Source organism: Hyperoodon ampullatus (assembly GCF_949752795.1).
Source record: "Hyperoodon ampullatus genome assembly, chromosome: 8".
NCBI classification, from domain to species: Eukaryota; Metazoa; Chordata; class Mammalia; order Artiodactyla; family Ziphiidae; genus Hyperoodon; species Hyperoodon ampullatus.
Window position 1 is genome coordinate 88,726,774 of NC_136921.1, and position 63,027 is coordinate 88,789,800.

The 63,027-nt window shown below is 42.4% G+C and overlaps 1 long non-coding RNA gene across 1 annotated transcript; it reads right to left on the minus strand.

Moving 5' to 3' along the window:
• Positions 1 to 16,540: 16,540 nt before the first annotated feature.
• On the minus strand, positions 16,541 to 59,501 carry LOC307057004. Its single transcript, XR_013811040.1, has 4 exons — positions 59,399 to 59,501; positions 52,846 to 52,970; positions 45,023 to 46,687; positions 16,541 to 17,006 (listed from the first exon to the last, which is right to left on the minus strand). It is a non-coding gene; the product is annotated as an uncharacterized lncRNA (long non-coding RNA).
• Positions 59,502 to 63,027: the final 3,526 nt, after the last annotated feature.

A 63,027-nucleotide genomic window follows, 5' to 3' on the forward strand; every position in this document is an offset into this window, starting at 1 on the left:
GCCCTCAAGGTGCTAGAACCATCGTCAGTACCTTCCTCTGGTGATCCTCAAGGCTTCACTAGAAAACAGTATTTCAGATTGAGGGAGGGGATTACAATCCCAAATCCTAGGAGTTTAGAGCCAACAGTCTGATGTGACCAAAAAACAAAGTGATGTGCTCAAGGGAAAAAAAAAAAATTAGAAATACAGGAAGTTCGCCAGATCTGAAGTAAAAAGATTGACTTAAGCCCTGGCATTGCCTCAGGCTAGTTTTAGGCCTTGAATGAGTCACTGAAGCTCTTTGAGACCATTTCTTCATCTATAAAATGGAATAATAATCCCTACCCTCAGGGTTGTTGTGAGGAGAAACAGGTAATGCATGATGATGTAAACTATAAAATTCCATACAGATGTAAGCTATTACATCTTCTGAGATTTATGGCCCAATCTAAGGAGAAAAGAAAACAGGATAGCTTAACCCCAACTTCCAGCAAGACCACAGTGAAAACTATATTTCCCAACACTGTTTTAGCAATACCCTGAAGGAGACTCCAGGGACCTGTGGGACTGTCACAAAATTCTTGCAAAATTGTCTTTAACTGGGATACTTGTATTTCACCATCACCTTTTAAAAGCTTACCATCTGAGAAGAGGGATTTGTTATGAATCAAAGATTGGGTGTCAAGATAGTGAAAATATAGTTGAGGATTAGGAAACATTCAGTTAAGCCAAATAAACCCCGTTGTTTCTTTGTTGTTTTACTACAGAATTCCTCAGAGCCTTTGGTATGTTATGCTCCAGAAAAAAAAAAACAAAAAACACTATTACTAATAGTTGTGCTAATGTTGATGGGATCCAAGTGTTTGCAGCTTGGCATCTTTGTCAGCCTTAAGCCTTTACCCAGAAAGACCCCCATCTTCCTGACAGTGGGCAATAACCAAAGCAGAGAGTCGTGCAGTGCAGAATCACGGGAACAGACTCTAGGGGCCACCACCTCATATAGTGAGCCCCTACCACAGTGCCCCTGAGATGGCTTTATAGGCCCGACGTGCCTGCCTCCACCCTGCAGACCCCTGATGCATTCAACAACCTTCACCCTCACTCTTCTCAGTCACCTCGCCTTTCACCCTCTTGGACCTCAGGAACCCTAATGTTTGTCAATGGTGAACAGACATGTGCCCCTTCGTATTAGAAGGGCTTGCTGCCAGTGTCTCCTTATTTAGAGAAAACTGCCTCCATGAAGAGAGCCCAGTTTCTCCTCTAAGCCCTTGTCCATTCCCGCTCCTGTTCCCAGCCAGGCCACGGTGGATTTTTCCTCATTGAGAGGGGAGACCCCACCTAGCCATTGGCTGAGGTCACTGACCTCATTGTCATGAGAGACTTGTGGCTCCGTAGATATTGTTGGTCAGGATGAGGCTAACTTGGGCATTATGTTTTTCTAAAAGAAAAATATTAAATAAATCATAATCCATATGGTTTGTGGATAAAGCAAAGTCATAAGGGTTGTTCACAAATGGCTGTAGTTGAGGGAACATTCATCCAGTGAATAACTCACCTGGCATCAAGGAGTGCCCCGAGGGTATGAGGGAGGCTGGGCATGGGAGTGGGGGACTGAGACGGGTGAGAGAAAGGGGAGGGAATCCTGTGTGTCCAGCCTGAGCCAGTGGGCCTTCCCTCACAGCATCACACCTCCACACTCTTCCTTGAGCAGAGCTTCAGCTGCACTGTAACACTAATAGTGAGAAAATCCTAACAGTTCTTGACAAGAAAACTCACTGGGGTTTCCAGCAGGAGGGCAGGAGTTTTCATGACACTGTATCCCACAGACAAGCAGGAATTAACTTTGGATATTTGACTTCATGTGCTCAGAGGAGAGGGCCACAACTGTCACTCTGCAGTAATAAATTGCCATATTAATTATCTACTAATGTCCCCTAAAAACTATCACTCTATTTCACTGTAACCTATTTATCAATAAAGACCTCCCCCCCCCAAAAAAAAGTCACTCGATATTTTCTCCAAGAAAATATCTCCAAATTGTCAGCAGTCTCCCGTGTGCCCTAATTACTGTGTCACTAACGGTGTTGGTTCCATTTCTTTGTTCCACAAAATGGGTCCCTCAGCATTGGCTGATCATAGTTATCATTTCTTAATGTTCAACTCTGATGGATTCACAAAGAGTTTCCCCAAAGCCGCTGGCCATTTGGGCCAAATGCATCATCGCGAGATGAGTGTGAATTGAGTAATTCCGTCTCAGCCATTTGTGAACACCTCAGAGGAGAAAATGTCAGCAGCACATGACTGTGATTGAAATAGTTATGAATTCGAATTCAGCTATACTCCTTCTAAGGATTATAACTGCATGATGTTAACCACCTATTACCTTTACATTTCATAGTTTGTACATAGTTTAATTTTTCTACCATAATTCTTGGCCTACCACCTATGGGTAAGATAACACCAAAGGAACCAGAGATTTACTCTATAATAATAATAATTACAAAAACAATAATAGCTAACAGTTAACAAGTACTTACTATAGGCTAGGCCCAGTTCTGAGTGCTTTGTGTGTATTATTATTATTAGTTTTTTTTGTTTTTTTTTTGCGGTACGCGGGCCTCTCACTGTTGTGGCCTCTCCTGTTGCAGAGCACAGGCTCCAGACACGCAGGCTCAGAGGCCATGGCTCACGGGCCCAGCCGCTCCGCGGCATATGGGGTCTTCCCGGACCGGGGCACGAACCCATGTCCCCTGCATCGGCAGGCGGATTCTCAACCACTGCGCCACCAAGGAAGCTCCTCTCTGTGTATTATTTAATCCAACAAAGACTCTATGAGATGGTTATTGTTATCCCCATTTTACAGATGAGAAACTGAGGTGCAGAGAGTTTTATTAAGGTTACATAGCTGGGCATCTGCCATGAGTCCATGCCCTTAAAACCAATTGCCCCTACCAGAAGCAGCAGCATCTTCATTATCATAAAAAAATATTTATTGAATACTTATGACGGGCAAGTGAACAGCTTCACATGCATTCTCTCGTTTAATTCTCACCCAAACACCATAAGGAAGTGCGATTATTCCCCATTTTATGGAAGAGAACACTGAGGATTACATAGTTGTGTGCCCAACTACTACGTGCCAGGGTAGGGACAATGACTCTGTCAGACTCTTTACCATTGTGAGAGTTGCCTGTAAGGAAAGGATTCTGATCCCGGCAAAGCAGCAGGCCCTAAATAAAGCCACTAGCATATCAGCAGGGAAATTTAAAATGCCCTGGAACACCCTCTGGAAAAATGGCAGATTCTATGGCTGGAGTAGCTGGGGCTGAAAATACAAAGAGACTGTGGGGCACAGAAAGTAAAGTACCGCTTAAAACAAAGCAAAACGCAAAAAAGGATGAGGGCATGCCAAAAGGACACAAGAGCAAATCTGAAAGAGCTCCTAATGTCCAAAAGTGGAACAATTTGAGCAACAAAATTAATAATAATATTATTAGATTATAACTCAAAGAAAAAATAAAGATCCATGAGTCCATAGTGGTATAAATAAATGATTGAATTCATTAACAAATGAGTAGAAGAGACGAACTGTCCTTACAGAAGGATTCCAAATTATAAATGTGGAAGGAATGAGGGAAATCAGAAATTACCTTTAAAGCCCCATAGTAGTAACTGCTGTAAGCAGGATCCACTGAGGAATGTGAAAAGTAGTGGGTGAAACTTTAAGGAGAGACAGAATCTTTGTATAGCCTCAACGCATGCACCCAAAGATATTAATTAATTACTGTGGTGTGTTTAACATATACCCATAAAGGTACTCCTTCCTCCAGAGAAGGAGCTTAATTTCTTTCCCCTTGAGTGTGGGCTGGATATAGTGACATACTGGTAACAAGGTTATGGAAAAGAAAATTAGTAACTTTATAGTGGCAAAATCTGGCAGATACCACCTTAACCAAGTGACCAAGGTTCATATCGTCTGTAATATGTCATGCTCATATCATGAGCCCCCTGATACAATGTCATGAGAAAGGCACTTCCCCTTTGGGGTCTTCTTCCCAAATATTCATAACCCCAGTCTAGTCATGAGAAAACATCAAACCCAAGCCCAAATTGAAAGACATTCTACAAAACTCCTGACCAATGCTCTTCCAAAGTGTCAAGGTCGTGAAAGACAAGGGAAGCCTGAGAAGCTGTCACAGATTGGAGAAAATTAAGGAGACAGGACAAGTAAATCCTACGTGGTATCCTGGATTGGTTTCTAGAACAGAAAAAGTCGGATATTAGCAGGAAAACTGGTGAAATCTGAACAAAGTCTAGTTAATAGTCCCCTGTCAATGCTAGTTTCTCAGTTTTGATAAGTGTATCATGATAGGTAAGGTATTAACAGTAGGGGAAGTTGGATGAAGGGCTGAAGGGACCCCTATGTGATGGCTTCAGGGAGGGGAGTGCCCAGAGGTTGAGGACTGGGTCGAGGCTGTCTATAATCCCTTGCACCTGTAGGTTGCTTTGTGACTGTTAGTGCTTCCAGATGTTCTCTCCTCAGACTGGAACAACTCACCCAGTTTCAGGATTTTCTCTATTAGCTTTTGAAAGCTTGGAGGAAGATGTGTGGAAACAGGTAGCCAGATTAGGGAGTACAGAGTGGCATGGAGACATCTTGGGTTGATGGCAAAAACTAAGAAAATCAGAATACAGTATGGACTTTAATTAATAATATATCATGGGCTTCCCTGGTGGCGCAGTGGTTGAGAGTCCGCCTGCCGATGCAGGGGACGTGGGTTTGTGCCCCGGTCCGGGAAGATCCCATATGCCGCGGAGCGGCTGGGCCCGTGAGCCATGGCCGCTGAGCCTGCGCGTCCGGAGCCTGTGCTCCACAACGGGAGAGGCCACAACAGTGAGAGGCCCGCGTACTGCAAAAAAAAAAAAATCATTATTGGTTCATTAATTGTAACAAATTGCCATGCTAACAGAAGAGAGTAATAATAGGGGTAGTTGTTGGGGGGGCGGTGAGGATAATATGGGAACTCTCTGTGCTACTTTCTCAGTTTTTCTGGAAAATGAAAACTATTCTCAAAAAATAGAGCCTATTTAAAATGAAAACTTAAAAATTGCCCTGCCTGTGCTCCTAAGATAAACAGAGCATGAAGATTCACCGAAGGTTCAGCAGAGCTGCCCTGGTTTGGCTCCAAGGACTTGTGACGGTGCCACAGAGAGGATGGGACAAGTGGCAGAAGAATCACAGAGACGATAGATGGACGTGGAGGAGGGGACACAATTAGTCATAAGAAAACAGGAAAAGGAGGGCTGGTGGGAGAGCAAATGAAGGACACCCTGTGCTTCAGGCGATCTGTTTTACGTGGCTGCCCTGACCCATAATTCATCCCTCTTACCTGCTCCTCTTCCTCTTGCACCTGTTGCCTTTACTAGATACTCTGTTTGCCCCTTCAGATTCCCTCTCCACCCTTTTCTGCCCTGCTCTGTGCCCCAGGGGACTCCCCGCTTGTGGCTTCTCTGGGCCAGGTCACAGCCCCTCCCCACAGCTCTCACTGGGTTCTGGTGATCGCCTCTCCTCTCGGCCCGTCCAGCCTAGGTGTGGGTGTGCTTCCCCACAGTGGGTAATTCTGGGGTCCTGCACCATTCCTTGCTGGTTTCCTTGAAGTCAGCCCACATCTTGGTAAATCCTCCCTTTATTAAACTCTTCTCAGTTACTCAATTGAATGCATCATCTGTTTCCTGCTGAGACCACAACTGATATGTTTATTGTCTATTGTTTATCCTGCCCTTTAGAAAAGAAACTCCACGAGGGCAGAGATTTTGTATGCTTCCTTCACTGCTGTGAAGAAAATATTTGTTGAGTAAATGAGTGAGTGTTCATTTTATCCTTACTGTAATTACTAAGCTGCATGTGGCTATGGAGCCCTTGAAATGCGGCTGGTGCGAGTGAAAAACAATTTTAAATTTTATTTAATTCTAACAGCCACACATGGCTAGTGGCTACAGTGCTGGTCTAAGGAGACTTCCTGAGCTCAAGGCAATTCTCTAACTACTGAGGTCCACTCTGCTCCAACAGGGGTTGAACAAGAGTAACTCAAGGGCCTTGGCTGTTTCCTTTGCCCTGGGTAACTGCAGCGCTGGGCTTTCTGGCGTTCTCTCTAGGCTGGCAAACTTGGGAACGTAGGTCTTGCTTTTATACGTTTACATTTTTACATTTTTGTTTCCTTGCAAACTTTCTGTTCCTTGGATAATAGAGTTATAGTGTGCTCAACAAGCCCTTGCAAACTTGCAGCTTACAAAAGAGCTCTGGCCCCTAGCCAAGGGAGTCTCCAGCTGCTGACTGACCCTGCCTGGAAAGTCAACTTGGAAGAGATGCAAATGTCCTAATCCTCTTCCAAACCACTCTAAGTAGGTTTTATCCAGTGACCTGTAAAACCAAATTAGTAAAGGGACACTTTAATTCCAGCTCATTAGAGAGCTTCTAAAATCTTTGAGAAAGCCAACACAGCAAATTTCTGTGCTGGGAGGCTGAGAAACCCATCCCGTTTTCAAAAGCAAAATGTCCTTGCTTTCCCATAGTTTCTCTTACATTACTCAGCATACAGAAAATATTTTCCGAGGCTTTCACAAGATCCCCGGTGAATGTGGGAAGCAGTTCTCCAAAAGGAGACAAATATGGTGGCCCAGCGAGGTCAAGTGATTTTCCCCAAGTTCTGCCAAGTTTGATCCCAATTCTGGTCTCCTTACTCTCGTACAGGGAACATTTGCACTGTTCTGATTACTACCCAGGAGCTGGCTTATTGCACAATATCAGGAAATAGTCCATATGAAATCCTGGCCCACAGAGCGTACATGTTCTGCTTTTTATTCTGCAGCTTTTTTATAAAGTGTGTTTTCCTTTCCCATAATGTCATCTGGAAGCAATTCCTCCCAACAGCTGGATTTGCTTTCACAATTGGTAAACATGTGAAATGGAAGGCAGGGGAAGATGCTGAGTGTCACTAGAGAGCCTTTTCCCCACCCGCTTGGCTCACGTTCTGAGGCTTATCTTGGGTCTCTGCACAAGCCTCATCAAAACCGAGAATGTCTTCAAACAAGCGACCCACCCTGCACTCCCTCCTTCAGAGAGTCAGCATGTTCTTTGGGGGAGAAATTTTCTGAATACTTCGCAGATAAAATGGATCAGATGCAGACCAGATTCCAGCTGCCAGGATCTCTGTGCTACATGTGGGGGCCGGCAGAGCAGCATCCCCCCAAAGTTCCCACCGTCCTGGTTACAGTCAGAATGTCTGGGGTCCCCCGGGGAGCCCGTCTGAGAGCAGAGTGCTCCCAGCGCCGTGGTCACCAAAGCCAATAAAGGGAAGACAAGAGCCCAAAGAGTGCTAAGTGGGTCATCAAAGAAGATATGAATGTCCCCCAAATGCACTCGGCAGGAACATTTCCACGCAGACACAAGCAGAAAGGCAGCCCAGTGCTCTGGAATGGCCTAGGCCCGGGACACAGCTGTCATCTGGGTGTTGGCTCACACCTCTCCACTCTGTTCACCAGCATGTCTAGCTCTGGCCCAAGAGGTCCAGAGGCACACTTAACGCTGCAATACCGCACTAGAGGACAAAGCTCAGGCTCCAGGCACTTTCTGCTCTCATGTAAGAAATGCTATTCTTTGGATCAAAGTTTCACATCTAGGGGAAATCAGCCTAGCATAAGGCTGAACTCTCAGAGGGAGCACGAGAGTATGCCAGTGACAAGGCAGCCGTACGAAGATGTAGGAGAGGGCCTGTGTGACCCGGCCCAGCTGCATGGATGACCTCAACTCGGTGCTGGCCAGTTTTGGGGTGGGTGAGGGGCTTCCTTCCAAGCACCACTAACCCTCTAGGTGGCCAGGGCCCCGAACCCCATGAAGGAGCTTCCCTGTGTTGTGGGCCTTTGACTGCAAAGTTCTCCGGGCAGCGATGGGCATCCCTTCCACTGAACACACCAGAGGAGAGTCAGGGGCAGTGCTCACCAGAGGACCCCGAGGAGGGCGGCTGCCTAGCCACTCAGCACAAGCCGCAGACGGAGCCCCTGTGCCTGGACCCTCAGTGTGTGGAGCTCTCCCCCCTCAGTTCTGCTTCTATCCTGGGGTCCCTCTTCTCTCTCTCTCCTCCAGCTTCCTCCTCTTCCTCCTCTAGGTGGAAGCTGTATCTTGTCTGGAGCCAGGGACAGAAACTGCATCATACATTTCGCCAAATCTCATGGTCTCATACCTGGAATTTTGAAAATGTGTGATTCTGGTTCCATGACAGGGCTGATACCTTCACATCGTGGTCAGTCTGGTCTGGTCAACTGAACTGCTCCAGAGGGGCCTCAGAGTACACTTGGAAAGAGTCACAGAAGCCTAGGACAGAGGGATGGGTGGTAAGAACAACCCACTGGTTAGTGCCACAGAATGATCCTCTAGATTAAAGCAACAGAAGAGATGTAACAACCAAATGCAAGTGTGCACCTGGTTTGGATCCCGATTCAAACAAACCAATTATAGAAGACATTTGGGGATAATCAGGAAGATTTGCATTTGGACTGGGTATGTCTACAGCCATACCACCTTGAATGTGCCTGATCTTGAATTTGGACTGGGTATTAGAAAATATTTAAGAATTTATTGTTAATTTTGATATGTGTGATAATGGTGCTATGGTTATTCTATAAGAAAATGTCCTCATCTCTTCAAAAGCATATACTGCAAATACAATATCTGGGATTTATTTTTAAATACTTAAGGAAAGAAAAAACTGATGAAGCAAATTGGCATTTTAGTCCATCTGGACTGCTGTAGCAAATACCATAGACTGGGTGGATTATAAACATTTATATCTCATATAAATGTTTTTGTTTTTTTTTTGGCGGTATGTGGGCCTCTCACTGTTGTGGCTCTCCCATTGCGGAGCACAGGCTCCGGACGGCAGGCTCTGCGGCCATGGCTCACAGGCCCAGCTACTCCGTGGCATATGGGATCTTCCCGGACCAGGGCACGAACCCGTGTCCCCTGCATCGGCAGGCGGACTCTCAACCACTGTGCCACCAGGGAAGCCCTCATATAAATGTTTTTATCTCATAGTTCTGGAGGCTGAAATTGGATTATAAGCATTTATAAGATGTAAATGGATTATAAGCATTTATATCTCATAGTTCTGGAGGCTGAAAGTCTAAGATCAAGGTGCTGGCAGATTTGGTGTCTGATGAGAGCCCTCTTCCTGCTTTATAAATGACTGTCCTCTCACTTAACTTCACATTGTGGAAGAGGTGAGGGAGTTCCCTGGGTTCTCTTTTATAAGGGCACTAATCCCATTCATGAGGGCTCTACCCTCATGACCTAATCACCTCCCAAAGGCCCCACCTCCTAATATCACCACAGTGGGGATTAGGTTTCAACACATGACTTGGGATGGGACACGAACATTCACTCTGTAGCATATAGCAAGGTGTTAATGTTTAAATTTAGATGATGGGTATATGGGAGTCTTTTTTTTTTTTTTTTTTAGTAAAATGATTTTTAAGTTTTTAATGGCTGCATAGTAGTCTATCATATGGTGGAAGAGGAGTTTCTTTAAACTGTATTTTTTAAATTAATTTTTAGAATTGAGATGTAATTGAAATATTACATTGTGTAAGTTTAAGGTGTACAACTTGAGATTCTTTGTACTTTTATGTATGTTGAAAATTTTCTTATAATAAAAAGTTTAAAATAGAGACTATTTTATCGCAACAACTCACAGAACCAAACACCTGTTTACCAACCTTGATGGTGGCTGAATTCTGCACTAAGTTTCTTAATCCGATGGTCAAACCAGGAGTCAGGTCTCAGGTATAATGGGGAGATGACAGAGAGGAGCCAGTGGAAGGATGACCCTTATAAGCTTTGACCAGGGGTTGTAGCATACCTCCCAGCTTGTCTGCCTGGTCAGAAGTGGAGGGAGCTTGTCTCCCAGGACAAAGGCAGCCTCCTTCGCTCCAGCTCCTGCTGGCTTTTAGGGCTGAGGTTTGCTTCCGTGTGTGCTGCATTGCTACATGAGCAGTCTGGGGCCTGCAGGAGGGAAAGTAGGACACAGATCATAAGCCACTGGAACCACAAAGTGAAGTTCTGGTTGTTCCAGCTTCAGATGGCTCTTGCTGCCCTCACTCCCAACATTCCACACTGTCCCATCAGTGTGCTGACGTCATCCTGCGCCGACTCCCTCACAGACTTGTATTCAGGGATAATCTTCTGCCCGTCTCCTCTCCTCCAGGGGCAGGGGAGGTGAGGCCTCTACTTAGAAGAGTCAAAGCAGGCGTGACACTTATTCTCTTCCTAGCTCTGGCCCTTGCCACCTTCCCAGCTTCTACCTTCCCATTCCAGGTCAGTCTACAATCCTTAGCCTTAATCTGATCTTGGGAAGGAGATGATTCTTTGCTAGTTTCTGATCTCCTCTTTCTTGCTGAAATGCAGTCCTTTCTAGAAAACCATCTTTTTCCTCCTGCTCTGAAATATACTGGATATTCTATTTTCCTTTAAGTCCTGAGTAAAAAGTAATTGCATTTTCCTGGTGCCGGGCCACGCCTGGTCCTTTCTCTGGTCCCCGCCCCAGACCCAGCCCTCCTGAGTGGAAAAAGGCCTGTCCGTGTAGAGGTGGTGCCTAGAGAGTGCTGTTGCCGAGAACCTGCCCAAGCTGTTGCTAACACATGTTATAAGGAAGACTACTCTCACAGAAACAAAAAATACATTTGAAAAATCCTAATTCTACTTTGTGAGACTCAATATGTGATACTCCTACAACATTTTAAATAGGTTCTCTCATTTTCCTTTTTTCCTTTCTAGTGGTTTCCATCTTTGTCTCAATTATAATAAGTTCACGAGAACTTACACACTTTCGTTTTTCAAATTTCTGCTCATTTTTAGTGAATAATAAGGGTACTGACAGTACACAAACGGGGCTGGTGTGACATCATGCAATAGCTCAGACATTTCACTTGTCGGTGGGTACATGGAAGTCCAAATTCAGTCTACAAAAGGTGATTGGGGAAGGTCAATGGATAAAGTTGTAAGCCATTCAAAGCCAAATATACAAAAGTTGAAAATGTTGCCCCATTTTCAGCCCAGCCCCAACTAGAATGTAAGCACCTTGCAGGCAGGAATGTTGTCCATTTTGTACAGAGCAGTATCCCAGTGTCTAGAACAGGGTCTGCCACATGGTAGATGCTTAATACTTACTGGATGCATGAACGATCTGTGCTTTGGAATTCTTGTAGCCACCTGTCACATGCTACCATTACTATTACTATTATGTCATCATAATTCAAGATGGAAAGTTTCTCGGAAGCAGAAGTAAATCTTTCTGTTTCATAACACCTACATCATCCATAATTAGGATTCAATAACTGTCTATTGAACAATGGAAATATGTTCTATTGGGAACTAGCTAGTGATTAAATAATTTAAAAACAAAATCCCACATAGGTCATGAGAAAAGCCATGGGCCATGCTATAGAAATGAACGGTTGCTGGAGCCCCAGAAGTTTCTAACGTACTGAGTGGCAGGGAAGTAAATTTCCTGCCCCAGAAATCTGGCGAAGGAATTCACTTGAGGATTTAAGTCTCAGAAAAGAAGACCGAGGGAAGGAAGCAGAGAAGGGGAGGTCTTTTCCAGGGCCGATAGATTAAGGGTATTTAGATATCACTTAAGAAAGGAACCAGATGCCAGCCAGGTTTGCGCTTCAGTTTAACCACATTCCCTGCAAAACTTGCTTATGGGAGGATCAGAAGCTCTGGCAATCATTACTGAAGAGGATTCAGAGAAATTATCACCTACTCCCAGTTGAAGAGAGAACAAGCCGTGGTCTTTTTTTGGTGTCAACCTCTACTGAAATGTGCTGTTGCCAAATCAAAAAGGGGACAGATCTGGAATTTTACAACTCTGATGAAAGTGAAATAAAAGGAAATCTGTATCATCTTGATCCAAGCGTGTGCTACCTGAGTCGGCTCCCTGTCTCGTCCCTTGGCCTTGGTGACTCTCCTGTGCTGGATGTTAAGGATTTGTTAAAGAAGATGGGTTTTGATTAAGTGTCACATTTAGTGTGATGTGACATGCTCTTTATCATTGCAAGGGAAGACTGGGGGCCAGGAGAAGCTTTATAGCTAGCTCCCAATATAAATTAGGAGTCTTGGGGAATGGGTGCTTTGCATCCATTCTGGCATCAAGTACCTTCCCTGCTCAGAACCTGTTCCATAGTCCTTCACTTCCCTCCCATTGTCTATGAAAGAAAATCCACACTTCTTATCCTGGTATTTGATGTCACACACCCTGGGTACCACCAAATCGGGCTATTCACTGCTTCCCAAATGATTTCCTTGCTCCTATCTTCCAGCATTTTTGCTCATGTTGCTCCCCTCCCTGGTTGTCTTCCCTGTTTCTCCTATGGAAAGCCTGCCCATCTTCCAAGGCTTGGCAAAAGCCCTTCCTGTTTTATGAAGGAGTCACAGCCACCTGGGAGAACTCCCTTGTTTTTATTCCAAAAATATGAATGGAGGGCCTGCTAGATGCCCACAAGTGCTCTAGGCACCTGGAATAAGTCAGAGGACAAAACAAAGATGCCTGCCTTCAAGGAGCTTGCCATATAGTAGTCAGGGGGGAAATGTGCAGCAAACACTAAAGATAATGCATAAGTAGTATTACTTGCTTAGTGGCTATGACAGTTGCTATGGACAGTTGCTATGGAAAAAAAAGAACAAAATAGAGCAGGGAAAGGGAGATAGGAACCCCTGCAGTTTTGGGGGCAGGGGGCCAGCTGCAGTATTACAGGATGGTCACAGTAGGTCTTACTGCGATGGTGGAAGACTCGAGGGAGGAGAGAAGTTAGCTAGGGAGACACCACAAGGGAGGGTTCTAGGCAATGGGCACATCTAGCGCGAAGGCCCCCAGGCAGGGCCACCCAGTCTCCAGGAGGGATGGAGGGCCCCTGCTTCCTCTTCACTTTCTAGGTGGCTCTGCAGGCCATATGGCTCTGGAAGAGTGTCTGTAGACAAAGGAAATGTAGGAAAATCCATAATGTCGGATATTGAACAGAAAGGCCCACAGTGTTCGTTGTGGCCAATTCTGCATTAAGGAAGGAGACAGCAAAGCGATGGAGAGGTGCTTCAGTTTTCATTGATATGTTCAGAGGTAATTTCTTTTTTAATTCAAAAAAAATTATTTATTTCTGCTCCTTTCTTACAGTTGAGGAAACAGTCTTAGATACACGTCTGAAGTCATGTACTACCACACACTGTTTAAAGGCAAAGCATCATAGGTAAAGTTGATCAGCCATCCAGGGTTCTCAGCATATGGGATCTTGCTTCCTGATTTTACCTTAATTGCTGAAAATCAGAAATGGCATCTCCAAAAAATGTTAAGGGCGTTGTAAGAAAGATCATTGTATTTAGTAGCATAGTTGTAGAAATGGAGCATATTTTCTTTAAGAAACAAAAAACTAAGAAGGACATGTCAGTTAACATCGTCAGTACGTCACCATAGGTCAGCAGGACAAAAATACTGTGATGAGCTTATCTCTTCCATATGCAGAAAGCATACTAGTCCAAGCTTTAATGCTTCCTGACTTTTCACAGATGCTTCTTTTTCTGCTGCTTTTCATTCTTTCCCACATTTCATGTTAGAGGATTGATACAGCCTTTAAAACTTCATTAACAGGAGCAAATCCATTATCCACTGATTTCTTCTCAAAAGGCAGGCTAACATTCAGATAGCCCGGCAGTTTCATTCTCATGAATACTGTAGCCATGGAAAACTCAATAGGACACAAATCCAACGAATAGAACAAGAAATCTATTGAGTTTTGGAATGTCTGCTGCATTGGATCAGCCCAGGATTATGAAACCTAAACCTCCCATTGTAAACAGGAAGCTGTCTGCGGTCCTTCACAGTATATTGTCCATTTGCTCTGTAGGCCAAGAAAGCTGCAGGCCTCCGAGGCCCACGTTCATCAGTCACGGAGCCAACACTGGGAGGTTCCACAGTGATGTCATCAATTAATCCTCTGGTGATGAGACGTCAAATACCAGCGCGCAGGCCGCCGTGGCCAGGAACCCAGGGCGGCTTCTTTAGCTCAAGTTGGGACATCGGAGTACTTAGCATGGGACTCAGGACAAAGTCTCCATGTTTTTGGCAGCAGAAGCAGCTCTCAAACCCTACACACCACCCAAAACCAGCTAAGATAATTTTTAAAAGACATTAAAATTATAAACGTTATTAACTGGCGATTGCTTCTTCTTTTTTAATTTTTTTTTGTGGTACGTGGGCCTCTCACTGTTGTGGCCTCTCCCGTCGCGGAGCACAGGCTCCAGACACGCAGGCTCAGCGGCCATGGCTCACGGGCCCAGCTGCTCCGTGGCATGTGGGATCTTCCCGGACCGGGGCATGAACCCGTGTCCCCTGCATCAGCAGGCGGACTCTCAACCACTGTGCCACCAGGGAAGCCTGGCAATTGCTTCTTGATAACAAATACATTCGTGAAATTGCAGGCAACCCTTCATTATACAGTCACTTGCTGTCTCCTTGATCCATCGCTGACTCACCAGTTCCCCTGCAGTTTGGCCGGGGCCCTCATCACAGACACTGCTCTGAGCCTTTCTCATACCATCTCCTAGGGACACTCTTCCAGCCCCACTTGCACTTGGAGGTAATTCGGCGTTGTGATGGAGTCTGGAGTGGAGTCCCTGAGTCTTCACTTCCTTCCTCTACGTCTTTGGGCAACTCAGCCTATCTGTGCCTCAGTTCACACATCTATAAAAAGGGGTTTATCCTAACATTGTCCTGTAGCTCACTTGAGATAATCCACACAAAGCACAGGGCTGGGGCCTGGCGCACAATCAACCCACACGAGTGCTCAGCGCTGTAACTGGCCTCCCGCCTGGGCTTCATGCCTCCTGTTACAGCTTTCTTCCTCTTTCTGCTGGAACCACTCAGACTTCACAGCCCCCGCTCTCTTTATCACGTTCCTGCCCACCCCATGAGTGCTGAGGTTTCCCAGGCTCTCTCTGCCCAAACTTCCTACGTGGCCTCTTCGCAACCACAGCAGTGGCTTCAGTTCCCTCCCTCCCCGTATATGTTGGTGGCCACCACCTGATTTCTCTATCCCAGCCCCTCGCCCGCCCTCCAGACTGGAGTATTCCTGTGGACCAAGCACCTGTCTCGCAGTCCACTCAATCCAAACCTGTTTCAGACTGCCCTCGCCTCCAACTCCACACCACCAACCCCCCACCTTCTCCAATCCCTGTCTGTCTTTTCCACTCCCTCTCTCCCATCCTGTCATTCATTCATTTAATCCTCAACGCTCTGGAGCATTCACAAGGTTAAGAAAGATCTTTACAAAGTGGTCCCTACTCTCAGGGATCTCCCAGGTCAGGGGCAGATAATTACAATTCAAAGAAGAAAGAGGGGGCTTCCCTGGTGGCGCAGTGGTTGAGAGTCCGCCTGCCGATGCAGGGGACACAGGTTTGTGCCCCGGTCCGGGAAGATCCCACATGCCGTGGAGCAGCTGGGCCCGTGAGCTATGGCCGCTGAGCCTGCGCGTCCGGAGCCTGTGCTCCGCAACGGGAGAGGCCACAGCAGTGAGAGGCCCGCGTACCGCAAAAAAAAAAAAAAAGAAGAAGAAAAAGGTTTGACAGAAGGAAGCACAGGACTTAGGAGAGAGGGCAGGAGGGGGCCTATCTAGTCTCTGGGGTCAGGGCTGACGTCTCTTAAGAGGGTCATGCTCAGCAGGAACAGACTTGAATAAATTTTCATCTAGGAGCACGGCAAGGGTGTGATGGAAGGCCTCTTAATCGATTGCTTATTACCTGAGGGAAGAAATAAGGAGACCTCCAGGCCCTAGTCACTCTCGCCTGAGGAGACTCTGTCCTGCTTTGGAATACGCATTTATTATTCTTATTATTTTTGGTCGTGCCCCATGGCATGCGGGATCTTAGTTCCCCAACCAGGGATCAAACCCACGCCCCCTGCAGTGGAAGTGCAGAGTGCTAGCCACTGGACCGCCAGGGAAGTCCCAGAACAGGCATTTAAATGCATGTCTATCCCACAGGAAACAAGTATATTGCTGTTTCTGAGAGATCTCTTACCATTTTGCTTTTAAAAATTATATAGCTACCAAAAAAAGAATTTAACATTTATTACCTATGAATTTCTCTCAAAGGTCATGAATAGTCAGAAACTCTTGGATATGAGAGAAATTCAGCCTACAAACTGATCTCAAATTTAATGACATTTTTATGAAATCAAAGGTAATGATTAAAGGAGCTGACATAATTTACATTTAATCCTCAATGCTCTGGAGCATTCACAAGGTTAAGAAAGATCTTTACAAAGTGGTCCCTACTCTCAGGGAGAGTAGCCACTGCAATAAAAATCTGTAAATTTTAATTTTGCACTTTTCTTCTTATCTTTTTGAGTCCATGCTTTCCCCACCCCCGCTCCTCCAGATTTCAAGGGTTTTAGTAAGACCTTGGCACATTGGTAGCCCTGGTGATAAACTTAGGGAATACATGGGTCATCAGAGACAAGCCCTCAACAGCCAGGACAGAAAGGACAGTTGGCTTTATGCTCGCCCCAGAGGTGACAGTTTTCAGTGCTGGTTCCATTCCACCCAGAATGGTGACATTAGGCACCTAAACACAGACTGGCAGGGGTGTAGGGGACCCGGGGGAAACAGAGGGCAGCACCTTCTGAAACTGAGTGGAAGGCACAAGGCTGACTTTTAAACCATTCCCTCCTTTACCAAAGTAATACAGCCTCATTAAATAAAATTTGGATAACATGGGAAAGTACATTAAAGAAATTTTATCCCACCTGGACCTGTTAGCCAAACATAAGCATTGCTCACTTTTTTATCTTCTGGTGATTTTCTCTGCGAAGAGTTGTTCTTTTTTTTTTTTTTTTAATGTAGTTGTAATTGTGCCTACTATTTCATATCCTGCTTTTCCTACTTACTGTATTGTGTTTCCTTCTGTCATTACTCACTTCAGTTTACTGTAAGGGTACATAAAATGTCATCATGGGATTTATCAAAGTTTTCTTAACCATTGCCCTATAGTCAAACATTTAAATTGCTTTCAATGTTTTGCTATTATACATGGTTTTTTGTTATTTTCAATGGCATTGCAATTTAAACCTTTTTTGACACTTAGGATTGTTTCTTAAGATAGATCTCAGAAGTGGAATCATTGAGTTAACAAATATGAATATTTCTAAGAGTTCAAATCCATATTGCTGAATTGTTCCCCAGAGAGGACTGTATTAATGTACACTGCCTCTAGCAATACATGAAAATTCCAGCTACCTGATGGCTTCAACTGCATGGCTATTATCACTAATTTTTTTTCTTCTGCTAACTTAATAGGTAGAAAGTGAGCTTATTTCTTATGTAAACTTTATAACGTGGTTTATCATACATTCAGAGAAGTATACAAATCAGGAGTGAATGTTCACAAAGTGAACACCCCCTAAGTAACCAGCATCCCGATCACGAAACTGAACATTACCAGAAGCCCAGAAGCCCCTGCTGTGCCCCGTTCACCCTCCTCTACCCCACCTAAGGGTAACTGCTATCCTGACTTCTCACACCGTAAGTTAGTGTTGGAAAGTGGCATTATTAAGAATTTTCATTTCCTTTTTGACTAGAGGAGTTAACCATTTTTCCATGTGTTAGTTGATGAACTGTAGTTCCTCTTTTGTAAATTGTCTTTTCAAGTTCTTTGTCCAGTAAATGGTTGACTCTTAAGCAATCTCCTAATGTGAGTTTGGCTAAGGTTGGACTGTACTCATCATTACATTGTTCAAAAATGGAGAAGTGTGTGTATGTGTGTGTGTTTACGCTCCCATGATCTCACTCTGACAATACTCCTCTTATTTATTTATGCTTCTTTACTGCAAAGCAAGATGGTGCCTCTGTAGGCAACACCTGGCAGGGGTAACTTTTTGGTGACAGAGCTGAGCCTAAATAGACTCTGCTGTTCTTTCGGTGTCTGTGAGAATAACAGAAATAGGTCACTGAACCTTTTTAAAAATAGAACTGACACATTTGGGGAAAGCATTTTTTCTGCTGAGATAGCACACAGTACAAGATGAAATGATCTCTAGAGGGTACATGAATTTAGACACTTGATATTAAAAATAAATATTCTTCATGGCAGTAACTCACAGGAAATAGAGTGTCTTTCATAAGAAAGGTCTCTAAACATTGCTACCTTACATAAAGTTTTCCCACCTCAGTTCCGGTGTGGGCTCTTCTGAGGGGCAAGCAATAGCTGTAGATGGAGAGAAGGGCCACATCATCAACTGTGGTCAGTGTTTGTTCCGTCACCAAAGCCCAGATCTCCTGTCTCACTGGGTTTGCTTTCTCCCCTCTTAAGTATTACACAACCGCCTGCCCACCCTTGGATGGCTCTCTATAGCTGCAAAACAGGCAGGGACAAGGCCATCTCGTCACCTGGGTGCAGCTCCATTCCAGGCCTTCCAAAGGCTTGACTGATTTGTGGAAGGCCAGCTCCAGCATCTCTGCCCACAGGCTCCCCAAGAGCTGTCTAGGGGTCCCAGGTCTGCCCTGTGGGGGGCCCTTTTCTGTCCGCTTCTGAGACATCCTCAGAAACCTCTCTCTGGCTATTGCCCCAGCTCCTGGCCCTTCTCACACACCCACCCATCCTGCTACCTTCAGAAGCCCTGTGCACCTCAGAGGCAGACACTTATGTCTTCTCCAGGGATTACCAAGGTGCTGCCTACACCACCACGCTGGGGCTCCACTAATGAGAAAGGCAAGATCTGTTGGCTAGAAAAGCAGGGCCTGGAGTTACTGTGGGAAAAACACTTTAGTACAGCCCCCAAAATGTCAAGGAGGATACCTGAGGAGGTTGGCTATCGCAGGAGTTGGGGGGTGAATAGTAGCAAGGAAGGAGGATGCAGAGCTGGGATAGGGACACCTGTGTTTCAGGAAAGTCTGGCCACAGGGAGAGAGAGACAGGGTAAGCAAGCAGTGGCTACGGGGGGTTGGGGAGTAGGAGAGGACAGACAGACAGCTGTGAGGCATTTCTCAGAAGGAGAACACACAGGCAGGACCTGACGACTTTGGCACTGGCACCAAGGAAAGAGGAAGAGCCAAAGATGCTGATGCAGCCCTTTCTAATGAGAACACGGTTCTTTTATACAGCACGTGTCCACTTATCCACTCACGTATCAAGTGTGTGTTGAGTGCTTCCCTATGTCAGATACTGTTGCAGACTCTGGGAATAACATGTTTCTGCCCAAATCACATTTTCACTCTGTTGGCTGGGGGGCCGGCAGTGCAGACAACAAACAAGTAAGCAAATAAAAAAGATGACTCCACATGGTGATGGTTGCTCTTGGAAGATAATTTGGGCTGGGGGAATTGTGTGATTGGGTAGGAATCACCTACCCAATTGGGGGGAATTGTGATTCCTTTTCTGAGGAAGTGATATTCCAGCTGAGACCTGGATGATATGAAGCAGCCAGTGAGGAGAAGACCCAGGGCAAGAACATTCTAGGTAATCAAAAATGCCTCTGCAAAAGGCCCCAAGATGGGCTTCCCTGGTGGCGCAGTGGTTGCGAGTCCGCCTGCCGATGCAGGGGACGCGGGTTCGTGCCCCGGTCTGGGAAGATCCCACATGCCGCGGAGCGGCTGGGCCCGTGAGCCATGGCCGCTGAGCCTGCGCGTCCGGAGCCTGTGCTCCGCAACGGGAGAGGCCACAGCAGTGAGAAGCCCGCGTACCGCAAAAACCAAAAAAAAAAAAAAAAAAAAAAAAAAAGGCCCCAAGATGGGCATGACCTTGACTCATTTCAGGAACAAAGGGGAGACCGTTGTGGCATGACAAGTTTTGCAAGACAAAATTGTTTTCTGACCTATTTGCTGAGCTGTCCCTGGACCCACACTGCCTTAGGGTTTCATCCTTGCTTTCTAGACACTTCAGACCTCTTTTAGACCCTTCCTACATCTCTTTTCTCCTTCTCTCCAGACCAGCTCCACTAGGAAGTGAGACCAGTAGCTACAAGATCCAATCTAGGGCTGAGGAAGGAGCTAGAACCAGTTCAGCCCTTCCAGAGCCAAATGAGGAGAGGGCCCTGGGGCCAGCGTGGCTCTTTTTTTTCAGGTGGTTCTTAACCATTTTTCAACTAAGAACTCCTTTATCAATCTGATACAAGCTGTGAAAAAATACACAGGTATGCAATTCTGTACACAATTTCAGGGTGTTTAGGGACCCTTAGGAAAGCTCATCGTGGACCTCTTCTAGGGTTTCTACTTCGGCAGTTCTTTTTAAGCTAACCTTGTCCATTTTCTCATTAAGGCTGTGTCACTTCCATGAGAGGATACGTGGAAAAGTCACCGTATATAGCAAAGTAGCTTATCACTCAAATTCTTTTGACCATAATTTCTTCCAGAGGGATAAATCCATATATGATAAGATATAACCATAATGATAGTAAAAATGCAGTGGTACAGTGTTTTTTACTTTGCACACCCATTTCCACTTATATCATTTTATCCCACTGACATCCTTGGCACACAGGTAGGGAAGGCATTGTTACCCCATTTTACAGATGAGGACACTGAGGAATAGGAGGCTAAGCGGCATGCTTGTGATAATAGTGCCAGTTGGCAGTGGCTTTGGGCAGGAACCAAGGTCTTGTCACTCCCAGGCCCAGGCTCCCAGAGAAGTACAGGGCAGGGCAGGGGCCATCGTGACCTCTCTGCCCACTGCCTCACCCCAGGGCCTGAAGATACCGAGAAGGCAATCTTTATGCACACACACTCTTGGCCCACATAGTCTTCCTGCTGGGAAACAGAGACTTGGAGGAAATGATACTTTTTAACATGAGGAAAGAAGCACGGAGCTGCCTATAGAAGTCAAGGTTGTGTGGATGGAGGGGAACTTCCCACTAGAGGCTTCCTCTTGGCCAATGAAACCTAACCAGTCATTTCTTGTTTCTTCTGAAGACTTACATCCTTTCCTCCTACAGTCCCGCAGAAATGGGTCTAGCGGAGCGCCACCTAGTGGCCAAGACCATAAGGATGGCCGCTTATTCCCCACACCGCCACCGCCACCCTCTCCCGCAGCTCTCCAGGGGCACCTTGTCTATCAGAAAATTGGACCCATACCTCTTACCATCCACCAGGATAAACGCCAAATGGACCAGAAATATAAATGTAAAAGATGAAACCACACAAGTATTAGAAGAAAATACGGTGGACTTATTTATACCCTGGGTGTGGGAAAAGTCTTCCTCTGACTCAGACCCCACGCAATCCAAGGGCAGCTATGGGTACCTGATCCTCCAGTTGAGAGAGAAAATGTGAGGCAGCTTTCTCTCCCACGTAGCATCCACCCCTCCCAATGAGAGCTAAGCGACTATCCCCAACCCAGGTTCCTCGGGTAAAGGAGGGATGTGGAACTCCTGAGAGAGAAACAGATGAAAAACTAATCAGACTGTCTAGGCTCACAGACCCCATCTTCTCGACAAAAGGGGAAAGAGGTCTCACCATGGTGACTCACAAAAGGGAGACACAATACTGACATGTACGGAAACCTAGTCCAAGCCCAGCCGAACTCCCAAATAAACGCTTTCTAATGAAAAGTAAAATATCCAGATACAAAAAAGAAAATATTAATAAATTCAACATTTTAAAAAACCCTGCTGCATGGCAAAAACAAAAAAAAAGCAAACTGAGAGAAAAGCTCTGTAACATTTATCATAGATACAGGCTAGTCTGCAATATTAGGAATATAAGGAACATTTAAATGTTGGGGAAAAAAGGCTAAGACTTGATAGAAAATTGGGCAAAAATGTGGATAGACAGTTTACACACATAAAAAATATGTAAATGGATCTTAAAAATATGAAAAGATGTTCAGTTTCACTCGTAATGATACAGATGCATATCTGAACTACAGTAAGATACTAGCCTTTATCAAATTGTCAAAAATTCAAAAGTTTGGTAATACACTCTGTTGTCGAGGCTGTAAGAAAAAGGGGATTCTCATAACGGTTGGTGGGACTGCAAAATGGTACAGCCCCTAAGGAGGTAATCTGGAATATCTAGAAGACTACATATGCATTCACCCTTCGACCCAGCAATCCTAATTCCAGAAATTCACCCTGAAAGTACACTTCCCCAAACATAAAACAATATATTTATAAATTCACTGAGACATTATTTATAATAACAAAATATTAGAAACAACTTAAATGCTTATCTGTTAGGTAAATACTAACTGAATAAACTATGATGAATTCACACAGTGGAGTAATATAAAGTTGAAAAAGAGAAATATTTCGATGAATTAACATGTGGTGACTTCTAAGATATATTAAGTAAAAATATCAAGGTGCTAGAGAGTGGAATTAGTAGGTTACTTTTTGTATAAGAAAAAGAAACACAGGAAGAATAAATCAGAAACTAATAAAAATGGTTGCTTACAGTGGATGGATAGGAATGGAGTGGAAGGAATAAAAATGGAAGGAAGACTTCTGAGTATACTTATAGTGAGTTTTGACTTTTGAACCATGTAAAAGTTTTATAAACTTTTATAAAAAATATAAAATTTTAAAAGATTCGAAGGGCTTCCCTGGTGGCGCAGCAGTTAAGAATCCGCCTGCCAGTGCAGAAGACACGGGTCCGAGCCCTGCTGCAGGAAGATCCCACATGCTGCAGAGCAACTAAGCCCGTGCACCACAACTACTGAGCCTGCGTTCCAGAGCCCGTGAGCCACAACTCCTCAAGCCCGGGCACCTAGAGCCCATGCTCTGCAACAAGAGAAGCCACTGCAACGGAAACCCGCGCACCGCAACGAAGAGTAGCCCCTGCTCACCCCAACTAGAGAAAGCCCGTGTGCAGCAACAAAGACCCAACGCAGCCAAAAATAAATAAATTAAAAAAAAAAAGATTTGAAGAAGCAAATCCTGAAACTAAATGCAAATAGAAACAAAGAAACCTAACTGCCTATCAGATCAGTATGGAGCCCCACCCATACACAGAGTCAATTTCAATGATTTGTGAATACCGTCCTCTGTATACCTTTAGTGGGAGACATTCTAAGAACAAATAGAACTGCAAAGTCTTGAATTTTTCTTAAAAGTCTTCTTGTTGGAAATGGTATTGGGATAGTAATTCTGAAACTATTTTGAGTATGTTGTAGGACCGAGCAAATGATTAAATATACTGCTGTTGAATCAGGGTTCTCACTGTGGAGGAAGAGAGACACAGATTTGGAATGGGAAGGTGAGGAAGAACCCTACAGAGTTGGATTTGAATTGGAGGACATTTATTTTAGAAGAAATGCATTTCCTACCTCTGTCCACTAAAAGGTCTATAAGCAATGATATCCTAGTAACAATGAGCAGACCTAAGGACCAGAGCCCGGTTTCTGAATGCCATTCTCCACTAAAAGAAACCTTGGAGAGATGGTTGATTCCAGGTCTGGGGCAGGGAAAATAAAAAGTGAGCCAGAAAGTAAGAAAGTGCTCAAAGACTGATGGAAACCTGTCAGAAGGATACATACAGACCTCAGCTTGAAGGAACTTCTACCAATTTGGGACAGTGTGGCTATCAGAAAGAAATTATGATAGTTGATTATATCACTCAGGTGGCAGGCCTCTGAAGATTCACTTCCAAGATCACTCCTGTGGGCCTCTTCATATGGCCACCTCAAAACACACACACACACACACACACACACACACACACACACACACGGCAGCTAACTTCCCCCAGGGCAAGTGATGCAAACAGAGAGAGCTCCCCAAATGAAAACCACAGTCTTTCCATAACCTAATTTCAGAAGAGACATTCCATATCTCCTGCCATAGTCTCGTCTTTAGAAGTGAGCCACTAAATCCAGATCACAGTCAAGGTGAGGGGGACACACAGGATGTGAATACCAAGAGGTAGGAATCATTGGGAACCATCTCAGAGGCTGCCCAACACACCAAGTAATCAAACATAATAATATCACCAATAATGGGACAAACTGACATTCTATGCCTCCTGATACAATACAGCAGGAGATACACAATGACACCTATGTACTACTCTTGGTGAAAAAATACAAGGGAAAAACAGAGAGATCCAGAATGTGGGACACTCTACAAGAAAATTTTCTGAACTCCAAAATGTCAGTATCATGAAGAAGAAAAAAAAAGTCAAACTGTTTTAGGTTACAGAAGAGCAAAGAGAAAAGATAACTCAGTTAGATCCTGGATCAAAAAACAAAAATAGCTATAAAAGGGCATTCCTGAACCAATCAGAGAATTTGAGTATAGACTATATATTAACCGTTAAGTATACGTTAATTGATTGGGTGTGATAATGGTGTTGTGACTAAGGAAGAGAATCTTTCTCCTTAACAGAAGCATGCCAAAATATTTAGGAGTCTGCAAATTATTTTCAAATAGGTTAGCAAAACAAGCAAAACACAGAAAAACCCTAAACCCCTAATGTGTGAATACATATATGAGTGTATATATATATATTTGCTAGTAGGAAGGGTATACTCATGTTCATTGTCCTACTCTTTCAACTTTTCTCCAGGTTTAAAGTTTTCCAAATAAAAGGTTATGGGGGTGGGAGACAGGGTGGGGGAGAGGAGTGGTTACAAGGAACTCAGTGCAAATCTCCATGAAGAAGACCCTTGGTATTTGCTAGGCTGTTATGAAGATTCCAAGGAACCGATAAGCACTACAAAGGTCTCTTGGTGGTGCCCAGTGTATGTGTTGGGGGCTCTTTGAGAGAATCCTCACTCCACCATGTGGGTGAAAAGGTGGATTGAGGAGTCAGACAGGCTTGCTCTAATCCTTGCTCCGTCCCTTCCTGGCTGTGTTACCTTGGGGCAAGTTACTAAGCATTTCTGACCCTCAGTTTTCTTATTTGTAAAAAGAGAGATCATGCCTACCCTGCAGGAGTACTCAATACATAATACTTCCTAGTCACACACCCCAACCTGTCAAATCATTCATTCATTCATTCATGCATTCAATAACCATTTATCGCCATGCCCTGTAATGAGCAAGGGATACCAATAGGACTCCAGTTATTTTAGGGAACTCATGGTCAAAGGCGGATGGGGGCACATAAATACTAAAAGGTCAGTGCTGGCTGTGACAGGAGCACGTGGGTACGTAGTGGGGGGTGAGGGGCTGCCCCAGAAGACTTCACAGAGGCAGTGCACTCTGGAACGGTGAGCTTGGTGGCCTGCATGGATGACGGGGAAGGAGAGTGACCTGCACGGAGGGCTCTCAGGGACAAAGGGTCAAGAGAGTTGGGCAGAGTTGGGAAGGGCCAGGTCAGGAAATGGGTGGTGGGGGCTTGTGAGCTGTGTGGGCCCTGGTCTAGGATGATGGGGTGCCCCTAAAGGATGCGTTTCCAAAGATCTTTTATTGTCACTGACCACAGGGGGCCTAGATGTTTGGTTCAGAAAATAGAACCAGCAGAGCTCAGCTGTATTATACGAGTTTAAAAAACACTTGCAGGAGGACAGTTCCCCAATACAGAAAAGAAATAAGATAAAATAAAAATGAAAAATACTTGAATTGGAAGTCCCTGGCGGTTCAGTGGTTAGGACTTGGCACTTTAATGCCAGAGCCCAGGTTCAATCCCTGGCTGGGGACCTAAGATCCCGCAACCCATGGTGGCGGGGAACACAGCACTTGAATTGGCAAACAGAAGGAAGTTATGGACGCTAACCTTTTCCCTGTCGCCCTTCTCCCAGCCCTCTTCTCCAAAGGGGAAGAGGGAAAGTGACTGCCGAAGAGTAAAGCTCATCTGTCACCTCGTCTGCCACCAACCCCTTATCCAGCCTCTGTCCCCAAGCACCTAAGACTATTAGGTCCACGCACCACCCACCACCCAAGACAGCAGGGATTTCTACATTCTAAATCCCACGTTTCTGTAATGCATTAATATTCCCCCTCGCTGGGGGAAGCACAGAGAACCCCACCTGTGCCAGCGCTCTGGGGGCTAAGAACTCCTGGTCTCCTGTCCCAGCGGGTGGGCGCCTGGGCCCTGCTGCGGGGCCAGGCAGGGGTGGGGGCCAGGGAGCACTCGGCCGACCGAGGGCACACATGGGGAAGGAAGCTTCTTGCCTAATTCCAAATCATTTTTCTAAGAACAAAAACTATGTACAAATGAATATTTCCATCTTTATTTCAAATTCTAGGTTTCAACTGCAATATTAATGCTATTCCACAGTGTAATTTACTTGTAATACTATATCATTATTTCCATTTTACAGTTCTCTTCTTAAAGTAGTAAAGCAAATGTTTAAAACAGCACCAATCCACAGCCCCACAATTCTCCATTCAGGCTCAGAATTTGTGCTCTCCTTTCAGAATTGCACATAATTGAAAACAATGAAAACCCCCGATGTGCTAAATGCTCTAGTCATTAAAGCATTTTTAAACTCTGGAATAAAAGACCGTTCTTGTGGTTGTGGTTATTATTTATTTATTTATTTTGAGAAGCCCCAAACAAGCTGCTTCCTGTTCCCAGACTGACATCTGCTGGGGATGTCAGGCTGACCGGCTTCCCAGGCAGGCCCGCAGCCGGCTGCCAGTCAGCCCACCCTGGGAGGGCAGGGGGCTGACCCCAGGGGGCCAGGGCTGTAGGGGCAGTCCAGGGTCAGGGGGCCTCTGCTCAGGACTGCTCTCCCCTTAGCTGAGATCCAAGCTCAGCAACTGGCCCCGGGGCCCCCAGTTTCTCTCCAGCTTCCAGCAGCGGGGTTAAGCCCCAGAATGGCACTGGCTTGGCACAGGGTCCCTGGAGTCGGTAGCTCAGACAAGGGGCTGATCGGCAGGAGAGAGTTTGGGGGCAAAAATAGGCAGGCGGGCAGCATGGGTGTCCTCTGCGTGCAAACAGGCCCCCAGACTCTGTAGAGGCAAGCCCTGTTTCCTTGCTTTCTCCAGGATGTCTTCATGTGCATCTTTCATTTTTTTTGGTATTGGTTCTTTTGCCTTTGGTAAAACAGCTCCCTGCTTTGGCAGCCCTGGGCATCGTGTCCTCTAGGGGAAGGCCTCCATCTTTCTCCAATTAGATCCCGATTCCACTGGCATCACGATTAACAACCAAGGACCAAGCTTCCTTTTCTACCTACAGTGAGGGCCCCTCTGCCTATTTCCTAATTTGTAAGAAGCCTGGGTCTCCTCCCCAATTTAAATTGCAGTTGGGGGGTGGAGGTGGGGGATGTAAGGGGTTGGGGGAGTGGAGTGTTCTTTTCTCTTTCCTGGAGATGTCCTCCAGCTCCAGGGCCCCATGATGCAGAAGGACGGCATCCATACTAGCATCTCTGGCTCTACGCTCTGACTTCCAGTCCCATGAGGGACATTTTCTGTAAGGTGTCCTTCGTCCCCTCAAAGTCAGCATCCTGCCTCAACCAGCCCTCTGACACACTCTTCTACATACCCTGGCCCTGGCCCAGTACCTCTAGTGGGCCTGGATCCCTACCCCTTTGAGCCCTCCTGTCCTCCCATAGCTGTCCCACATCTGTCCTTTCATGACCACCAACCTTTCCCTCCCCCTGCCCAGCTTCTCCCGCTTCAGCCAAACTGTCCACCCCATTCCCAGGTGCAACTCTCAAAGGCACCCCCAAACCTACTTAAACACCATTAATGAAACCTCATCATCCACAGAAAAAGCCCAAGCCCTTGGCCTGATCTTCAGAGAGCATGGCCCAGCCCAGAGTCAGCCAGGGTTTCCCAAGGCTGGGAGCCTGCCCTGGGGATTGGCAAATCCATGGGTTGATTTTAGGTGGAATGAGGAGGGAGCATTAAAAAATGAAATGATGGGGACTTCCCTGGTGGTCCAGTGGTTAAGACTTCACCTTCCAATGCAGGGGGTGCCTGTTCGATCCCTGGTCAGGGAGATAAGATCCCACATGCCTCCCGGCCAAAAAACCAAAACATAAAACAGAAGCAATATTGTAACAAATTCAATAAAGACCTTAAAAATGGTCCACATCAAAAGAAAAATAAATTTAAAAAAAACCTGAAATGACTGAATGAGAAGGTGATTCTGCTTTTTATTCTCTTTCAGTTATCAATGTCAAGAGAAAGTTGACTTTTAAAAAATTAATTTTAGACTAGTTTCAACTTTCTAGAAAAGTTGAAAGAATATCACTTAGAGTTTCTGTCTACCCTACACCCAGTTCCCAGCACTGTTAACGTTGCTGGGGGAGGCTATGAACACCTACAGCAGGGAGGGTGAGCTGAACTTGAATCACACAGTTGCCTTTGCAATGAATATATTTTCTGTTACCTTCCATTTCCAGCAAGTGATACTACTCAGCCACATTCTAAAATGCAAAAAACTCTGAAAAATGAAAGGTTTTTTTTTTTGTAAGTCTGGAGCCAAAGTTGATTCGAGGCAAGCTATATATAGTCTTCATCTTAGTGTAAATATTCATACATTTCCCTGCAGAAATATTCATTGATTCTTTTGCCCCCTGGGGTGTGTTAACTAACGTTGAGTATATGCATTATATCACCTTTCTGAATCAGAAAAAAAATCTGAATTTCAAAACACATCTGGCATTTTGAGCTTTCCACTTATGGCTGTGATATAAAGTTTCTTTGAAAAATAAATTGAAGTTAAAAGAGCAAGTCATTTAAAGAAAAACAGTAAGTAAATTGTAAGTACAGATGACCTATATTTTAAAGTTTCTCTTTCACTCTTTCCCACTCTTCATATAAGCACATAACTAACACCAAAAATGAGACAAAGAATCTGCAAGGCCTCAAGATCCAGACCAAACTCCTCAGCTGGTATTCATGTGTGCTTTGCCCACTCCCTGCCCCCCATACCTCAGATACCTCAGTTCCCCCAACATACCAGTCATGCTTTCACACAATCAGGGGGACTTCACACAATCAGCTCCATCTCCCTGAAATGCCTTCCACCACTGGCAAACTCTTGGCCCTTCTTTCAAACTCAGGTTGGATTCCACTTCTACAGAAAGCCTTCCTTGGTTGCACCCAGGCTTGACCTATGCGGTCCCATGGTACACTATGCCGTGTTGTGGGTAAGGAAGTGGTTTGACCCCTAGCTCCACCCCTTTTTAGCTGGCTGATTTTTGTCACTTAATTATACTCACTAAACTGAATCAGTGAGATTAGTAATGATAGCTATTATTTATTGAACTTATGCACTGTTCTCAGTGCTTTACATGTATAAATTCATTTCAGCCTCACAAGCCTGAGAGGTAGAAACTGTTTTGATCCCCATTTAACACATGAAGAAACGGAGGCCCAGTGAGGTTAAGTTCCTTTTTCCAAGGTCACGGTAAGCAGGGGCAGCTGGAATTTCTTCCTCAATCCCTCTTGCTCCCCACTATGGAGCAGCTGGGGCAGTACCCAAATCACAGGGTTACTGGGAGAATAAAATGGGAGAACCTTGGTAAACTCTGTGTTTCATCCTTGCAGGGTCCTCCTGGCCCAGCCTGCACTCGTACCCCAGACACAGTGGGCTCTTATATGTTACTGAGGGGAGCTCAGCGAGGGGCTTACAAGTCCCTGCTCCTGCTCTCTGCTGCTCCTCTTTGCTTTATCATCTCCTCATTGGAATCTTCTGGCCTAAGCCCGAACTGGGTGGGGCCTGCCCACAGCTTTATACTGTAGTCAGAATTTACAATTTCGGCCTCTCCCTCTGAGCTCAGCAGAAAGACATGTGCCGGACCCACATTTGTCTTTCATCTAGCGCCCCGCACAGGGTCTGAAACAAAAGAGTTTGGTAAACATGCAAAGAATAAATGATGAAGTAAATGTGTGGACAAATGGATGGATGAAATAACAAGAAGTGGACACATTTTTGTCTTTAGAATATCCAACACATTTGACATACCATGACTAACGCAGAGTGAAAAGTAACATTATCCAGGTAACACTGTTCCAACCAGATGTTCAGAGGCTGAAGAAGAAAGGAAAAAAACAAAAACAACCTTTCAGGGCTTCTCTTGTGGTGCAGTGGTTAAGAATCCGCCTGCCAATGCAGGGGACACGAGTTTGATCCCTGGTCCAGGAAGATTCCACATGTCGCGGAGCAACTAAGCCGATGCACCACAACTACCGAAGCCCGTGCACCTAGAGCCCGTGCTCTGCAACAAGAGAAGCCACCGCAATGAGAAGCCTGCGCACCACAAGGAAGAGTAGCCCCCGCTCGCAGTAACTAGAGAAAGCCTGCGTGCAGCAGCCAAAAATAAATAAATAAATATATTAAAAAAAAAAAAAAACTGTCACACTGTGTCTGCACTCTGTGTCTGCATTTCTAGTAAAATGGTGTGGTAGTGATATTCAACCCATATGATTCTCACTTGAGATGGGAAGCTGGGAAGGGAACAACTGCGTTCGTGATAAAGTTAAGACACATTGTGGGATAGGGAGGGTGGGAGGGAGGGAGACGCAAGAGGGAGGAGATATGGGAACATATGTATATGTATAACTGATTCACTTTGTTATAAAGCAGAAACGAACACACCATTGTAAAGCAATTATACTCCAATAAAGATGTAAAAAATAAATAAATAAATAAATAAAGTTAACTTCATGGAGCCAATAAAGCCCCTTGGAAAAACTGACCTGGTACCTTGCTTACAAGGTGTCAGCAAAGCAGTCTTAAAAAAAAAAAAAAAAAGTTAAGACACATTAACTGGCATTGAATAAGTGTGATGGTATAATAACACATGTAAGTGAATGTGAGGCAGAACCATAAATGGCAGCAAACAGCTGCAGTGGGCCAGCAGGCGCTGAAATGTGCCCAGCCACGGAGGACCAGAAGTAATGATCACACTTCAGCACTGGAAAAGTAGCTCCTTATGGAAAAACTACATAGATGACCAGATATGATCCAAGATAGTCTGTATTTCAATGATGACAAAAGGATGAAATGTCATTGACATTTATTAGACTACTTTCCCCCCTTATCTTTTTTCTTCTTCTAAATTTGGCAGAGGAAGGATAACATATTCACTAATGAGTGCAGTTTTTAAAGGTAAAAGTGTCTAATTATGGGATAAGAGGACATTATTTTGCCAGGGTGCAGAAGAGCCTGGAGTCCGGGAATGGTACCCTCGGGCACTGCTGTTTAATCCATAAACTATTTATCTCCTCACTTACACCTGGCAGAAACAATTAGCACTTGGTAATTTGTTGATCTTATCGAGGCCCTAAGACCTGCTATCATAGTTGCCACCAATATAAATGCTATGTGAAATAAACAGTGTAGAAGTGGCCTGCTATTAAATCATGCCCGTTTAACCAGGTTTGAGTTTATTTTAGTCTGGTGGAGTCTTTGCATTTTGGCGTCACTTCTAAATCAATATGTTAATTTTCCAAGGGATATTAAGTTGCTTTCAGAGCTCTGTGGGGATCAGCATCCTTTTCAAAAGTGCCATCGGCGCCTCAGAAAGCGGTACCGGTGTAAACACAAGTGCAACCGCGGCGAAGATGCAATCTTGTAAGAAAGTTTTCAAAAAGCCACCAAGAACAGCAACCTCCCCTAACTTGCCCTCTGCAGTCCTGGGACTCAGTACCTCCAGATCAACTGGGACTCCCTCGGCTCCACCCTCCCTCCTCTTTTGCACCTACGCTCCAGAACGGCCGACAGAGTCCGGAGATGAAAGCTTTCCCTACTGTCTGTGTCCGTCTGCAGACTGTGAGCCCTGAAGCCATCCCGTGGCACTTGCTGGGCACCCGGCAGGGTACTCAATAGGCCATGTGGGAAGCTGCTGGCAGACTTTGCCTGAAATGTTCCGAAGTTCAAACAGGTGTGATGGAGAGAAAAGTATTTTCAGACATGAACTTCTTCATCCCACCTCCCCCAATTTTATACTTTCTTACCCATTTAAACAGATAGGGGGTACAGTGCTCAGTGCCTTAAAAGAAGCTTCTGTTAGGACAGAAAACAAAACAGCCAGCCTTTATGGCTTTTGTTATTTAAAACCTAAATCCTTAGGAGAATTCAGCCGATTTTTAAGCAGACTGGTTGACTAGAGAGGGATTTCCCCAGCCGGGAAAGTATTTGAGTTGGGGGGGAGAGAAGGACGGGAGGAGGGAAGGAACGAGGAGAGGGGAGAGCGGTGGGGGGCCGGGGGGGTGGTGGTGGAGGCGTGGGGCACTGGAAGGGGGAGTCGGGAAGAGAAGGAGGTAGGGAGGGATCCCGTGTCTGCGGTGTGGTGCAACAGAGCCCAGGGAGGTGGCAAAGGAAAAGGTCAGCACAGCCCGGAGACCAGGGTTTGCAGCACAGAGGCTTTCAGGAGCCTGGAGAATGGGGGAGACCAGCCCGAGGCGACGGGAGTGGTGCTGACAGGTGAGCTGGAGCAAGCGTCTCTCGCCTACAGGACAGGATATTCCTTTACTTTGTCACAGAAGGACTAGCTCAGACCTCAGACCTGGCCGGGGCCGTGTGGGCAGGGATGTGGGGCATCTGAGCAGTGCCTGGGTGGACCAGTGAGTGAGAACCAGAACCACTCAAGGGCACCCCTCCTGCCACTTGGAACCAGTGTACAACCCCAGGGGGTAGGGGTGGTGAGGGAATTTCAGGAAGGAGGGAGGTTATGTTTTGTTTTCTCATCAATCTGAAAGAAAGGGATTCAGAATCAGAAATTAAATAGCTTCTTGTATACTTGAGCCTGTGCCTAAGATCTGTATCCCTGTCATATGTTTGGGAAATGCTCATTTCATAAAGTTGAACACTTTTCCTTTTTGTAGGACTTCCCAGAATTTTAATTTTCTAAAATAATACATTCTGGACCTCAGAGAAAGGGATCCAGTAGATCACTTGTGTGCTGGTAAATGGTCAATAACCGACTCAAGGATCAGATCGGGGATTAAAAACTCTGATTTGTAGCTTTTGCCCATTTCCATGGTGTAAATACTCTGAAGGGCCATCCTAGCTCCAGAGTTCCCCTGGGCATTTGCTGAGGCCTTTGTTGTAGTTCAACAACTCCCTGATCCCAATCCTTCAGCTGGCACTCCCCACAGTGTGGGGATCCAGAGGGCTTTCCACAATAAAATTCTTGCATACAAATCTCTGCCTTGCAGACCTGACCTGGGATTTGTCCTTTTATACATGTGTCATCAGTTTTGATTAAAGGAAACAGCTTCCTGATTCATTACAGTATTTGTGCATAAATGGGTTAAGTGATTATACCAATGCCAAGATCTATGACCTATGAGGCACAACATAAAGAATGAATAAAGGACAGGGTCCCCATGGTAGCCAGGCTTCAGGATGGCCACAAATGATTCTTGCCTCCTCGTATTCACATCCCTAAAAAGGGCTGATCTGTGTAACCAGTAGGATATTTTGCAAATGAATGTGTGACTTATGAGTCTAGGTCATAAAAGCTTCTGTGGCTTTTGCCTTGTCCTTTCTTAGAACACTCATACTGGCGGAAACCAAATGCCATGTCATGAAGACTCTTGAGTAGCCCTATGGAGGAGTCCATGTGGTGAGAAACTCTGTAGCATCAATTTGCTAGTCTGAGAGTGCACCATCTTGGAAGCAGATGCTCCAGCTCCAGTCAAGCCTTTGCTAATGGGACTGCAGCCCAGCTCCTGAACTTCTGACCTGCAGAAACTATGCTAGAAAATAAATGTTTATTGTTGTTTTAAGCTGCTAAATTTGGAGGTAGTTTGTTATTCTAACTTATAACTAACAGAGTACTTAATCTATAGGAGCCTTATAATTAGCAGGGGAGAAAAGATAGACATGGGTATATACAAATATGTGAAGCCAGTATGGGTATAATCATATACTGACTGTTACAAGTTCTGAAAAATGGAGGGCGGGAAGGGGATTGAGATTGTACAGTTGAAAAATAAGGAGCCCCATTTGGGAAGCTTTCAAGAGGTCAGTTTTGGAAGAAAAGGAGGTTTGACAAAAGGCAGGACCATATTTGGGGTTTCTCCTTTTTGGAGAAACCAAATTCCTGAGAAGTTGATGCAAATGTTCTTTGCAAAATGTGAAATTCACTTGAAAATCAAGAATATATCTTTTGGGACTTCACTGGCGGTCCAGTGGTTAAGATTCCATGCTTTCACTGCAGGGGGCCCTGATTCCATCCCTGGTTGGGGAACTAAGATCCCACATGCTATGTGTGGCCAAAATATATATATATATATTTATAAGTATAAATATAAATATATATTAAAAATATATTTTAGAACAACATACAAGTCAACCTGTTTTTATTTTTATTAACTTTTTATTTTATATTGGAGTATAGGCAATTAACAATGTAGTGATAGTTTCAGGTGCACAGCAAAGGGACTCAGCCATACATATACATGTATATATTCTCCCCCAAACTCCCCTCCCATCCAGGCTACCACATGACATTGAGCAGAGCTCCCTGTGCTATACAGTAGGTCCTTGTTGGTTATCCATTTTAAATACAGCAATGTGTACATGTCAATCCCAAACTCCCTAACTATCCCTTTCCCCAATCCTTCCCCCCTGGTAACCAGAGTTTGTTCTCTAAGTCTTGAGTCTGTTTCTGTTTTGTAAATAAGTTCATTTGTATCATTTCTTTTTAGATTCTGCATATAAGGGATATCAAAGGATATTTCTCTTTCTCTGAATTACTTCACTCAGTATGACAATCTCTAGGTCCATCCATGCTGCTGCAAATGGCATTATTTCATTCTTTTTTATGGCTGAGTAATATTCCATTGTATATATGTACCACATCTTCTTTATTCATTCCTCTGCAGATGGACATTTAGGGTGCTTCCACGTCTTGGCTATTGTAGATAGTGCTGCAATGAACATTGGGGTACATGTATCCTTTCAGACCATGTTTTTCTCTGGATATATGCCCAGGAGTGGGATTGCAGGGTCATATGGTAGCTCTATTTTTAGCTCTTAAAGGAACCTCCATACTGTTCTCCATAGTGGCTGTACCAATTTACATTTCCACCAACAGTGTAGGAGGGTTCCCTCCTCTCCACACCCTCTCCAGCATTTACTATTTGTGGATTTTTTGATAATAGCCATTTTGACTGGGGTGAGGTGATATCTCATTGTAGTTTTGATTTGCATTTCTCTAATAATTAGCAAAGTTGAACATCTTTTCATGTCCCTCTTGGCCATTTGTATGTCTTCTTTGGAGAAATGTCTATTTAGGTCTTCTGCCCATTTTTTGATTGGGTTGTTTGTTTTGATGGTATTAAGCCTCATGAGCTGTTTGCAAATTCTGGAGACTAATCCTTTGTCAGTCACATAATTTGCAAATATTTTCTCCCAATCTGTGGGTTATCTTTTCGTTTTATTTACGGTTTCCTTTGCTGTGCAAAAGCTTTTGAGTTTAATTAGTCCCATTTGTTTATTTTTGTTTCTATTTCCATTATTCTGGGAGAAAGATCAAAAAAAATATATTGCTGCAATTTATGTCAGGAAGTGTTCTGCTTATGTTTTCCTCTAGGAGTTTTATAGTGTCTGGTCTCACATTTAGGTCTTTAATCCATTTTGAGCTTATTTTTGTGTATGGTGTTAAAGAATGATGTAATTCCATTTTTTTTACATGTAGCTGTCCAGTTTTCCCAGCACCATTTGTTGAAGAGGCCATCTTTCTACCATTGAGTGGTCTTGCCTCCTTCGTTGTAGATTAATTGACAATAGGTGCATGGGTTTATTTCTGGGATATCTATCCTGTTCCACTGATCTATATTTCTAGTTTTGTGCCAGTACCATACTATTTTGATGACTATAGCTTTGTAGTATAGTCTGAAGTCAGGGAGCCCAATTCGTCTAGCTCTGGTTTTTTTCTCAAGATTGCTTTGGCTATTTGGGGTCTTTTGTGTCTCCATACAAATTTTAAGATTTTTTTGTTCCAGTTCTGTGAAAAATGCCATTGGTAATTTGATAGGGATTGCATTGAATCTGTAGATTACCTTGGGTAGTATAGTCATTTTCACAATGTTGATTCTTCTAATCCACGAACATGGTATATCTTTCCATCTGTTCGTGTCTTCTTCAATTTCTTTCATCAGCGTCTTATAGTTTTCAGAGTACATTTCTTTTGTTTCCTTAGATAGATTTGTTCCTAGGTATTTTATTCTTTTTGATGTGATGGTAAATGGGATTGGTCCTTGAATTTCTCTTTCTGATCTTTGTTAGTGTATAGAAATGCAACAGATTTTTGTGTATTAATTTTGTAACCTGCAACTTTACCAAATTCATTGATGAAGCTCTAGTAGTTTTCTGGTAGTGTCATCAGGATCTTCTACATATAGTATCATGTCATCTTCAAACTGTGACAGTTTAACTTCTTCTTTTCCAATTTGTATTCCTTTTATTTCTTTTTCTTCTCTGATTGCCGTAGCTAGGACTTACAAAACTGTTTAATAAAAGTGGCAAGAATGGACATCATTGTCTTGTTCCTGATCTTAGAGGAAATGCTTTCAGCTTTTCACCATTGAGTATGACGTTAGCTGTAGGTTTATCGCATACGGCCTTTATTATGTTGAGGTATGTTCCCTCTGTGCCCACTTTCTGGAGAGTTTTTATCATAAATGGGTGCTGAATCTTATCAAGTTTTTTCTGCATCTACTGAGATGATAATATGGTTTTTAATCTTCACTTTATTGATGTGGTGTATCACACTGATTGATTTGCAGATACTGAAAAATCCTTGCATCCCTGGGATAAATCCCACTTGATCATGGTGTATGATCCTTTTAACGTATTGTTGGATTTCGAATGCTAGTATTTTGTTGAGGATTTTTGTGTTGATGTTCATCAGTGATATTGGCCTGTAATTTTCTTTTTTTGTGGTATCTTTGTCTGGTTTTAGTATCAGGGTGATGGTGGCCTCTAGAATGAGTTTGGGAGTGTTCCTTCCTCTGCAATTTTCTGGAACAGTTTCAGATGGATAGGTGTTAGCTCTTCTTTAAAGGTTTGATAGAGTTTACCTGTGAAGCCATGTGGTCCTGGAATTTTGTTTGTTGGAAGACTTTTAATCACAGTTTCAATTTCAGTGCTTGTGATTGGTCTGTTCATATTTTCTATTTCTTCCTGGTTCAATCTTGGGAGACTGCATCTTTCTAAGAATTTGTCCATTTCTTCCAGGTTGTCCATTTTATTGGCATACAGTTTCTTGTAAGAGTCTCTTATGTTCCTTTGTATTTCTGTGGTGTCAGTTATAACTTCTCCTTTTTCATTTCTAATTTTATTGATTTTAGTCCTCTCCCTTTTTTTCTTGATGAGTCTGGCTAAAGGTTTATCAATTTTGTTTATCTTCTCAAACAATGAAATTTCCCAAAGTTTCATTGATCCTTGGTATTGTTTTCTTTGTCTCTATTTCATTTATTTCTGCTCTGATCTTTATGATTTCTATCCTTCTACTAACTTTAGGTTTTGTTTGTTCTTCTTTCTCTAGTTGCTTTAGGTGTAAGGTTAGGTTGTTTATTTGAGATTTTTCTTGTTTCCTGAGGTTAGATTGTATTGCTATAAACTTCCCTTTAGAACTGCTTTTGCTGTATCCCATAGGTTTTTTTTTTTTTTTTTTTTTTTTTTTTTTTTTTGTGGTACGCGGGCCTCTCACTGCTGTGGCCTCTCCCGTCGCGGAGCACAGGCTCCGGACGCGCAGGCCCAGCAGCCATGGCTCACGGGCCCAGCCGCTCCGCGGCACACGGGATCCTCCCAGACCGGGGCACGAACCCGTATCCCCTGCATCGGCAGGCGGACTCCCAACCACTGCGCCACCAGGGAGGCCCTCCCATAGGTTTTTGATCATTGTGCTTTCATTGTCATTTGCCTCTAGGTATTTTTTTATTTCCTCTTTGATTTCTTCAGTGATCCATTGGTTGTTTAGTAGCATACTGTTTAGCCTCCACAGTGTTTTTTTTATAGTTTTTTCTTGTAGTTTATTTCTAATTTCATAGCATTGTGATCAGAAAAGATGCTTTATATGATTTCAATTTTCTTAAATTGAGGGGAGGCGTCAAGATGGTGGACTAGGAGGATGCAGAATTCGTGTCTCTGCACAACTAGGGCACCTACCAGGCAGCAGTGGGGGACTATGGACACCTAAGGGGATGGGAGGAACCCCCAGCAAACAGGTAGGACATGTGGCATGGGGGGGAGTGAGGGGAGAGGAGAAGTGGAGGTGGGACGGGACCAGTGCCCCTGAGGGGCGGCTGGGGGAGGGGAAGGGATCCCACGCCCTGAGGGGGAAAGGGGGGGACCATTGTAAGGGTAGAGGATCAAAAGGGAGCATGGCAAGCATTTCCCCTACTCACTTGGGCCCCTGGGAGCCTGCTGAGATCCCGGGCCTGATCCTCTGCCCACCAAGGCCTCCTCCAGCCACGCGAGTCCTGAGGCAGTGGGAGGGAGGGAAGGGGGAGCAAAAGTAAAGGCCGGACCTATGGGGCCAGCACCCCTGAGAGGAGGCTGGGGGAGGGGAGGAGTTCCTACACCCAGTGGGACCCAGTCATGGTGAGCGGTCCAGCGGCGACGGGGGAGACCCTGGGAGGGGGGCAGAGGAACAGAAGGGAACATGGCCAGCACCTTCCCTATCCACTTAGGCATCGGGGAGACTGCTGGGTTCCCAGGCCTAATCCTCTGCCCTAGGAGCCTCCCTCCTGCTGCAAAGAGCTCAAGCCCTGCCCCAACACGCCACCCAGGGCCCCACCTCTACACTTGGAGACACCATCTGAGACCCCCTCCAACTACGCTGGGCCAAAACCTCACCCACACACCCTCACCCAGGGCCTTACCTTCAAACTCTGGAACTCCACACTCTGGAGGTCCCCCTTTGGAGGTGCTGCCCTCCCCTTCCGTGCAGGTCCTAAGCAGAGGCCTCACCCCACGCTTGAACATCACCCCCCCATGCCTAGACCACCCCCACCTTAAATCCCGCCCCTGCTTAAGTTCCACCCCCCGCCTAAACTAAGCCCCCACATAGCCAAGGCCTTTTTTTCTTCTTCTTCTTTAAGTTGGGGTTGTTTTGCCTTGTTGTTGATGCATTTACTTAATATTTTTTCTAATAAGCCTTTTATTTTTCTAATTCTATTTTATTCTTTACACTTTGTTATTGTTCTGCTCCTTTTGGCTTGTTCCCCACACCCCTTTTATACTTTTTACCTTTCTAGTTTTATTTTATGTTTTGTTATTGTACTGCTTTTTTTTTTTTTTTTTTTGCGGTACGCGGGCCTCTCACTGTTGCAGAGCACAGGCTCCGGAAGCGCAGGCTCAGCGGCCATGGCTCATGGGCACAGCCGCTCCGCGGCATGTGGGATCTTCCCAGACCGGGGCACGAACCTGTGTCCCCTGCATCGGCAGGCGGACTCTCAACCACTGCGCCACCAGGGAAGCCCATGTACTGCTCCTTTTTTTCTTTTTTTTTTTTTTTTTGCTTGCTGCACCATGCAGCTTGCAGGGTCTTGGTTCCCAGGCTGGAGGTCAGGCCTGAGCTCCTGTGGTGGGAGGGCTAATTCCAAACCACTGGATTAACAGAGAACCTCAGACCCCAGGGAAAATTAATCGAAGTGAGGCCTCCCAGAGGTCCTCATCTCAGCACCAAGACCCGGCTCTACAACGAGTAAGACAGGAATATAACCCCACACATGAAAAAAGAAAAAAATGAAACAACAAAAAAATGTTACAGATGATGGAGCAAGGTAAAAACGTACAAGACCAAATAAATGAAGATGAAATAGGCAACCTACCTGAAAAAGAATTCAGAGTAATGACAGTAAAGATGATCCAAAATCTCGGAAACAGAATGGAGAAAATACATGAAACATTTAACAAGGATCTATTAGAACTAAAGAGCAAACAGTGATGACCAACACGATAACTGAAATTAAAAATACTCTAGGGTTTCCCTGGTGGCGCAGTGGTTGAGAGTCTGCCTGCCAATGCAGGGGACACGGGTTTGTGCCCCAGTCCGGGAAGATCCCACATGCCACAGAGCAGCTAGGCCCATGAGCCATGGCCGCTGAGCCTGTGCCTCCGGAGCCTGTGCTCTGCAACAGGAGAGGCCACAACAGTGAGAGGCCCGCGTACTGCAAAAAAAAAAAAAAAAAAACTCTAGAAGGAATGAATAGCAGAATAACTGAGGCAGAAGAATGGATAAGTGAGCTGGAAGATAAAATGGTGGAAATAACTGCCAAGGAGCAAAATAAAGAAAAAAGAATGAAGAGAATTGAGGACAGTCTCACAGACCTCTAGGACAACATTAAATCCACCAACATTTGAATTATAGGGGTCCCAAAAAAAGAAGAGAAAAAGAAAGGGTCTGAGAAAATATTTGAAGAGATTATAGTTGAAAACTTCCCTAACATGGGAAATAGTCAATCAAGTCCAGGAAGTGCAGAGAGGATAAACCCAAAGAGAAACCCACCAAAACACATATTAATCAAACTATCAAAAATTAAATGCAAAGAAAAAATATTAAAAACAGCAAGGGAAAAGCAACAAATAACATACAAGGGAATCCCCATAAGGTTAACAGCTGATCTTTCAGCAGAAACTCTGCAAGCCAGAAGGGAGTGGCAGGACATATTTAAAGTGATGAAAGGGAAAAAGCAACAACCAAGATTACTCTACCCAGCAAGGATCTCATTCTGATTTGATGGAGAAATCAAAAGCTTTACAGACAAGCAAAAGCTACAAGAATTCAGCACCACCAAACCAGCTTTAAACAAATGCTAAAGGAACTTCTCTAAGTGGGAAACACAAGAGAAGAAAAAGACCCACAGAAACAAACCCAAATCAATTAAGAAAATGGTAATAAGAACATACATATTGATAATTACCTTAATTGTAAATGGATTAAATGCTCCCACCAAAAGACATAGACTGGCTGAATGGATACAAAAACAAGACCCTTATATATGCTGTCTACAAGAAACCCACTTCAGACCTAGGGATACATACAGACTGAAAGTGAGGAGATGGAAAAAGATATTCCATGCAAATGGAAATCACAAGTAAGTTGGGGTAGCAATATTCATATCAGATAAAATAGACTTTAAAATAAAGACTGTTACAAGAGATAAGGAAGGACAGAATATAATGATCAAGGGATCAATCCAAGAAGAAAACATAACAATTATAAATATTTATGCACCCAACATAGGAGCACCTCAATACATAAGGCAAATGCTAACAGCCATAAAAGGAGAAATCGACAGTAACACAATAATAGTAGGGACTTTAATACCCCACTTACACCAATGGACAGATCATCCAGACAGAAAATAAATAAAGAAACACAAGCTTTAAATGACACAATAGACCAGACAGATCTAACTGATATTTTTAGGACATTCCACCCAAAAGCGGAAGAATAAACTTTCTTCTCAAGTGCACACGGAATGTTCTCCAGAACAGATCACATCTTGGGTCAACAAATCAACCCCAAAATTTAAGAATATCGAAATCTTATCAAGCAACTTTTCTGATCACAACGCTGTGAGATTAGAAATCAATTGCAAATAAGAACCGGTTGTATAATAAATAAATTAATTTAATTTAATTAAAAAAACAAAAAAAGAATACTGAAAAAAGAAATCAATTACAGGAAAAAAACTGTAAAAATCACAAACACGTGGAGGCTACACAGTGCACTGCTAGATAACCAAGCAATCACTGAAGAAATCAAAGAAATTTAAAAAATACCTAGAAATAAATGACAACGAAAACACAATGATCCAAAACCTATGGGAGGCAGCAAAAGCAGTTCTAAGAGGGAAGTTCACAGCAATTCAAACTCACCTCAACAAACAAGAAAAATCTCAAATAAACAATCTAACCGTAAACCTAAAGCAACTAGAAAAATAAGAACAATGAAAACTGAAAGTTAGTAAAAGAAAAAAAATCATAAATCAGAGTAGAAATCATAGCAGAAATACATGAAATAGAAATGAAGAAAACAATAGCAAAGATCAATAAAACTAAAAGTTGGTTCTTTGAGAAGGTAAACAAAATTGATAAACCTTTAGCCAGACTCATCAAGAGAGGGCTCAATAAAATCAGAAATGAAAAAGGAGAAGTTATAACTGACACTGCAGAAATACAAAGGATCATAAAAGACTACTACAAGAAACTGTATGCCAATAAAATGGACAACCACGAAGAAATGGACAAATTCTTGGAAAGGTACAACTTTCCCAGATTGAACCAGGAAGAATTAGAAAATATATACAGACCAATCACAGGTAATAAAATTGAAACTGTAATTAAAAGTCTTCCAACAAACAAAAGTCCAGGATCAGATGGCTTCACCGGCGAATTCTATCAAATATTTGGAGAAGAGTTAACACCTATCCTTCTCAAACTCTTCCAAAAAACTGCAGAGGGAGGAACACTCCCACACTTGTTCTATGAGGTCACCATCACCCTGATACCAAAACCAGACAAAGATATCACAAAAAAAGAAAACTATAGACCAATATCACTGATGAACATAGAGGCAAAAATCCTCAACAAAATACTAGCAAGCAGAATCCAACAGCACATTAAAAGGATCATACACCATGATCAAGTGGGGTTTATCCCAGGGTTGCAAGGATTCTTCAATATATGCAAAACAATAAATGTGATACACCATATTAACAAATTAAAGGATAAAAACCATATGATCATCTCAATAGCTGCAGAAAAAGCTTTTGACAAAATTCAACACCATTTATGATCAAAGCTCTCCAGAAAGTGGGCATAGAGGGAACCTACCTCAACATAATAAAAGCCATATACGAAAACCCCACACCAAACATCATTCTCAATGGTGAAAAACTGAAAGCATTTCTTCTAAGATCAGGAAGAAGACAAGGATGTCCACTCTCTCCACTATTATTCAACATAGTATTGGAAGCCCTAGCCACAGCAATCAGAGAAGAAAAAGAAGTAAAAGGAATACAAACTGGAAAAGAAGATGTAAAACTGTCACTGTTTGCCGATTACATGATACTATACATAGAAAATCCTAAAGATGCCACCAGAAAACTACTAGAACTAATCAATGAATTTGGTAAGGTTGAAGGATGCAAAATTAATGCACAGAAATCTCTTGCATTCCTATACACTAACAACGAAAGATCAGATAGAGAAAGTAAGGAAACAATCCCATTTAACATCACAAAAAAAAGAATAAAATACCTAAGAATAAACCTACCTAAGGAGGCAAAAGACCTGTACTCAGAAAACTATAAAACACTGATGAAAGAAATCAAAGATAACATAAACAGATGGAGAGTTATACCATGCTCCTGGATTAGAAGAATCAATATTGTGAAAATGACTATACTAACCAAAGCAATCTACAGGTTCAATGCCATCCCTATCAAATACCAATGGCATTTTTCACAGAACTAGAACAAGAAATTTTACAATTTGTATGGAAACACAAAAGACCCCAAATAGCCAAAACAATCTTGAGAAAGAAAGACGGAGATGGAGGAATCAGGCTCCCTAACTTCAGACTATACTACATAGCTATAGTAATGAAAACAGTATGGTAATGGCACAAAAACAGAAATACAGATCAATGGAACAGGACAGAAAGTCCAGAAATAAACCCATGCACCTATGGCCACCTTTTTTTTGACAAAGAGGCAAGAATATACAGTGGAGAAAAGACAGCCTCTTCAATAAGTGGTGCTGGGAAAAATGGACAGATACGTGTAAAAGAATGAAATTAGAACACTCCCTAACACCATACACAACAATAAACTCAAAATGGATTAAAGACCTAAATGTAAGTCCAGACACTATAAAACTCTTAGAGAAAAACATAGGCATCACTCTATGACATAAATCACAGCAAGATCCTTTTTCACCTACCTCCTAGAGTAAGGGAAATAAAAACAAAAATAAACAAATGGGACCTAATGAAACTTAAAAGCTTTTGCACAGCAAAGGAAACCATAAACAAGATGAAAAGACAACCCTCAGAATGGGAGAAAAAATTTGCAAATTAAGCAACTGACAAAGGAGTAATCTCCAAAATATACAAGCCACACATGCAGCTCAATATCACAAATACAAACAACTGAACACCAAAATGGGTGGAAGACCTAAATAGACATTTCTCCAAGGAAGACATACAGATGGCCAACGAATACCTGAAAAGATGCTCAACATCACTAATCATTAGAGAAATGTAAATCAAAACCACAACGTGTCACCTCACACTAGTCAGAATAGCCATCATCAAAAAATCTAGAAATAATAAATCCTGGAGAGGGTGTGGTGAAAAGGGAACCCTCTTGCACTGTTGGTGGGAATGTAAATTGATACAGCCACTATGGAGAACAGTATGGAGGTTCCTTAAAAACTAAAAACAGAACTACCATATGACCCAGCAATCCCACTACTGGGCATATACCCTGAGAAAACCATAATTTAAAAAGATACATGTACCACAATACTCATTGTAGCACTACTTACAATAGCCAGGACATGGAAGCAACCTAAATGCCCATCAAGAGATGAATGGATAAAGAAGACGTGGCACATATATACAATGGAGTATTACTGATCCATAAAATGGAACGAAATTGAGTTATTTGTCATGAGGTGGATGGACCTAGAATCTGTCATACAGAGTGAAGTAAGTCAGAAAGAGAAAAACAAATACCGTATGCTAACACATATATATGGAATTTTTAAAAAGCGGTACTGACGAACCTTGTGGCGGGGCAGGAATAAAGATGCAGACGTAGAGAATGGACCTGGAAGGGTAGGGAAAGCTGGGATGAAGTGAGAGAGTAGCAGTGACATATATACACTATCAAATGTAAAATGGATGGGTAGTGGGAAGCTGCTGCATAGCACAGGGAGTTCAACTCAATGCTTTGTGACAACCTAGAGGGATAGGATAGGGAGCATTGGAGGGAGGCTCAAGAGGGAGGGGATATGGGGATATATGTATACATATAACTGATTCCCTTTGTTGTACAGCAGAAACTAACACAACATTGTAAAGCATTTATACTCCAATAAAGATGTGAAAAAATTTATTTTTCTTAAATTTACCAAGGCTCACCTTGTGGCCCAGCATGTGGTCAATCCTGGAGAATGTTCTGTGTGCACTTGCGAAGAAAGTATTCTGCTGCTTTTGGATGGAATGCTCTATAAATATCAATTAAGTCCATCTGGTCTAATGTGTCATTTAAGGCCTGTGTTTCCTTATTGATTTTGTCTGGATGATCTGTCCATTGATAAAAGTGGGGTGTTAAAGTCCCCCACTATTATTGTTATAGGTGCTCCTATGTTGGGTGCATATATATTTACAATTGTTATATCTTCTTCTTGGATTGATCCCTTGATCATTATGTAATGTCCTTCTTTGTCTCTTATACCAGTCTTTATTTTAAAATCTATTTTGTCTGATATGAATATTGCTACTCCAGCTTTCTTTTGATTTCCATTTGCATGGAATAGCTTCTTCCATCCCCTCACTTTCAGTCTGTATGTGTCCCTGGGTCTGAGGTGGGGCTCTTGTACACAGCATATATTCGAGTATTGTTTTTGTATCCACTCTGCCAGTTTATGTCTTTTGGTTGGTGCATTTAATCCATCTACATTTAAGGTAATTATCGATATCTGTCTTCTTATTGTCATTTTCTTAATTGTTTTCTTTTTGTTTTTGTAGGTCTTTTTTCTTCCCTTCCTTGTTTGTTCTCTTGTGATTTGATGATCATCTTTAGTGTTGTGTTTGGGTTGCTTTTTCTTTTGTGTGTTTCTTTTGTAGTTTTGGGGTTTGCTGTTCCCATGAGGTTTTTTTTTTTTTTTTGCATTACGCGGGCCTCTCACTGTTGTGGCCTCTCCCGTTGTGGAGCACAGGCTCCGGACGCGCAGGCTCAGCGGCCATGGCTCACGGGCCCAGCCGCTCCGCGGCATGTGGGATCCTCCCGGACCGGGGCACGAACCCGTGTCCCCTGCATCGGTAGGCGGACTCTCAACCACTGCGCCACCAGGGAAGCCCTCCCATGAGGTTTTGATATAACAGTCTGTATGTGTACAAGGTTTTTTGTTTTTTTGGTTTTGTTTGTTTGTTTAAGTTGCTAGTCTCTTTCCTGCCTAGAGGAGTGCCTTTAGCTTTTGTTGCAAATCTGGTCTGGTGGTGCTGAATTCTCTCAGCTTTTGCTTGTCTCTAAAGCTTTTGATTTCTCCATCAAATCTAAATGAGAGCCTTTCTCGGTAGAGTATTCTTGGTTGTAGTTTCTTTCCTTTCATCACTTTAAATATATCGTGCCACTCCCTTCTGGCTTGCAGAGTTTCTGCTGAGAAATCAGCCAATAACCTTATGGGAGTTCCCTTGTATGTTATTTGTCATTTTTCCCTTGTTGCTTTTAATATTTTTTTCTTTGTCTTTAACTTTTGTTAATTTGATTACTATGTGTCTCAGCATATTCCTCCTTGGGTTTATCCTGCCTGGGACTCTGTGCTTCTTGGACTTGGTTGACTGTTTCCTTTCCCATGTTAGGGAAGTTTTCAGCTACTATCTCTTCAAATATGGGATTTGATTTTATCATGATTGTGCCCCTCTTACCATCTCATTGCAGCTTCTTCTTTGTCTTTGGGGTATCTTTTTTGTGGGTTCCAGTGTCTTCCTGTCGATGGGTGTTCAGCAGTTAGTTGTGATTTCAGTGCTCTTAAAAGAGGAGGTGAGCACATGTCCTTCTACTCCACCATCCTCCAAGTCAACCTGTGTTTAGAAAAGTAATTCACTCTTATGAAAAGTGCAAAAAACATACCAATACACACAAAAGTTGTTACCAGTTTGCTCTCTATCACCTTTTACGTTGGGTGAGAAATAATAGAATATTTATTTATTAGGTTGGCTTAAGTTAAAAAATAAAAAGATTCAGTTCTTGGTGGGTTGGTTTCCAGGTTGGAGAAATGGATATAAGCTGGATTAAAGGGAATGAGTTCTATTTAGTTGAAAGGAATAAACAAATAAGCAAATGCCCTTCAATCAACCAGTGGCAATAAGTACTTCTTTCCAGTATATTGTTTTTCATTTAGCTTAGCTTTTTTTTTTTTTTTTTAAACATTCAGCTTATTTATTTTTTAGATGTTGGGGGTAGGAGTTTGTTAATTAATTAATTTATTTTTGCTGCGTTGGGTCTTCGTTTCTGTGCGAGGGCTTTCTCTAGTTGTGGCAAGCGGGGGCCACTCCTCATCGCGGTGCGCAGGCCTCTCACTATCGTGGCCTCTCTTGTGGAGCACAGGCTCCAGACGCGCAGGCTCAGTAGTTGTGGCTCACGGGCCTAGTTGCTCCGCGGCATGTGGGATCTTCCCAGACCAGGGCTCGAACCCCTGTCCCCTGCATTAGCAGGCAGACTCTCAACCACTGCGCCACCAGGGAAGCCCTTTTTTTTTTTTTTTTAAAGAAGTGTAAAACCATAGTGGAAGTCATGATGGTGTGGAATGCTGCCTGGGAAAGCATCTTCGTATCTTTTCATTTTGCCTGAGTCTTATTCAAAATAGTAGTTTCAAATGGCATGGGAAGTTTGCTTAAATCAAATAGAAAATTAAAGCACATGAATTAAGCAGCTGGAAGAAAAAAGTACTATAAATATAACATAAATGCATAAATATAAAAGAAAAAGATACCCAGCCTCACAATAATTAAAGAAATGCAAACTAAACTGAAAGGAGATGCAATTTTTAAAAGCCTATCAGGTTGATAAAGACTAAAAAGTTGGATAATGCTCAGTAATTGGAAGTAAGGGGAATCAGGCAGATCACAGGCCAGGGGTTGGAATGTAAATTGGTACAACCATTTTAGACAGGAATTTGACAACACCTAGCAAAATGTTAAATGCATATAGCCTTTGGCATACCAATTCCATTCCTAGAAATTTATCCCAGATGTGAATGTATAAGTACAAGCTCAAGGAAATTCATTCTGGCCTTGTTAGAAATAATGGGAAAATAGGTACATTGCTAGAAATAGCAATGTACCCAACAGAGGGCAGGCTGAATAAACAAATAAATAATATATGGAATGCTTCCTTGTTTTGTGTTAGTACTCTTCTAAGAGCTCTACGTGTGTGAAATCATGTGACTCACAGGAACCCTGACAGTTGGTTCCCTTCTTATGATGGTACAGCCATATAAACACCATTCAGCCATCCAAAAGCACAGGGGTAGGTCCAGATGTGCTGACACAAAGACTATTCGTGAAACAGAAGGGATAAAAGGAAATTTCAGAATTGTCTATAGAGCACAATTTCATTTATGATTAAAAGAATAATAAAGTATGTATATATGTTTATATTTGTGCAGAAAATGTCTAGAAAGATAAACCAGAAAGAAACAGTTCAAGTGGGATTCTCTGGAGAACTGGGACTGGTGAAGCCAGAGAGGGGAGGAAAATCTTCCATGTTTTAAATTAATACCTTCTTTACTTTTAAATTTTATTTCTTTATGTACAGTGCATGTGTATACATTAATACTTTTTGCCTGGAGTTAGACAAACTGCAAAGTTTGAGGTCCCAGTTCCCAAGACTGCCTTCCCTTCTAATACCAACTGCATGTTTGGGGGGAAGGGATTCCCAAGACCACCCTCAAGTTTGATAAATCACTAGAAGGGCTCCAGAACTCACTGAAAGGTTTTATATTTATGGCTATGGTTTATTACTGGGAAAGGAGACATTAAAATCAAAGGAAGAGAGGCGTTGGGCAGAGTCTGGGAGGGTTCCAGATGTGCAGCTTCCATCATCCTGTCCCGTGGAGTAAGGATACATTTCCCTCCTGGCATCTACATGTATGCATGGAGTACTGCCCACTGGGGAAGTTCACCTGAGCATCAGTGTCCAGTTTTTATTGGGGTTTCACTATGTAGGCATGATTGAGTGCCCACATGGTTGAACTCAGCCTGTAGGTTGATACTGTGTGACCTAAGCCCCACCTTAAATTACAGTTAGTTTTTCTGGAGAGTCTAGTTCCCACGCTACAATCCAGTGTGGCCATCATGGGCCCTACACAAAGACAGTTCTATCAGATATGACACAGATTAATCCCGTAAGCTGAGGGCAAAGCCCAGATCTCTCTTTGGGCAAGGCCAAATTCTTTACTGTGCATTTTTATAATTGAAACCTGCAATAGCTATGTGGTTGGTTTCCCATGTGCTTGTCCATACGTAGTATAGTTTCTAAATTATGTTTTTATGTAAGAGGATTGATTTGCACTGAGACTTCCTGATCATGTGGATTTTTGTTCTGTGTTTTCTTAGATTCTATATTTGTCTAGTTGGCATTCATTATTCACAGGGCCAAACTGATGGCCACCATTGTTGACATCTCCCCTGTGAGCTAGCTTTTGTGGATGCACAAAAATCATATTACAAGGCCTCTAACCAATCATCAGTCCACACTCCCAACCACCTCCTTTATTTAACTCTCACACACCAACCCAACATTCCTCTCCCCTAATCACCAGAGCTAGGTAGCACAAAACTAGACACCATCTCTATAGCCCAGAGCTTGCCAACATTATTTAAACTAGCCAATCCTAAGCTGTTTTCCCTGCCTTGCCTTGCCTTTCCCGGGGAAAACAATAAAAGTCTGGGCCATGTTTTCCCTTTGCTGCTTCTGCCTTCTGACCAAACCTGGTGCTTCCCCGTGAGGCCCTGCATGGTATGGCAAGCTCCCTTCTCTTGGGAAATGTAAATAATCACAATCTTCTTTCAATGGCATTAGCCTCTCAGTCATCTCCATAAATTAAAATCCTGTGGGTACAATCAAGACAACGTTAAAACCCCTCCTCCATGGGCCGAGGTTTCAAAAGGGTGATAGTCCTTACTAGCTGGCACAAGCCTGGCTCATACATGCTCGTTGAATTTAATGAACAAGTTTACAGTCATTGCTCCAGTGATGCAGGAGATAAATTATTCATCTTGCTTGATGCAATCAGCACTCTACATGGAATTTGAAAATAAGTTCCACAAACCGCTTGTGGAAATGTGCATTGGCCTACAAATTCTTCACTGACTGAGTTTACTGGAAGCACTTATGTCCTAACTTGGTCACTGTAGTTTTGTCACTCTTTCCTCCCCTCTCCCCCACTTTCACCCCAATTCAGTTAGTTAGCAAAGAAGCTTGCACCTACTGTCAGTTACTAAATCTGACTTGGCCAACATAAAAGCTAAAACTCTGAATGAAGAGAAGATTGTGCTTATTCCCTCCAGGCTTGTTGCATGGTTTGTTTCAGGCTCTGAGAAATGTTAGTTTATGACTGTTTTTGTTTATTACAAAATGTCAATTTCCTGGAGCTGGTTTTAACCCAAACACCTTAATGGCACTCTCAGTTAAAGATATGGAAAACAGAAAACCTGGTAAACTGGAGATGTACTTTTGGTAGTTAATTATAAATGACAGTATCATCATCTTCGATTTGACCCAGCCGTCCCCAAAATGAGATTTGGCCATATTCCCACATTTTCAGGGACAAAAGGTATAAAGATATGAATGTATTGGAAAGGAGAAAAACTGTGATAAGAATATTAAATGCAGAACAAATTTAAGTCTCTAGTAATAAAAAGTGGATAAAGTGCTAAAGTTATGGACAAATAAGGTTAAAAAATGCCAAGCCATAAAGGATGAAGAATATTTGGGGTTTTAATAACACAGGTGAGCTTTTATAGCAATAATAATAATAATAAAAAAAACCATAGTGACTGCCTTAGGCAATAGCAGAGGCTGTTTATGGTTGATTTCCAATAATTTACAAAGGCTGGCTCAGTTAAGAACTCAAATTCTGGCTTCCCTGGTGGCACAGTGGTTAAGAATCCGCCTATCAATGCAGGGGACACGGGTTCAATCCCTGGGCTGGGAAGATCCCACATGCCACGGAGCAACTAAGCCCGTGTGCCACAACCACTGAGCCTGCACTCTAGAACCCACAAGCCAGAACTACTGAGCCCGTGTGCCACGACTACTGAAGCCTGTGCGCCTAGAGCCTGTGCTCCACAACAAGAAAAGCCACCACAATGAGGAGCCTGCACACCGCAACAAAGAGTAGCCCCCGCTCACCCCAACTAGAGAAAGCCCGCGTGCAGCAATGAAGACCCAACGCAGCCAAAATAAAAATAAATAAATAAATAAAAATAAAAAGAACTCAAATTCTGAACCAGAAAGCCTGAAAAACACTTTAAAGAAGAAAACTCTATTTTATACATATTAGTTAGCATATATATGTCAATCCCAATCTCCCAATTCATCCCACCCCTCCTTTCCCCCCTTGGTGTCCATACGTTTGTTCTCTACGTCTGTGTCTCTGTTTCTGCCTTGCAAACAGGTTCATCTGTACCATTTTTCTAGATTCCATATATATGCGTAATATACGATATTTGTTTTTCTCTGACTTACTTCACTCTGTATGACAGTCTCTAGGTCCATCCATGTCTCTACAAATGACCCAATTTTGTTCCTTTCTATGGCTGAGAAATATTCCATTGTATATATGTACCATATCTTCTTTATCCATTTGTCTCTTGCTGTACAGTAGTAACTAACACAACACTGTAAAACAACTATACACCAATAAAAATAAAACAAAAAATATATAGTGATTACACTGAGAAAAAAAAAGAAAACTCAAAAATGGCTATTTGGGAATACTGACATTCTCTTTTCTATAGATCAGTTAATGAAAAATCATTTTATTTATATTATTCCACTTGGCCAAAGTACATTAGAAAAATCAGAAGAATTAAAACACTTTGCTTTTTATAATACTCTTGGATCTTCAACTATATTTAATAAGCTACTCAGGAACCATGGTTTAACAGCCAAGTAGAACATGGGGAATTGTTTTTGTTCAGTCAGGATAAAGAGTGTTAAAGATGCTCTGTGAAGCATAGTAAGTTCTGTGAAGTCAGATGTAGCTGAAGGCTTTTAGCAGCAAGTAACAGAATACTCGACTAAAAGTGGCTTAAACAATGAGAGCATTTAATTCTTGCACAAAACAAGAATCTGGAGGGAGGCTGACCCAAGATTGGCTAACAGTTAGGGATGCTTCTTTGCCCATCTCTTGGCTTTCCTTTTCCACAACTCCAAACACAGTTCTTTACTAAATCGATTTTCAAATAACAAAGCAATGATGTACAGAGGGCCCTGGAATTCACCCCAAGTCCCTGGTAGCAGGAAAGAAAAGAGAGGGACAACGTCTTCTTGTCTCCCTCTTTTCATCAGGGAGGAATTTTCCCCCCAAAGCTCTGCCAAGCCCCTCCCCAGACTTCTTTACATTTCACAGGCCAGAACTGGATCACCTGCCTATCCCTAACCCTGGCAGAGGAGAAAAGAGATTACACGGTGAATTTAGATCAATAATAATGCACTTCCTGGAGCTAGGCACACTTACTCTCTGTTGAACAAAATTAAGATTTTGTTGCAACACATCACTGTAAAGCAATTATACTCCAAAAAAGATGTTTAAAAAAAAAAAGATTTTGTTGCAAGGAAAAGGGGGTGTGCTGGGTATGAGAGATGGTTACAGGTAAATAATCAACAGTGTTTGTGATATTTGAAGGCATTAGCAGGTAAAAGGTGGGACTTTGGTCCCAATGCCTGAGCTGGTCATCACTATTCAAGGCATGCATAAGAAAGGAAATAGATCTTTCCTTTGTTACACTGTTTAAACTAAACAAAGATGTTAGTCAAACCAGACATCAGATGTACCTTTGGATGAGTTAAACCACAAGACAGCCTCCTTCCTCGGAAATAAAACTTGGCCAAATCTAATACAGTTCTTCATTACATCTATTTTCAAGTAAAAACAGGAATGATGTCCTGAGGTCCCTGGAATTCACCCCCAAATGATACAAATACAATAAGCCAAATGGCTGAAGTCACTTACACACAAAATTTGACCAAAGCAAATATGCTTGCTCTCATGCTGTGATCAGAAGAGCAGCAAACTGGAGGCTTTGTTCAAAGTAACGAGAGCAGTGGATTCTAAAGATGAGGGTCTTCAAGAGGGGGCTGAAAGATATTAGTAAACAGGGTTAGTTAATCCACTCAGGCAAGAGTCACAAAAGTCCAACGGGTGCTCTCTGGTCTGCACTGTCATGAGATTTCAAAGGACTGAAATGAAAGGCTATGAACTGTACACTCCCCACACCCTCATTTATATCACTGTAGCAGCAGCTGCGACTGCTCTTCTCTACTGAGACAAACTTTTTTGAAGAGGGTAGTTACCCTAAACAGAAACTGCTCGGATTGGGCAGGCCTCACAAGAGAAAGAAGTGAGGAATTTTACGACAAAAATAGAAAGATAAAATGCAGAGCCTCATGAGAGATTACCTTAAATGCTGGTATTTTCTATTTCCTGGAACAAGGTAAAGAGCAGGCTCACAAGGAGTGAGAAGGTACCCATTCCCCCTGGACTGACACTCAGCTGGTACACTGTCCCTGCTGATACTGGAATCCTTCTAAAGTTGACTCAAACCCCAAGTGCTCCTCCACGTCACGATCCAGTAAATAAAAGGTTAATAAATGGAGGCTTCCAGGATTCTGTGCTAGCTCATGGAAACTTGGTTTTAAAAAAAAAAGAAATAAAAGCAAAAAGGCAAGTTGAAGAGAGCTGTGGAAAAGCTTCTACTAACCCTTCAAACCTACTCCCGTCACATACCCTCTGCTATGGCTTTGATTCAAACATTACTGGGAAAACAAGCTACATCTCTACTCATGTTCTCACTGTCTTCTCTTCTAAGCCAGTGGAAGAAGCATTCCTGCATCTACCAAAGGCCAGTCCTTCCACCTGGGTTCCAGATGGAAACCTCCCACCCCATAGCTTCTCAAAACTACACTTCTTCTCTCCTCTCCTTTCTCTCTTACCTCATCAGCCTCAAACTCTCCTCTCCAGGAGCATACCTATCAACACCCAGACATGCTCTAGCATTTTCCATCACACAAAAACAAAACAAAACGAAAAAACCTACCAACAACCAACCAACCAAAAAACCCTCCAGCCTCTACCCCGTTTCTCTTGTCTCCTTTGTGGAAAAACTTCTCAAAAGAGTAATTCAAACTTGCTTTCAAATGAAACAACTTGTCAACCAGCATTTTTTTCAACGGCTCAGCAGCATTTGCTTTCTTTTGGAACTCTGCCTTCTCCTGGCTGCTCTGACCATACCCCCTTGTTTTTTTTCCTACCTCATTAGTCGCTTCTTCGAGTCTGTTTTGCTGATCTCTACTCCTTTCCTTGACCTCTGACCAGACTCTTTCTTGGTCCTTTCCTCCTCTCTTTCTATAAACTCTCTGTAATCTGGGTGATCTTCTCTAGTCCCCAGGTTTTAAATGCCATCCATATAGTGATGACTCTAAATTTATATATCTGCTGCCTCAAACTTTCTTCTGAGCTTCAGATACTTGTGGCTAGTTGCCAACTTCATATCTACCCATCTTGAACCTACCTTTAAAACATTTTTTAATTGGGCTGTTTTTCTTATTGTTGAGTTTTAAGAGTTCTTTTTATGTTTTGGGTAACAGTTCTTTATCAGATATGTCTTCGGCAAATACTTTCTCCCAGTCTGTGGCTTGTCTTCTCATTCTCTTGACAGTGTTTTTTACAGAGCATAAGTTTTAAATTTTAATGCAGTCCAGCTTATCAATTCTTTCTTTTATGGATTACCTTTGGTGTTGTATCTAAAAAGTCATCACCGTATCCAAGGTGATCTAGATTTTCTCCCATGTTATCTTCTAGCATTTTTAGTTTTGCATTTTACATTTAGGTCTGTGATCCATTTTGAATTACTTTTTGTGAAGGGTATACTTCTGTGTAGGGATCCATTTTTTTGTATGTGGCCGTCACTGGTTCCAGCATCATTTGTTTGAAAATATGTTGAAAATCTTTGCTCCATTGTATTGCCTTGGCTCCTTTGTCAATGGTCAGTTGACTGTATTTATTCTGTGCTCTCCATTCTGTTTCATTCATCTATTTGTCTATTCGTTCACCAATATCACACTGTTTTGATCACGGTAGCTTTATCGTGAGTCTTCAAGTTGGGCAGTGTCACCTACATTCAAAACAGATTCTTGATCCCCATGCCCCCTACACATCCCGTACCTGCTCCTCCCCCAGGTCTTTCCCATCTCAGGAAGTGGCACCATCATGCATCTACCTGCTCAGGCTAAAAACCTAGGAGTCATTCTTGATTCTTCCCTCCCCATCTCTCATCCATTCCATCAGTACGTCTTGTGAACTCTTCCTCCAGTCAGCAGGTCGAATCAAGTTACGTCTCTCCGTTTCTTCATAGTTCACGTCTGGAGTCAACCTCATTGGTACCTCTTATAACTGATCTCTCATGTATCCCCTACAGTCAGTGAGCCCCCTTACCCTCTTTTCTTCAAAAAAAAAAGCAGGAATGAAGATTTATCATATACTTTTTATATGCAGCCTTAAATGAAAACACAACCCCTTGGAGCAAAGTGGGTTTTTATGTGCTCTGTTGAAATCAGTTGGGGATGAGAGTTTTGGCTAAATTCCTTAGGAGGAAGGGTAAAGCCCTAGACCTGCGCTATCCACTACAGTAGCCACTAAGGCACATGTGGCTGCTGAACACTGGAAATGTGGCAGGTTTAAATTGAAGTGTTGTAGGTATAAAATACACTTCAAATTTTGAAAACAGTATGAGAGAAAAAGTTGAAACCATCTTATTAGTAATTTTTAGGTTGATTTTTTTTTAACATTTTTAAAACTTATTTGCCTTATGTTTTTGGCTGCGTTGGGTCTTAGTTGCGGCACACAGGATCCTCGCTGAGGCATGCGGGATCTTTCATTGTGGTGCGTGGGCTCCTCGTTGTGGTGTGCGGGCTTCTCTAGTTGAGGCACGCAGGCTTCTCTCTAGTTGTGGCGCACGGGCCAGAGCACGCAGGCTCAGTAGTTGCAGCACACAGGCTTAGTTGCTCTGTGGCATGTGGGATCTTAGTCCCCTCACCAGGGATTGAACCCATGTCCTCTGCATTGGAAGGTGGATTCTTAACCACGGGATCACCAGGGAAGTCCCCTCATTGTAGTTTTGGTTTGCATTTCTCTAAAAATTAGTGATGTGGAGCATCTTTTCATGTGTTTGTTAGCCATCGTATTGTCTTCTTTGTAGAAATGTCTATTTAGGTCTCCTGCCCATTTTTTGATTGGGTTGTTTTTTTGATATTGAGCTGCATGAGCTGTTTGTATATTTTGGAGATTAATCCTTTGTCAGTTGCTTCATTTGCAAATATTTTCTCCCATTTTGAGGGTTGTCTTTTCGTCTTGCTTATGGTTTCCTTTGCTTTGCAAAAGCTTTTAAGTTTAATTAGGTCCTATTTGTTTATTTCTGTTTTTATCTTCATTACTCTAGGAGGTGGGTCAAAGAAGATCTTGCTGTGATTTATGTCAGAGTGTTCTGCCTATGTTTTCCTCAAGAGTTTTATAGTGTCTGGCCTTGCATTCAGGTCTTTAATCCATTTTGAGTTTATTTTTGTGTATGGTGTTAGGGAGGATTCTAATTTCATTCTTTTCATGTAGTTGTCCCAGGTGATTTTTAAAAATATGAATCAGATTGCATGTCTCTCTTGTTTAAAACTCTTTAATGATTATCTATTTAAGTCAGAATAAGATGCCAGAACTTTCTCATGCATGCAAGGTCCTGCATAACCAAGAACCTTTTACTTATTACACTTTAGCCACTCCAGCCTCCTGTTCCTCCAAAACACCAGGTCCTTTCCTGCCTCACAACCTCTGCATTTGCCGTTCCTTCTGCCTGGGAATCTTGTACCCTACTTGTTTTGATGGCTGCATACTTTTCATTCTTCAAGTCTTGGCTTAAAGGAATACATGAAAGTTTTCAGATATGATGTAATTCTAGATGCATTTTTACATTGCCTTCAAATCTTTAATTCAGTTATTTAAGTGAAAACATTGCATAATGATTATAATCCCATTTATGTAAAAACATATGTAGATGTATACATATATGTAAGTGTAACAATAACTATTTGGAAGGATACACACCAAACAGTTAACTGAGGGTACCTCTGTGACCATACTATGCATATTGTTCTGCAACTTACTTTTTCACAAAGCAAAATGAATAAGAAATCTTTCTATGCTGCTCATATTAATGTACTTTATTCTTTTTAATGGCCGAAGGTAGTCTCTTCTATGCATGTATTATAGTTCATTTCACCATTTTCCTATATTGATGAATATTTAAATTGTTCCAATTGTTTTTGCTATTACAATTGAATCTTATTACAGCTGATATGGATTTCAATTCTTTTGACCACAGAAAATAATTTACCTTCTCATCTGTGGGAATGAGTCTTTTATCATAGTTTCTGAAATAATACCTCCTGTTCAATTGTGAAATGTGTCCATCTTAAGCATTAACAAACTTTTTTGGTCTGTGGTTTATATACTGATATTATCACTAGCCAACATCTTTAAAAATTTTAAGTATATAAGCACTTTACGAACACTCAATTTTGCACTTTGGGCATAAGGGCTGTACCAACCAATCATTTAATTGAGGGATGCGTTTCTTTTCTTTTCTTTTTAAAATTGAGGTATAACTTATATACAGTAAAGCACTCAAGCCTTGACTGTACAGCTGGATGAAAATTTACATATATGTACATCTGAGTAACTGTTTCCCAGATAAAAGCACAGAGCATGTCCTCCACCTTAGCAAGTAGAGAGGGACAGCGCATTTTCACTGAATAGGATACTTTTTTTTTTTTTTTGCTGTGTGGTGCACGCAGGATCTTAGTTCTCTGACCAGGGATTGAACCCGGGCCCCCTGCAGTGGAAGCGCTGAGTCTTAACCACTGGACCACCAGGGAAGTCCCAAGTAGAATACTTCTTAAACTGCCTTTTTTTCTTTAAATTTCCACATTCTTCACTTCTTTAGGATAAATACTCCTTTATGATTCTCATGGTAACAATAATTTGAAGAAGAGGGTAAGGTGAATAAATAGAGGCTTCACAAGGGTCCGTTGGGTATTCTCTCATCTCTACTCATCCCTAATCATTTATTTATTTTTAGAAACTGCTCGTGGATATCCTAGGCTGGATTAATGGGAAAATCATGGATTGCTGAAACCTTTTGTGTTTATATGATTCAGGCTGGCAGGATTTTCATTCTACCCTCCCAAATTTGTTTCTATTCATTAAGGCCAAAATGGGTCATTCAATGCAAATAATGCTCTACTGTACTGGTTTAAAAATTATGAACAATCATCTTTTTTTTTTTTTTTTGGACAGAGAAAATAATGAGCTGTGTAATTGGTTAAGGGATTTAATTTCCTTGTGCTTTTACCAAAAAAAGGAATAATGAGAGAGAAATAGGCTGTGGGCAGATCATCAATGGCCTCAATTGCCAAGTTGAGATGTTTGGATTTCCTTACCCTTTCTTTTCCCTTGGCTCTCCAAAACCTTCTACAGTATTTCAGTTACACTGTGTTGAATAGGATTTTGTGGCTACTCTGAAAATGTAATAACCATTTTCCGTGTGAAAATTAATTTCAACTTCCAAATAACAACTTTATAAATTAATCTTTGCAACAGTTTATTATTTTATGACTTGTCATTATGGTTAACCTTAATCTTTCTGCTCCTCATTTTTTTCTTTTTTTTTAATATTTATTTATTTATTTGGCTGGGCTGGGTCTTAGTTGCAGCATGCAGGATCTAGTTCCCTGACCAGGGATCGAACCCGGGTCCCCTGCATTGGGAGCGCGGAGTCTTAACCACTGGACCACTAGGGAGGTCCCCTCAGTTACTTCTTATTTATAGGATAGGTTAAGTTAAGCAAGAAATGACATTTTCAGTCTCGGAATTCAATGATTTATATGAGGTCCTGGCATGTTATTAGCAAAATGTCAACATTTATCCCTCAATTTAACTATTTCCTCTTTCGGAATATTCTTTAGCAACGTTAAAATATTAATATTTCTTCTACAGCACAGGTATTTAAATAACCCCAGAAAAACATGCTCTATAGTTTTCTTGAGTGTGGTAACATAAGGATTGGACCTATTAGGAGTGCTTACTTTTGGGTGATGTTAAAGGGAACAATATGGAATTTACATTTATTGTGTGGCTATTGTATATCTGGAACGCTCTTTAGTCCTTTCATACTATAGGCCATTTAGTCTATGATCTTCATTATACATGTGAAGAATGTAAGACAGGAGGAGTAATTTGCGGAAGCAGTGGAAGTGGTACCTGATCCAGATTGGATTAGCTCTTTCCACCCAATAAAAGCTGTGCTCATAACACAGAAGGTATAAACTCCAAAGAAGGTATAATGGAGACAAGAACAGAAAATGTCTGTATTTGCTAGGGTAAAAAGCTAGGCTGCTACAACAGAAATATGGTAGCTCAAATACAGGAGCTTAAAGAACCCTGCAGTTTCTCTTTCACATACCAGTCCCAAGGGAAGCGGTCAGGTTCCTGGGTGCCCTGCTCGCCAGAGTCCTTCAGACATGCAGGTTTCTGTGATACTGTTGCTCCGCTGTCCCCTAACGTGATGTCCTTGTTTGCATTATTAACAGTGGGTTCCCTGGAAGGAAAGTAGCTCCTGAGGGGAGCACATATTCAAGGTTTAAGGCCTTCATTCACATTCCACTGACAAGAACTTAGTCATGGAACCTACATCTAGCTGCACAGAGTCTGCAGCAGGACAGCCAGGTGTCCAGCTATACTCTATTTAAACTATGAAGAAAGAAGAATGCATTCTGGTAGAAAACTAGCATACTCTCGTATAATGTCATTTTCTCAGGGTAAAATCAACATAGGATGGATGAAATAATCGGCAAGTAACATTTTTCAAACAAATAGTTTATAGTCATGATCTGGAGAGTAAAGTGTTTTATAAAACCATATTAAGACAACTAGGAAAATGTGATTGAAACTTAATTAACTGAAGATGTGATCTACTCCTTATACTCTAAGGCAACCAAGATGGTTTATTTCACCAGAAAAAAAATGTAATTTACATGAAGACCAGAAGGAGAGTGCAACATATCACTATTTACCTGAACTGAACATATCACTATTTACCCTTCTCTCCCCAATTCCTGTGGCAAGATACTGAACATATCACTATTTACCCTTCTCTCCCCCACTCCTGTGGCAAGATACTGCTCTGACCTTACTGGATGGACTCTCTGGGCCCTCAAATGCAAGCCACATACACAGGCCCCTTATGACAGGTTCTTCCCTCCTTGGTTGCTTGCCAAAGCATGAAAGCAACTCTGCTATCCATATAAGAAAGCAGATATAGAAGTGCTCCCCTGGAATGGTATCAAAATAAGCCACACTCTGGGATGGGAAGCATAGTCAAAGGAACAGCTGGATCTGAGCATTCCAACTCATGTGACTTTGAGTTATTTTCATGTTTCATTAAGAACTCTGTTGCACACCCTAGAGCTTGGAGGTCTATGATGCTAAAAGAGTAAATCCCCCTATTATCTCCCATTTTTATGTGTCTTTAGAAGAAATACCATAATTATTTGTGCCCATCTTTTTACTGTGACCACACAGAGGCAGGACTAATAAAATGACCTAATGATCAAGTAGACAGAAGTATCCTCAATTGGGGACAACCACTAGAAGTCCTGGAAGTGATTTCCTAATGAACATTTACATTTCTCTCTTGTAATTTTACGTTCACCAAGCAATTTACTGTTCATACTATAGTTTTGCCTCGTGAATGGATACAGATGCTAGAAGGAACCACTCCAAATATAAGTTAAAAGAATATAAATTAAAAGAATTGCTAACATTGACTAAGTACTTATTAGTTACTAAGCAGTTTTAGCATTTTATGGACATATCTCACTTTATTGTGGTTTACAGATACTGTGTTTTTTAGAAATTGTGTCACATTTTGGTAATTCTTGCAATATATCAAACTTTTTCATTATTATATTTACTATGGTGATCTGTAATGAGTGATCTTTGATGTTACTACTGCAAAATATTACAACTTACTGAAGGCCCAGATGATGGTTAGCATTTTTTAGCAATAAAGTATTTTTAAATTAAGGTATGTACATTGGTTTTTCAGACGTAATGCTACTGCACACTTAACAGATTACAATATAATGTAAACAACTTTTATATGCACTGGGAAATGAAAAATTTGTATGACTCGCTTTCCTGAGATATTAGCTTTATTGCAGTGGTCTGAAACCCGCAATATCTCTGAGGTATGCTTATACATATATAAATTCACTTAATCCTCACAACAACCCCATGAGGGTGGTCCATTATCCCCATTCTATAGCAGAAGAAACAGGCTCAGAGTAGTCAGGTAACTTACCTAACTGAGGTCACACAACTAGGAAGTGGTGTCGTCAGGAGTCAAACCCTGGCCTCCTGAGTATGGGCCTTCACTACCATTTCTTATTTATATATCTGGAACATCTTTTACTGTAAACGAAAGAAATTGGCATTCTAGTTTATAAATTAGACTCACAGAATTTGGAAAATGTCACATACAGCATCAGCTGAGTTTAAAAAAATCAAGTTCCTAGACATGTAAAGCCAAGGACCAGATCAGATAGGTGGTTTGAGAACTCTGTAAGTGCTACCTGGGGTGGGGTGGGGTGGGGTGGGGCGGGGTTGTGGGGGTGATGGTGGTCAAGTGAGTCCCCTCTTTTTTATACCTCCTAATTGCATCATGGGGCTTTCCACTGAGATACTAATTTACAAGGGGCTCAGGATATTCACAGACCATGAAGGCAAACCAAGAACTGTCAGTTTTTACATGAGGCCCCAAATTAGTTTGGAGACAAAGAAAGTCACTCAAAAGTCAAGCCTAGCTCTTTTATTCTATCATAATAGTGTATTTTTACAAGCTTAAAATGAGATCAGTTTTCCAAGCTAATGTTCTGTGCTGTTAGAACCAACATTTCTGAAGTCTCTGGCAAAGTAAAAAAAGACCATTATGTGTAGACTAATCAGAAAAATATAAGGGACAGGAAATGAAGAGATTTTCTGTCTCTGACTCTTTGAATCAGAGGGGACAGAGATGTTACAAAGGAGCTTTGAGAAAATAATACTAAGAGACAACTAGAGATAAACATCAATCTGGATTTTGATGCAGGAAAACTGATTAATCACGAGTTAGAAAATTTACTCTCCAAATGGGGCTGGCAGATTATAAGTGAACAGAAGCTTCACACAAATATGTTAACGATAAAAGCATTTGGGCTTTTTTGGGGGTTCTGACCTGAGCCATGCCCAAAGTGAAGTTATGAAGGTAATATGATAAAACTAAACTAAAATGCTATCACGGACTTTCTTCAAATCAAATTTCTCTTAACTAAAAATCTGATTAAGATGGATCTACAGCTAGGTGAAAAAATGTTCACTTATTATCCTAAAAATACATTAACTATCACTAATATTAAAGGAGGGAAAACATGAAGATATAGGCATATACCCAGTTATCTATATGCAAAAGTTCTTGGAACTCTCAACTTTTGTTGATATACAAATTTGTACACATATATAGAATGTTACAGAACTTCTAACCAAATTAAACATCTTTAGCATTTAACTTCAGCCCCTAATAAAGGCAGTTACCTCAAAACTAATTCCTTTCTCTTATTAATGGTTCTGTTCTGCAATATACAATTATCACATTAGAAATTAGAGAAAGTAAAATTATACAATCTTAAAGGCTTTTTAATGAGATTCCAAACTTCTTTAAGAAGTCTATGCAATTTACTTTGGAAAGGACTCAAAAGCAAGAGATTGGCTTTTTTCTTATACTGCTGACACCCCTAACAAGCCACTAATCTCTACATTCCTCCAGTACAGAAATATAACAGGAATTTTCACTGCAAACTTGGTTAACTACACCTGTACCTGAGTTTCATTTATGTTTTACTTAGCTCTTAAAAAATAAAAATAAAAAAACAACTTTTCACTTCATTTTATTCTTATTTCCCTGATGAAGTTTACTAATTTTTATGTTAGCAAAAGAATATCACTATTTGATTCTCAAAAACAACATACTCACTAAAGAGCTTCTAAACTGTATTC